The sequence below is a fragment of the Pseudonaja textilis genome, chromosome 1 (genome assembly GCF_049901715.1).
Source record: "Pseudonaja textilis isolate UNSWEBS1 chromosome 1, rPseTex1.2, whole genome shotgun sequence".
Taxonomy (NCBI): domain Eukaryota; kingdom Metazoa; phylum Chordata; class Lepidosauria; order Squamata; family Elapidae; genus Pseudonaja; species Pseudonaja textilis.
Window position 1 is genome coordinate 217,827,050 of NC_141990.1, and position 72,089 is coordinate 217,899,138.

General features: G+C 39.2%; 1 protein-coding gene across 1 annotated transcript; it reads left to right on the plus strand.

Moving 5' to 3' along the window:
• Positions 1-3,823: 3,823 nt before the first annotated feature.
• On the plus strand, positions 3,824-55,983 carry GYPC (glycophorin C (Gerbich blood group)). Its single transcript, XM_026707926.2, has 3 exons — positions 3,824-4,047; positions 42,041-42,091; positions 53,306-55,983. Exons 1-3 carry the CDS (start codon positions 4,014-4,016, stop codon positions 53,500-53,502), a joined length of 282 nt encoding a protein of 93 aa, XP_026563711.1. The 5' UTR covers positions 3,824-4,013; the 3' UTR covers positions 53,503-55,983.
• Positions 55,984-72,089: the final 16,106 nt, after the last annotated feature.

A 72,089-nucleotide genomic window follows, 5' to 3' on the forward strand; every position in this document is an offset into this window, starting at 1 on the left:
TGAAATGTCTGCATGAAAACAATGAAACTTGGAGATCTCTAAGGTACCCTCATTATGAAAACTAGATTTGGGTTAAAATTAGGGAAATATTTCAGAAACAAGAACTATCTGCAATGTGGAAGGAGTCAGTGTTCTTCTTTTTGCTAGAAGCATTTCAAATAGAGGCCAGACAGCCTTCTATCACCAAGGAGGTTGTAGCAGATCCCTGCACTGCAGAGCCTGCATGGAAAGGCCAACTGGTACTAGATGAGTCTAGAATATCTTTCAATGTTATCTTTCTGGGTACTATTTATACAGTGAATTGTGCTTGCTCTCCAATGCCTACTCTCACAGACTTTGTGCTATCAGGCTGCACTGCATCCAAGCATTGTTGTGACATAAGCATTTATTTGTTTGTTTTGCAACCTTTCTAAGCTGTTCCGCTTTACTCAGATTCTGGCTGGCAAACAAGAAAATAACAATCACCCAGTCAAAACAATGAATACAGTAAAAGCTTCAACTGGGTGGAGGGCAGGGTAGGGTGAGGGAAAGAAACACATCATGGCAACTTTATTCAAAAGTCCAATGAAATAAAATCATCTTAATTATTTTATGAAAACTGTAGTGTGTATGTGTGTGGAGGGGGAGATATAAAACTTTGGCCTACTAGAGCCATCTCTTCCATAGCCAAGGGGCTATGGGGCTAGGTAGAAGGGGCTAGGTAGAAGGACTCTCAGTAGGTGTTCTCAGAATGATATAGTAAAACCCCACTTGGAACACTGCAACCAGTTTTGGTCACCATGATACAAAAAAGATACTGAGATTCTAGAAAGGGTCTCAGATAAAAGCAATAAAGAATTAAGGGCTAGCGGCTAAAATATATAATGGTTGCCAAGAACTGGGTATGTCTAGTCTAACAAAGAGAAAGACTAGGGCTGACATGATAGCAGTCTTCCAATATTTGAGGGGCTGTCACAGAGAAGACAGATCAACTGATTCTCCAAAGCACCTGAGGGCAGGACAAGAAGTAACGGATGGAAACTAATCAAGAAGAGAACCGGCCTAGAACCAAGGAAAATTTTCCTGACAGTGAGAATAATTAATCGGTGGAATGGCTTGCTTCCAGGAGTTGTGGTGCTTATCACTGGAGGTTTTTTTAAAGAAGAGATTGGACAACCATTTGTCTGGAATGGTATAAGGTCTCCTACTTGAGCAGAGGATTGGATTAGAAGACTTCCAAGGTCCTTTCCAACTCTGTTATTTTGTTTTGTGGGCTAATTCTAATAAATGTAATGGATTGCCTATTCTGGTTTTTAAAAATTAAGTAATGACATGTTAGGATAACACACCTTAGGCTAAAGGTATTGAGATATAGTATCCTCTTTGAAACTGGGCAAAAAAGTGAGGGGGGGAAACCAACATGCTACATAAAAACTATCCTGTCCAATTGCAATTCAGGACATGTGAGCATCAGCCCATCTGCAGCCCTCAACAACCTCCGCTTACCCATCAAGCTTTGCAGCATAGGTATATAGTGGCGGCTAAAGGCAGTTGCGGGCAACTCTAAATCAGCTTTAAGACTGGAAGACTTAAGTCTCCCATTAGGTTTTTGTGCAACATGTCTCAGTAACTATCTAACACAGGTGTCTTCGAACTTGACAGCTTTAAGATGTGTGAATTCCTCCTCCAATCATGTTAGCTCAGGAATCCTGGGAGTTGAAGTCCACAAGCCTTAAAGCTGTCAAGTTTGAAGACCCTTGATTAGAGGTGGTATTCAGCAGGTTCTGACCAGTTCTGGAGAATCGGTAGCTGAAATTTTGAGTAGTTTGGAAAACCGGCAAATACCACTCTGACTGAAGATTGTACAGTATCTTTCCCCTGCCACGCCCACCAAGCCATGCCCACAGAATCGTAAGTAAAAAAAAATGAATCCTACCACTGTCCTTGATCTAGCAGCTTAACACAGAGGTTTGTAAAGTATGGGTTGGGACACCAGGAGGTTTGCAATTAGTTTTTAAACCTATTCAGATTTGTATAGGTAAAGTAATTATGAACACACTCTCTTGGCTTTGCTTTTCACTTGATCTGTGCGGTCTCAGACTCCCCGAGATTAAAGTGTAATTATTAAAAATAAATGATGTAGTTCTTCCTTTCCCAATCCTAATTCCAGAGAAATTTTTTAATTTTATTTAAGGTGCAAAAGGACGATTGACCACATTCTTTTATTATTTTAGGAAGAGGTTATACTGCAGCCTCTATCTAATCTCACAAGGCATTTATATAAATAAAATGGACAGGAGAAGATTTGTATATCCTATTTTGAGATACTGGATTATGAGAAGAAAGGATGCATTGAAAATGGAATGGATAAATGAATGACTATAATATTATTCCTAACAGGAAATTACATCTTCCTAAATGTTAGCGAAAGAGAAGGGAGTGACCCAACATCAGCTACACAAATTACTGATTTAGAACCAAGAACAAACAGAAGTAAACAAAAGAATCTCTGATAGTGTTTCCAGTAGCAGAGCAAATGTATTCAAAATAAGTTCCTAAAAACATGAATATTAATATTTACTCAGAACAAAAATTTTAAATCTTACAGATCTTCAGAGGAAATTGATCTTCTTTATGATCATCGTTCATGATAATCATCCACACTATTTATTATTATTTTTAACCCTTTAACACCTTATTACACTCAAGGCAGCAAACGTACCTAATACGTACATACCTCCTTTCTGCTCTGATTTTTCCCAGAAAAATACTCCTGTGAGGTGGGTTGTGCTGAAAGAGACTGGCCCAAAGTCACCAGGCTGGCTTTCACGCTTAAGATGGGGCTAGAGGTTTTTTTTTTAATTTATTTTATTTTATTTATTTATTTGTCAAAAGCTTACAATACAACAGAAACAAGTTTAAATACAAGAAATAGGAACTAATAATTGGGCACAATAGGACAGGGACGGTAGGCACAATTATGCGCTTATGCAATAATGATTTATTAAACAATAATGTTCTGAAGTTCTCAAGATTTTAGAATAGAATAGAATAGAATAGAATAGAATAGAATAGAATAGAATAGAATAGAATTACTGTTGGAAGGGACTTTGGAGGTCTTTTAGTCCAGCCCCCTGCTTAGATAGGAAACCCCACACCTTTTCAGACAAATGGTTATCCAATCTCTTCTTAAAAACTTGCAGTGTTGGAGCATTCACAACTTCTGGAGGCAAGTTGTACCACGGATTAATTGTCATTAAGTTTTTCCTTAGATCGAAGTTGCTTCTCTCCTTGGTTAGTTTCTACCCATTGTTTCTTGTCCTGCCCTCAGGTGCTTTGGAGAATAGTTTGACTCCTTCTTTGTGGCAGCCACTGAGATATGGAGCACTGCTATCATTTAGATAATCCTTATATTACAACCCATAGTATATATAATATATACATATAATACTTCCCTTACAATCTTGTAAGAGAAGTATTCTATGTATTATTATTGATTTACTACGGAGAATACATAACATTTTAGCTGGCTTCAAGGCCATCTTAAGATTTTACAACAAGCTAGAAATTAAAAGATGGGACTTCTCATTTTGTGCTTCATTTTTTAAGTTTTTCTACTGCTTCTCTCATAAGTTTTTTTTTAAGTTTTAGAAAAATTGCAAAACTCTGCAAAACCTGTTGATGTAGAGGCAAAAGAACAATATAAACCGTATCCCTTGCTAAAGGTGGAAATGTCCCACAGTAAACATTGGCAGAAGAGGAAGATTGAACGAAAAAAAAAAAAGAGAAGCTGTTGCTTATCTAAAAAAGCAAGGCCCCTCCCCTTTTCATGTGAGCTGAATGTGCCGTTTCCTTTTCCAGTGGTAAATGGTCAAGAACCATGCTGGAAGCATCTGAACAAGCGAGGCTTTCTCCCGTTTGCTTCCCTGGTCTATGCTGCAGCTTTGCTTCATTCATCTTTGGACGTGGATAGGAAAGCACAGTCAGTGGGGAAAAAAAAAAGCAAAGGGGAAGCATTTCTGAATGCTTACAGGATGAATTTCCCTAACAGTACAACTTCTGCTCCGCGTGAGTACTCAAAAACGCCTCCTTGTGCAAAATGACAAACGTACAAATTTTACGCTTTGGTGTGTTTAAAAAAAACGGGGGGGGATCGCTTCCTTGCTCTCTCTCTCTTCTCAGAAAACTTTCTAAAGTAACTTCTGGAAACTTTACTCCTTTACTCTATACTCTTGCTTGCATTTACGAGTGTTGGTGGGTGTGAAAACCAAGCAGAAAAAAACCGAAAGTTGTGCAGGCGTGCTTGGGACGAGACAGGAATCCAATTACAACAGTCGTTTGGGAAGATAAACCTTTTATATATATTTATTTTAACGGCACAGCTGAAATGTAATTGAAAGGGGAGCTGAAAAGGAGCGATTAAGGGGTCGATTTTCCTTTTCACTAAAGCTAGAGAAATGCAGCTGTTGAACTGCGTTCTGCTTCTTTCTCTGTGCCCTCTTTGAAGCATTAGCACCTTGCTCAAATACAGACTGTCTCTCGGTACTGTCTCTCGGTAACATGAGAGCCTAGCCCCAAACTGACGGTCTATATTTAGCCACAATGCATTTTTGTTTTCTAATCGTTTCTCAGAACTGGTGTTACAGCCACTGAATGACAGCCGATTGAGGGGGGAAGGAGGGTGGGCCTGTTTCCTGTTTCCAGAATGTTATGTACTTTGGTGAAAAGTTAGAGCAGGAACCGAGGTAGCCCAGGGAGATTCATGTGGGTGGTGAACCAACACTTGATCATCAACCCGACCCTGAGGACTGAGAAGTTAGGCCGAGATCATATTGCAAGCTAGAGAGGGATGGGAACTTATCGGGAACTGGTTTCATAACGTTCAACGCTGTTAGTATTTTTACCCATAATATCAGAGAATGTGGCTTGAACAGAAGTACCTTACATCAAAATTAGGCCCTTCCTCCCTCTTTAAAACCAACAGAAAAAAAGATGTAGGGGAAGAGCAAATCCAGTACAATGGAGACTTTCGCTCCTGTCACGTGTTCAGGCCACAGCCGGTTATCAAAGGATGTGAAGGTCTGTGAGAGCAGATATATTAACATAAACTAATTGTTGTTGACTAAGTTTTGACTTCATCCAAAGTTGTCAGATTGCCAAATGATGGGATGGCATTGAGACCAGTATCCTGCTTCAGTGGAAATGTGTAAACATGTTTTCCAGTTGTTAGGTGGAGTTTCAAGGGAAGGATGCAAGATATTTTGCTGTCTTTCCTCCTCTGCGAAAATATGTGCAAATGCACCGCTTTTGCAATTATGCCTTTGATTTTTGGTAGCTCTGAGTCAATGGCTTTTATTTTGACTTACTAAAGTAAAATGCAAATAGTTGCTACTCTGGGATCCTATGAGCACACCCAAAATCAATTTGTCTATAAGCAATGGCACCAATCTGTCCCATTTCTAGAACTGTTCATGAAAAAAAGGAGTAAAAGATACAGATAGGCAGATAAGATACAGGCAATGGAGGATTTAAGAGGTGTCAGAAAAGATGCACCAATGATCTCACTTTGGTTTTGAATCCATCCACTGCTCACTTAAAGCCCCACCTAAGGTATCCCCAAGAAATTATTTTCAAAGGAATGTAGCCCACAAAAGAAAACAATTGATTCCCTTCTAAAATAGAGATTTTACTTGTTCTGGGGAAAAAGTTTTCTTTATTATGTGGGACTTTCATGGTAATAGAGCTAATGCACATCTATAGAGTCACCAGTGTTTAGGAGACCAATGACCCAGTGACTTCTATTGGATTTCCTCTTATTTTGCAGTGTTTCATTATAGCTGATTGGAATCCAAAATAAATTGGATTGCACATTTATTGGAATCCAAAATAAACTGGATTGCATGTTTTCAATAATTGTCAATGTAGGTATGAAAAGATTATAGTATGTGTGCAAAATAATTCTCTAGGGGTTTGGATTGATTGAGAAAAAAGTACACAATGCACAGGCTTCCTTTTAATGTAAGAAGGCAGACAGCATCCCCCTTAACACCTGAATTTCAGAGCTTCCAGTTCTGCCTGACAGGATACCACCCCTCAGGAATAGCTTTTCTCTACTCTTGAAGCAGCTGTGTCAGCTCCAGGTTTGAAGAGATCCAAGCCAAGCTGCCTTGCTTTCCCTTCACCTGTTTTTCTGATTCATGAGGACTTCCTGAACTTTGAGTACAGAATAGGCCTAGCAGTGGAGGTTTAAGGAGGAGTGTTATGCAGCTACGGCATGGGAACTGCCATTTGCTTTTCCCAATTCCTAAATAACAAATTGCTCCAGAAGAGAATTGGATCTGCAGGTAGTCCTTAACTTAAGGCCAGATATATAGTGACCGAAGTTATGCTGGATTCTGAAAAAGTTACGAAAATCCAACATCTGCCTCCCTCTGTCTGCCTGAAATCAAATGACCACATTTTGGGCCCTCAGCCATTTGCAGTGCCCCATGATCACATGACATATTTGCCAGAAACTGGTGTTGACTTGCAGTGTTCGGCAAAAACCACATCGTAGCAAACAATGGATTTGCTTAATGGCTGCCACATTCACTTTACAGAGACTATGCTCACTTAACTGCCCTCATAAGTTGTAAAATTGATTCTGGTCATCTGACCCACTTCATGGCCTTAATTGGGGGCTCAATTATGGTCCTAACTCAAGGACTGCCTGTGAAAAGATTTCTTCTTCAAGCTTTCTGATGGCTTGAGCTACTCTTGACAGGAAGTGGGGAGGATCCTTGGAGTTATGATAACCCATTGACCCCCCAAAACTCATTTCACTAGGACATATGGGCCCTTTCAAAATACTGTCACCCCCTCCGCCCCTTCTAATACAAGCTTCAGTATCTACCATATAGAAAATCAAGATGCATCCCTTTAATTCTTCTACAGTGCCTTCTCTGCCTGCATGGCATTAACATTCTTCTGCTGTTGTGCTAAATACAGAATATTGGGAGGGTCAGGCTGCTGGCTTCCTTGCAAAAATGTGCCACTGATAGGAGAAAATGTGTCAAGGGTCCTTCCCATAGATTATTAGGTAAATCTGTCCATGCCAATATATAAAATAAAAAAAGATGTTTTCCAGCATTTGTCAGGCCAGGCCATATACTGATGCTGCTCATCTTTGGAATAATTATTCCAGCATCAATATGATTAGGTGCATCATAAAACTGCAAGCACACAAAAGAACAGCAGGTCATCTAATCCAACATTATCTAAAACCCATCCCATTTCCATTTGAAAGTAACATTCACCCCAGAATACAGGTAGTCCTCAATGTATAACAGTTCATTTAGTGTGACTGTTTGAGGTTACAATGGCACTGAAAAAAGTGACTTGAGTGTTTTTCACACAACTATTGCAGCATTCCCATGTTAGCACGATCAACATTCAGACCCTTGGCAAATGGCTCATATTTATGACAGTTGCAGTGTTCTAGGGTCATGAGATAATCTTTTGCAACCTTCTGACAAGCAAAATCAATGGGCAGCCAGTTTCAGTTAAAACTGTGTTACTTGGGCTGAATAATGGTTGTAAGACTTAGTCAAGGACTATCTATAGTCTTTTAATCAAAGAGGGCTATGTACGTTCATTTTATTTAGTGTCAGAAATTTCACCATAACTGAAGGATTGCATCTAGAAGACAAACACAGAATTGATGCTCTGCTATTGTAAAAAGCATATTAGAAAAACTTTTCTCGGCTGGTGCCCATTTTGTTTAAATGTCCTTGAGAGATTTTATGTCTTATCTTGCATTAAGGGAAAAAAAAATAAAGAATGAACAAAAATGTTGACCTGGAGGCAATAAAGCTGTATTTTTATGAAGTTTTTCATATGTTGGCTATCCCCCAAAGGCAATTCTTTAGAACATTTTTTGTTCCAGTAGGTTTTAATATGCGTTTAAGGCCCAAATATACAAAATTACTGCTGATAAAATTCTTTGCAAGGACCTCTTGCCTCACAGTTTGGTCCTAGCAGTGTGATAGCCTCCACCGCGCAACAGGGTGCAAGCAAAAGTTCAAATCAGCAAAACGTTTTGTTGTGAATTGCTTTTTTTTTTTTAATGTTTCCAGTTGCCTTGGAACTTTCATTTTAAGGACAATATCTTTGACAAATATATGAGAAATCTTTAAGAAATATATGAGAAATCATTAAGAATTGCCTTCTTGGATGGGATTACAGGCCTATCCAAAAGGCCAGAGAGATATGTACATAGGAAACCATGTGTCTTGCTGCCTCTCCTCTGGTAAAAATGAGGGGTGTTATGAGCCCCTCTTGGTGGTGACTCTATGTTGGAGGCAATCATTATGAGAAGTTCATTGAATGATACCCTCCCTTACTTCCCATTATTTAAAGGGAGAAAAAAAAATCACTTCCTGTCTCATGATAAACAGAAAAAGTCTAGATTACTTTTGCTTCCTTTCATAAAAGGAAGGAAGGGAAGGTACATTTTCTCCCTCCCTGTCTGGTTATTTTCCTCCTTGAAAAATGAATAATTAGCTTGATTTGGTGGAAACAGTGTCTGCCTTCTTGCCTGCTACCATTTCTCCAAATTTCCTGCAGGCACTACAGAGAAATTGAGACATTTCTCCATTGGAGAAAAACTGTTTTGTGGGATGTTTTATAAGGAGGGAGGGAGGGAGGGGGGGAGGAAGGAAGGAAGGAAAGAAAGAAAGAAAGAAAGAAAGAAAGAAAGAAAGAAAGAAAGAAAGAAAGAAAGAAAGAAAGAAAGAAAGAAAGAAAGAAAGAAAGAAAGAAAGAAAGAAAGAAAGAAAGAAAGAAAGAAAGAAAGAAAGAAAGAAAGAAAGAAAGAAAGAGCAGACTGATGCTGTACTGTTGTTTGGAAGCCTTCTGGCTGTGGGGACCTAATCCTGCAGCTTGTTATCTTGCCCCTGCAGTGTTATATTCTCATTCTCAGAAGAGCAGAAATACAAACCATTGTTGATAACAATGGAATATGAATGTGGATGTTTTATAACAAACAAAACATTTGCAGTGTTATTGAACTGATGTTTCATTGTGATTAGGCAGTGTCATATGTATGAAAACATCATGAATTTTTCATTTTAATTAAGTATGTTTACATTAAAAGATGAGTCTTCTCAGCTAGACTTTTGATTAGGCCACTTATTGAGTATGTAGAGTTCATATGTGTAAAGGTTACCTTAAAACAGCAAATAATTTCAAATCATTTTGTCATTCAACGCATTCAATAAAATATAATAATTGGATAATGTGATCTAGTACAGGGGTCACCAAACTTTTGGACCTCAGGAATCACCACTCATAATTTTAAATCCTGGGGACCATTAATATGAATTTTGACTGACAGTGGCTTGCTGATGGTGGGAGAGAGAGAGAGAGAGAGAGAGAGAGAGAGAGATCTAACCTCTCTCTCTCTCTCCCTCTCCCTCCCCTCACATACACACACACACACAGAGGCAGGGGTGGGGTTCAAATTTCTTAATAACCGGTTCTGTGGGTGTGGCCTAATTTGTGAGTGTGGCTTGGTGATCATGTGACTGGCTGGGCATGGATTGTACGTAAATATTATAAATATGTAAAAATTGATTTTTTAAATAAAAAAGAGCAACTTTTACCCAAAATCAGGCAAAGCAAGCAGGCAAATTGAATTGCACACAGAATCAGATTCATTCACAGATCTGTGTTTCTGCCATCAGCTAGCTGAGTCTGTCACATAAAATTTGCTTGCAAGCAAACTCACAAAATTAACTCACAACACACTGTGTACGTAAATATTGATTTTTTTTATTTAAAAAGGAGCAACTTTTACCCAAAATCAGGCAAAGCAGGCAGGCAGATTGAGTTGCTCACAGAATCACAGATTCAATTAAAGATCTATGATTCTGCCATCGGCTACTTGCACTGAAAAATAGAAGCTTCAGTCCTAAGGAAGGTTCGGCTCTGCTTAAAAGCAGAGCCGAAGATCTAAAGATTAGCTAGAAAGCAAGAAATCCAACGGTTTCCTGCTTTCTAGCTAATCTAAATCTCCTGGCACAGCAGAACAGCTGATGGTTGGGGGAAAAAAGGAAAAATAGCAACTTTGCAGGCAAGTTTGCCAGATAAAGAGTGAGTGGGCAGGGAGGGTTCCCATGGGCCACGTGGGCACCGTAGCCTTGTGTTCCTGTACAGCCTGGATTAATTGCTTTTGGGGGTGCTCTGGGAGTGACATTTCTCTGCGGACCACCAAAATTTTCTCACGGACCATCAGTGGGCTGTGGCCCACCGGTTGGCGACTGCTGATCTAGTACATGTGATCTAGGATCCACAACTATTTATTTTTTGAATAAATACAACATATCAACAGATAGAAGAATCTCTCTGTAGGATTTCTAAAAAAAAGTTTTCTGTATCCAGGTACTCTTTGTTTAGCAATCACAATTGGGATTGGCAACTGGATTATTAAGCAAGATGGTTGCAAAATGAAACCTTGACTTAGGCTCTTATGTCAGCTTTCCTGTGGCTTTACAGACCTGATATGATTGTACATGAGAGGATTGGTCATAAAGTTACTTTTTCATCGTGGCCTATAACTATGTATGGTCGTTAAATGAGTGTTCCAAGTAATACCCCCAAGAGAATCAAAACTCTGAGGCAGGCATCTTTCTCAATGCATGAATTTATTAGAGATGTCATATTGGCACATCTGGGAAAACCCGAATCCGAAAGCCCCAGGTTTTCCCCACCCAGAGTAAAAGTTCCTTCCCCTCCATCCACATGTGCATCACATGGTCGAATCAGGTCACTGTCCCATCTTTGGTTGACTTCCAGTCACGCCTCCACAGGTGCAGGCTGAATGTCCTTGACTCCCAAGGGAAAAATGTTCCCACAGCTTGCCCATCCACCACAGTGGCAGATAATAATAATAATAATAATAATAATAATAATAATAATAATAATAATAATAATAATAATAATAATAACAACAACAACAACAACAACAACAACAACAACAACCTGAAAAAGTGTTAAAAAATGAGCATGCAAAACTACTGTAGGACTTTCGAATACAGACTGATAATATTTTGGAACACAACACCCTGGATATCACGATTGTGGAGAGGAAAAAAGTGTGAATCATCGACATTGCCATATCTGGTGAGAGAAGAATCGAAGAGAAACAACAACAATGGCAGTTTTAACAAGCTAATCAGGATGTTTCAAGTCTGTGATATGTACCAAGTTACCTTTTAAGCTTTTGACTTTTCAAACATACCATGGGAAAGAGAATTGGTGAATTGATTGTTGATGCACAGCACTTGTAGAGAGAGGTTTCCAGAAAAATCTGTATTTAGAAAGCTACATCCCTCTATATCCCTAAGTCAAAGTGTTCCAAATCCAGCCTGCTGCTTTTATTTAATTCTGTTTTCTGAAGATATTATAGAGCCAATCAGGAAGAGTACATAATACATTTTCACTTGCATAATTGGAATGCAATTATTCCTGATTAACATAGAGCAGATATGAGTGGTTGGACACAAATTGGCTATGATTTGATGTCTTTTCCCCAGAGAAGAACAGAAACATATCTAATTTAGATGACTATCACCATTTTTTTTTAAAATCCAGGCAAATGTACAGTATTGTCTGGTGAAGGAATAACAAAGGCTTTCTTGTAGATTAGGACTCTGATAAGAGCTACAGAAGCATCTTTGGAGAGTGATTTATTTCCACCCCCAATCCAGATCATCTCTAGTGCCAACCACCTGGCATATAAAACCAGCAGGAAACAGTATGAGGAACCCATATTAATAAGCTATCCCAAGATATTGCCATCATTACTGTCATTAAATCCATTTCTGAAACAATGACTGCTTGTTTGCTGAATGAAGGTACATGGACAACCAGATAAGCCAGTTGACTCTGCAAAATCTCTAAAGCGGGGCAGCCTCTCATATAATTTGTTCTGCAACACATGTTTCGCCACAGGGATCTCTCCAAATTAAAATGACAAATTCTGCTGAAAATTACTGTTTGTAACACTTTTCGGGAAAAAATATGCCATTACTGCTGAAAAGTGGATTTCCATCATAAACATCATTTCCCATTTCTTTTTCATGTTAAGCTTACTTAAAGAGGGACTCATTCCTTGTTATTTTGAAACAGAAATAGTTGAAATTATATTACTCACTAAAGTTCTGTTGGGATATCACAACATGAGCGAGTAATATTTGTTTCTGCTAGAGTACATACTTCCTTTGGAATGAGGGCTGGGTTAATGATGTGAAGTAGTTGGAAACATATCTTATTGAGCAGTATACAAGAAATAATAAAAATGCAAGACAGGAAAATTCTCTTTTTTTCTTTTTTCCCTTGTTTGGGCGAACTGGGGATTGTGTGTGTGTGTTGTGTTCTCTTAATTTGTTTAAATTTCAACTCCAGTGTTCATGTGTTTCTCACTCCACAATGGGAGAAAATGGAAATTCGGCAGTTTAGTCTTTCCAAAGCTACATTCAGCCAAAGGGCTGCAAGTTGCCCATCCTGGTTGAAGACAAACAGTACGTATTGATAATGTGAATGACATTCAGTTCAGTGCTCTTATATGAAATAGCACATGTTGCAAATCCAAGTCCCTGATTTTCTTTCTAATTGACTTATTCTCGCCTGGCTGCAAATGTACATAGTTTTTCAAAGCTTGTCTATATGGCTGTCCAGAATCACTGAAGAAACTAGAATAGAATATTAAGATAATATTAACATTCTTAATGTTTGCTGAGAATAATTGATTGTCTGATATACAGTTTATGCCAGTAGATAAACAAACCCTTCTCAAACCATGCTATCTCCAGTTTATGAAAGTACTTATACCATATGCTTCAGAAAGTGTATTTTGCTAATACACCACTGCGTACCTTTTTTTTTTTTTTTAGTTTACACAAATTTTTGAACTACAGTTCTGAAAAATGACAATATTGGCCAGGAATAACAGGAGCTTGAAACAGCTAAGCAGGATTTGAAAACCTGCTAGTACTTTAATGGAAAGTTGCTAGGAAATCCGAGGGCTTTGCTTTACATTGGAAGTTTTTTTTAAAAATTCAGGAGAAAGTAAAAAGTCACCACCATTCCCCATAATTCTGCAAAACCTTAAATGGTTATATGCATGCTGTCTCCAGTCTTAAGGGAGATTTTTATTTTATTATTGCTACAAAACCTCAGGAACCAATGCTGAGAACAGCTGAAATCTAATGCTGCAGGATCCAAACTGGCTCAGTCACTGGGACCAGAAGTTTTGTCCAGCTTTCAGAGTCATGCTGGAGCCCATCTTCAGGGAACTTCTCTTTGCCTTTGACCTACCCAGATTGGATCCTGCAACATTATCTTGGGATATGTATATTTGCCTTCATTCCTGAAATCTTAACGTTTCAACCATCTTCACAGCTTCAAGCAGACTTTTCCCCATTGCTTATTGGTTATTTGGTTGGGTTTTTTTTTGGATGATCGCAGCTCTTGAAACTGTTTTAAAGTCTGCAGCCACTCTTGTGGCTCCCCAAGTCTCAAAGATTCACGTTTAACAAAGTTGGCATAAAGGCTGAGGTTTTCCTAACTTTCAAATAATGCCAAGGGGGTTTCGCCTTCCACTCACTTAATAATTTCAAAGATTGTCCAGACACATACCTTCAACACTGAGAGTCTGGGATTCTGTAAGGTTTTGTAATAGGAATATGGGACTTTTTTATAGGCTGAGGTTTACTTTTGCCCTTTGAATGATATGCTGCAAATTGGTTTCAGGAAACCAAATCCCTCATTTTTCAGCAGCTGTTGAAATTGCCCCTTCTCCCATCAACTGAATTTGAGGGGAAAGAAGTGCTTCCAGGAAAGTATAGACAGTGTAGAAGTATAAACAGTGTATTTTAATTCTGTAACATAATTGAAAATGATTTTTAAATTCCAAAATAGAACAATAAAAAGTATGAAATTGCTTTTAGTTTTATGTAAGATTTTAATATGTTATAGAAAAACAAGCAAATAATATTTTTATGAACAAATATAATACATAGGTCATATTCTGTATAGGTAAAAGTACAACTTCATCCCTGGAGAGTGATTTTACCAGTACAGAACTCCTCATGAGGAAATTCATCTTAGACAGTTCAGATATCTTCCTTTAAGATGACAGAGTAAAGACTCAGTATGAAGTTGATCTTTGGATAAAGTGAGCTTAATGAAAACATTGAATGATTGTAGGCTGCCTAAAGTCACCTTTGGTGAGATGGGTGGCATATAAGTTTAATAAATAGATGCTGACATCCCTAGACCAGCCTAATCAACTGTATTTAAAAATCCAACCCAAATGACTCCATACATGTGTAGACAAAGGTATGTTCATCAGACTATAAATGTTAACATCTCTAGTATATTAACATCAGGGTAGAACTGGCTTTGTAAAACATACATATATTTGCAGATTTATTAAGAACTAGGAAAAAAAAAAACAGTAGAAAGCAGTAGGCAAATCTAAATGAAGAACCAAATGTTTAGATACTTCCCCAAATCACTAGGAACTACACTGCATAAAAGAATCTCAAAAAGAGACACAATTATCAACAAAATAAATTAAATGACCATAAAATCCAAAATAAAATCAGATAACTATCTTCCATCCTCTTTAGATGCTAAAACTGTCCAAGGCTTGGCTAAAAAAAGACAGTTTCTGAAAGCCAGGAGCAAAGGGATAAAGCACTAAGGGTAAAGTTGTAAAATTCTGCAGAAAAGGAAGAAGTATTGATTTTGCTTGCTGCTTTGAGTTATTCATAAAAGTAATAAAAGTGGGATAAATATATAAAATGCATGCCTGTGAGGGGCAAAATATCCCATAATATAAGGCCTACTTCTGAGAAGGTCTGATTTCTAGTTTGTATCCCCTTCACTTCGTGGAAAGGTGGGATTTATTTACTTCATATGTCTCTGCCTCTGATAGGAGAGGCAGAATCATGGCCATGGTGATCACTGTAGTTATTACACTGTCAGCATCCAAGGCAGGGATGGCAAACTCACGTCATCATGGCAGCATCACGTAAGATATCAGGACTTTTCCCCCCTTCACTAAACCAGGCATGGGCATGGCCAGTGCATGACGCATTCGGCTCGTAGGCTGGGAGTTTGATAGCCCTAATCAAAGGTATCTTCAAAAATCCTCTCAGGTAGAATTTATTGCAATAGGCCAACTGCATGATTTCATTTTGCTTATGTTAGCCTTATTCATTTCACTTGCACACTGCTATAAGTCAGCAATTCCCAGTGGCTGATGCTAATAAAATAAAAGCCAGAGTTAAATCCATGAATATTGTAGTCTTAAACTTAAAATCATCAGCATGTCAAGCTTGGTTTAAAACGTGTATTTTTAGTTCTTTTTTGAACGCCAGCTAAGAGATCTGGTTCATCAATTTAGCAAGTACATGCCTATAATTAAAATTGCTTTTAATTAATGAGGCTGTGCTTCAGAAACCATTTGGAAAGATACCTCAAGGCACCTAGAAGTGTGAACCTAACACCTGTCTGTATTCTTTTCCCAATTGCACAGCTGGCCTATGCTGCCTCCAAGTCACCCAAGAGCAGGCATGACTTCTCTAAAGAGTTGCAGGCAGCTTCTACATTCATGTCCTACATGTTCCGAAGCCCTTTTCAGACCAAATCCAAAGCACTGCACAACACTTAAAGCTAATGTGATTACTTTCTAATTACATATCTAACATTATTTCTTTGAATTAACATTTTAAAAAAATGTATCACTTTGCAACAACATACAGAAGTTTCTGGGTGAACCTTCTAAGGGACACAAAGATCCCTGGAGTTGTGCCATTTCCTTTTTAAAGATAACTCGTGGTTAAGCTGTCCATAGTAAGACAGGGTCATTACTGTTGTACAGCATTGTGATCTGTCTGGGGAAAAAAAAAAGGAGTAAAACATATTAAACATTCAAACTTTAGCCTGAGCTTTGTGGAGCTTTCTCTCCATATCTCCTGTCTTATTCTGTCAAATCCCCACAGGGTTTTACTTTGAACATTGTATGCATTTTTTAAAACTGCTGTCTTTTCCTCCAAGGTACTCTAGAAGTACAGTAAACAATAAGAAAATTAAGGAAGGTATTGCCACTGGAGAGGTAGGCATAAATCTTTCCTTTTCAATTTACAGCCTGAAGTGAGGGTTTATTTGTTTGTTAGTTTGGGTTTTTCTCAATCTGTTCAAAAGTTATTTGCTTTCTCTAAGCATCTTTGCTGTAGATATTTATGATCTCTGACTCCTATTTTTTGCAAGTGCTAGATATGACATTTCCCCCTTATATTTCTGTTGCTAAGTGAGTTAAGTAACTTTTGCCCTATTGTATGACTTTTCTTTCCACAGTAGTTTGATGAACCATTGAGCTTGTTAAGTCAGTAACCCGGTTAAGTGAATCTGGCTTCCCTATTGACTTTGCTTATCAGAAGGTTGCAAAAGATGATCACATGATCCCAGGACATTGCAATCATAAATATAAGCCAGTTGCCAAGTGTCAGAATTTTGATCACATGACCATGGGGATGCTGCAACAGATTAAAGGTCATAAGTCACTTTTTTCAGTGCCATTGTAATTTCAAATGGTCACTAAACAAATAGTAGTAAGTTTTCCAAGTACCTGTATTTCCATTGTAGGACACTAATCTAAAATAACATAAAATAATAAAATAAAATCTCTTGTCCTTGCAAGATCATCAGAATTTATAATTCTTTTTTTTTTAATTCCAAATTGTCTTGGTGGATTCACTACCTGAATTGTAAATGATGACAAGACACTTCAACTGAAGCTTTTCTCTCTATCTTCCGAGTAGGACCTAAACAATAGCATTTCTACACTGCAACCAGCATAACTACTTGTTGGGGAAAACCAGCTTGCAGTAGAAACTTTCCTGAGGTAGGAACTGCGTGGAGAACAAATTAAAACAAAGCCATCTGTTCTGAAAAAGAGCCTACTTCCTAGTCTGTGTTGAGGTCAGTAATTGCACAGGTTCCTGAGTGTCAAAAATCAGATAGCAGAGAGACATGCAAGTGACATAATTTCCTCTAATACCGCATGCGTCTTCAATTTCCACATCCAATGACGGTTCTTTTTTCCTGCTTGTAGAGGGATGACTGTTCAGCCGAGTCTCAAAATACATAAATATGTGCAGCCACTTATTTTTTACTGTCCTGGATTATTGTTTTTCATTTTTCTTGGCTGGGAAATAACAACTACATAGATATAGAATCCTCTCAAAAGCCACTCACATTCTGAAACATTAGGTCTTTCAGCTAATGCAGAAAATGTTGTAGTTCTTTGGGAATTCTTGAAGGCCTTAAGGCAGGAGTCTGTCTTCATGAGGAAGGTGACAAGAATGAAGATCTATTTTTGGAACAAGCATATTCTGGATGGCAGCACATCCCTGATTTTCAGAAGGAAATTACTTCTGAGGAAACATTCTTCTTCATAGCCACTTAGTGTGTTACTCAGCCAGTGGACCTTGGCCAAAAAACCCCAAACACAACAAAAAAGTAAAAAAATTCTCTGTTATTTCTTTTGAAGCTTTACTTTACCTTCTTTGCTTTGGTAACTTCAACTTTAAAATGTTGTGAAGATACTGAGGAGACATAAGAGTATCTAAAAATTGTTTCAGAATTAATGCAAATTATTTCTGTTATGTTATGGCAACTTGGATCTAGACTTATTCCTACCCAATTGATTGTGCCTCTGTCTCTCAGTCAAGGATTAAAGGAAAACTATTGGCAGCTTCTGGTGGTCACAAGGACCAACAAAGAATCAGAATCAAACACTTTTCAGTCACTGATTAAAATAATATTTAGAGGAAAAGCATTTGCTCCATTCATGGCTAAGGAAGGTCATGGCTAAGGAAGTATTTCTGATTCCTCATTTTCCAGGGAAATTTTGAACTGTTCTTCTTAGTTTGGATGGGAGGGGTCTTTATGAGAAGGGATGGGAATAGTTTGCATCTCGGAGTAGTCCTACTTCTATTGTCCCTTTGATTGTCCCTTCAATCTGTGGCTTCTGCCAATAAAATGTATCATCTTTGAATTTTTTTTCTTTTGGGGTACCCCTTGCCATCACCTCTGTTCCCTGCAAAGCTTTACCATTTGAGACATGTGGGAATTGGCACAAAAGTGACAAGAGTTCAGCCAGTTTTTCCTTCTAGCCTAATGACCTTCACAAGTGCAAAAGAAGAGGATGGGATGAGTTAAAAGAGAATGTCCTGATGTTCTTCATAAAGCTTCCTACTGTGGCTGTGACATGTCTTTGGGTTAATTATGAGCACAGTTACAGAAGACCAGTAAACCCACCTCTAAAAATAGCTCAGCTAACAAGTTGGTATGAGTGAAAGATGTAGATTGAAAAGAGGAGGAGACTAACACGGTGCATTAAGAGACCTCTCTCCCACTTCATCTTTGGTACCTCTGTTTCAGTGGCCTGTCAACAGAGCTAGTTACAGATCAGGCCATGAATCTGTGCCCCAAAATTGCCCAGCTAAGGATTTAATATGAAATACTAGGGTAGAAGACCTCAACACTGGTGACGTGTCATTCAGGTAAGATTGTCAAATATTGTTGAAGGAGCCATCCCAACACTTGCCTATATCAACCTCACATTAGCTTACAGAAGGTGATTGATGATGGTTTTCCATATTATCTACTAGATAGTAGAAGATACAGGTAGTCACTTACAACAGTTCATTCAGTGACTGTTTGAATTTACAACGGCACTGAAAAAAGTGACATGTCTTTCACACTTATGACTTGTGGCATCTCCATGGTCACAAGATTAAAACTTGGGTGCTTGGCAACTGGTTCATATTTATGATGGTTGCAGTGTCCCAGGATCAGCTGATCACCTTTTGTGACCTTCTGATGAGCAAAGTCAGTGGGGAAGCCAGATTCATTTAACAGCCATGTTATTCACTTAACAGCTGCCCTGATTCACTTAACAACTGTGGCAAGAAAAGGTCATAAAATGGGGCAAAATTCAGTTATCTGATGTCTCACTAGATAGTAGGGGAAGCAAAGCCAACGAAATCCACCAATCACTCCCATTAAAATATTCCTCATTAATGCTGTAAGAAGCCTTCTTGTTACTAAGGCAGATTAAAGTTTAGCATTCAGGGCAATGAAAATTATACAACCTTTTCTGCTGGCTCAGAGATCTGTGGAATGTGTATTAACATGACCCCGAGGAACAACCAACCCTAAGTTGATTTTAATTGCAGCTTCACTGTGCTCTCCAGGTATTTTTTTAAGGATACCTAAATGTTCTCAAATATTTTCAGTCAGAAGTCAGTGTTGCCAAGGTTGATTAGGAATAATGTCTCAGAAATCTAGTTGGCCTGACCAATTTACTTCTCCCTGAAAAAAAGAAAAAAGGGCAACAATTGCTAATTTTGTTGCTGAGTTTGAAGAATAGTTATTTCCACTTCAAAAATAAGTATTGATGATGTTTGGCTCTTGACTAAACTTTGTGTTTCTAGGTCTGGAGAATTGTGTTAATTGATGGCAAAAGGGAATTGTAAATCTTAGTGGAATTCCTTTTTTGTGATTCCCCCCCCCCCCAATTAGCCTTATTGCACTTAATTGTCTTAGTCTGAAAAAAAAATCAGGAATTCCTCTTCAGCAACATGGATCATATCAGGACTTTATTAGTTCATCAGGAGAACCTATTGGTATTTTTCATGATGCCAAAGGGACTCCTTCTCAGATACAATCCACACATCTCCTCCTAATGTCCTTTTTGAAGAGTTAAAGATCTTTATTCTGCCTTAAGGTCTCTCTTTCCAATTTAAATTCCTCCTCAGTTAGTCCTTGCTTAGTAACCACCATTAGAAGTTAAGATGGCATTGAAAAAGGATACTTAGGACAAGTCCTCAAATTTGCAGCTGTCACAACCTCTGCATGTCCCATGACCACAATTTGGGTGCTTGGCACATTTAGAATAGTTGCAGGTCCCATACTCATGCGATTGCCATCCTTCTGACAAGCAAAATGACTGGGGAAGCTGACAGGAAGTTGCATGTCATGGTCACATGATGTTGCACTTAATGACTGCAGCTGGAACTGATGTAAATGTGGTCATGTGAAGTTTGACTTTATGGCTGCATTGCTTAGCAGTGGTCACTGCTCCCATTTGAGGTTGTGACGACTACTTATACTTCTGTTCATGTGGCTGCAGGATACAGGATGAGATAATAATGGAAGAATTGAAACATTTACTGAAAACCTATTGGAAACATGGCCAGGACAAAATAGCACTAGAATCAGGTGTACAAGAAAAGGTACACAACCATTCAAAAGGCTGCTCTTTTTCACCAAATTCCTCTTCAAAGGATGTTGCAAAGCAGTGCCCTGCTTTTGAAAATAGAATGTGAAAGCTAGTTCAGGCAAGGTCAAGAGTAAACAGACTGAAACCAGACTAGAACATTATCAAAACAATGGATAGGTAGAAAATAGTCTTCCTACCCACAGAAGAGAATCACCTCAAGGGCAGGAGAAAAAGATGTAGGGATTTGAACCTTGATTTCACTATAAATGGGGTTTGCACTTGATTTATAACAGTCACTGGAATTCTCTTTTAGAATTCTTTCACAATAAAGTGTACTTATCGAAGTTTTGCATCTTTGAATGCCTCCACCAGGTTTTAGTTCTGATGCTAACTAAGCCTGGCGTTGGAATTCATGACTAATCCACTTAACAATGAGACTGTAAGAATAGCTAATGTGTGGAATCCACTCTTACTTGTTATGATATGTACTGAATAACCCTTGAATAACAAGGATATGCACATGGAAACGTTTATGAGAGTAGTTATGAATAATTATTCAGCCACACATAGATACACTAAATTGAGTTAAAGTTTACTTTAAGAAATAGCACAGTCGAATAAATGGTCCAGGTCATATACGTTTTACAGTCCAAAGAATATTCAGTTACGAAGTCTTCTTACCATTTGCCTTTTTCATTTACAGTAAACAAAAATATCAACGTATAAGCACAGCATAAATACAAAGAGAACCTTAGATAGCAGCATAATGTCAAAGATACAGAATGTCAGAGAAAGCAAGCTATGATCTCTAGTTCCCTCTTATGGTAATTTGCAATATAATCAACCAAATTGGAATATAGTATAAATCAATACAGTGATTTTGTCTTATAGCTACAAACATACGTTGTTGGTTTATATATTGCCAACCCAACTAATTGGTGGACAGATTCCTAACATTACTGATCAAGGATGCTGATTAAGACCGTTCCCAAAAATGGATTGTATCAGTACCATGAGGTGAAGTATCATCTCCAATTAGATTCTGTTGGATTAGTTGCAGAGTGAAGCATCTCCACAAAATAAACTGGCATTTCTTTGCAATCGCCTTTGGATCATTTCTTCGGACTGAAACTGCATGTGCCATTTAAATTGTGGGACATTTGGTTTTGACAGGAAAGGATTCACCTCAGAGCCTGTATAGCTGGTTTCCCTTGTTGGGGACCAGGGATCCAGAGTTTTTCTCGCTTGGAGCACTTGGGGGTTTCCCTTGTTGGGGACCTTTAGATACTGTTTACCATATACACAGTTATACATATAGATATAGACATATGTCTATGCATATGGGTATGCACATATGTATGTATGTATGTATATTTTCTTACTCTCCTGGAGGAGCGTTCTACTTTCAACCGCAGGGGAAGGCACACCCCAAAGTACAAATATTAACAACAATAATCATCATCATAATAAATTTTTCAAAAAAGAAAATTTAAAATTAAAGTCAGAGGCAAGACAATCAGTCATCCACAATGGAAGGTGACAACTCTTTCCGCTCCAAGTCAAATAAGTCCCGAGATAAGCCAGTGGGCTTCAAAAAGGCCTCTAAGGCAGCGGATAAGGATGCCCATAGACAGCACCTAGCTTTGGGAAGGCAATTGCAGAAATGAGCCAGGGAGGCAGACAAGATGGCTATGACACAACAATCAGAACCCAAGCCCATTGATAGGGCCCTTGGACTTATCTACCCAGCCCAGGCAGGCTGTTTCTGGATAACCTCCCATAGACACATCTCCTCCAATGAGCACTGCCCGGCCAATCCCAGAGGCAACCTTCACCCCTACAGTCGCCGGCCTAAGACAGGAGGAGGGATTACCTGAGACTATCCCCATGGAAATGAGGCAATGGATGGAGATGGCGATTCAAAGGGGCATTGCAGCTAGAGTTCAGCAATCCATCAGGACCAGACGCTTCTTGGCCACTTCGGATACGGGATCCTGTCCACTGGATCCTTTGCGCATATCGGACAACATCAAACTCAGGTATTCCCCAATATTCCTAACATACCAGCCCAGGGTCTTCGTGAGGAGGTGGACTTTGAGGATCAGGATGTTCCCATGGAGGCAGGGTTGATCCATCAGATGAACTTGGGGTTGTCAGAGACTGACCCGCTAGAACGGGGAATGTCGGACGACGGCCTCATTCTGGACCAACCTACTTTTTCTGGCCTTTTTCGCCCGCACCTCTTTAAATCCTTACTGTTCAAGGCAAAGAACACCGCTACACTAGGCACATCAAACCCTCATCCATTGTCAACAGGGTCTCAGGACGAATCCGAGGATCCAATATTCTCACAACCGTCTAATGAGGCGGAAACTATTCCTGTCCCTCGTACGTTTGCTGAATTAGTACAAAATCAATGGGCATCAGCAGCATCATACCCAGCCCCAACAGGGTACAATAAACTATATTATAATTTGGCACCAGAGTTTTCAAATCTTCTCAAAACGCCAGAGGTGGATGAGCCCATTATGGCACTGGCCGCCTCTTCAACCTTTCCCAACGAGGCCGAGGAAGCCCTGAGACCGGAAGAAAAGGGAGCAGAGTTGGCACTCCGTAGGACGCACGTTTCTGACGCCTGGGCCATTAGGGCTGCTACAGCGGCATCCTTTTTTACACAGTCCTCCCTCCAATGGCTCTTCCACTTGAGGGATATATTGCCGGCCTCAAATGTCAGAGCCCACCAGGACATAGCTAAAATTATTGCAGCAGCAGAATTCTCAGCCGATGCCACATTTAATGCAGCCAAATTCTCATCTAGGGCCATAGCATCTCACGTATCAGCACGGAGACTGCTATGGCTCAGGCATTGGCAGGCATCCACCAATGCATAAATGCAAGTTGGCATCAGCCCCAATATCGGGGGATAAATTATTTGGCAGTGTCTTGGAGCCCCTCCTTATAGAGAATAGAAACAAGAAAAAAGTGCTTCCCCCTCTTTTTCGGAGGTCTGAAAACAGAACGCCCCAGTCGTTTCGAAGGGGTTCCTTTCGGCCCTACTATCAAGGGCCATACATTCCCAGAGAACATCAGGCTACAGGCCTAGTTTTAGACAGGATAGGCCTGAATCTTCCGATAGAGGTCAGTGGGGAGGCCAAAACAGAAGAAACCCCAGAGGCACTGGAGGGCGATTTTTTCATCGCCCCAAGTGAGTCCTTGACAGCAGTTCCCATTGGAAGGCGGCTAAAATGGTTTGCTGATCAATGGGACAGTTCCACCTCTGATGCGTGGGTCAAGGACACTATTAGGTTTGGTTTGGTGCTAGAGTTTCAATCCTCCCCCCCAAACTTTTTTGTTAGGAGCCCTAGGTCCACGGACCCCATTAAGAGGGTGTTGATGCAGGAGGCTATCAATCATCTTCTACATATTCGGGCCATTAGAGAGGTCCCATCTGAACAACGGGGTCAAGGCTGCTACTCTCTATTGTTTGTGGTCCCAAAGAGTTCAGGGGTCTGGAGGGCAATTCTGGACCTCAAACGTCTGAACAGATCATTGGTTTATCGAAAATTCAAGATGACTACTCTCCAGTCCATTCTGCTCAGCATCAGAGAGAACGATGTCCTGACCTCTATAGATCTCACAGAGGCTTATCTACATATACCAATTAGACCTGCTCACTACAAATATCTTAGATTTTGATATTGTGATCGGCACTACGAATATATTGCCCTACCATTCGGTCTAGCTTCGGCCCCAAGGACTTTTACCAAGGTCCTCGCGGCTTTGGCTGCCTCACTCAGGATCAAATCTATTCACTTACAATGTTATCTGGATGATATTTTAATTTTGTCATCTTCCAGACATCAAGCAAAATTGGATACCAAGATTACTCTGGAGACCCTTCAGGGTCATGGCTTTTCCATAAATTGGGATAAAAGCCATTTGATCCCCTCAACTAGGTTAGTTCATTTAGGGGCAGTGATAGATACCATGGAGGGCAAGGTCTTTCTCTCTCAGGACAGGTTAAACAGTATTCAGTCTTTGGCCAGAGAGATCAGAGCCTTAAAGAAGGTTTCCCTGGCAGTGCTGTCTCAGCTGTTAGGGAAACTGATTTCTTGTATTTCCATTGTGCCTTGGGCTCGATTCCATTCTATAGAGCTGCAATGGTTCCTGCTACCTTTCCAGCGATCCGGAAGAGCCACTTTCAACGTCTGGATAAAGGTACTGCCCAATGTTCTCTAATCGCTCCGCTGGTTGTTGGAAAAAGCAATTAAAAAGGGGTGTCCTTTCAAGGAACCTTACAGGGCAACGATTACAACCGATGCCAGCCTGGTAGGATGGGGAGCTCACTTCCAATCCCACACTGTGCAGGGAATTTGGACTATTTCCAAACAATCACAAAGCATCAACCCGTTGGAGCTGCGAGCAGTTCACCGGGCCTTACGCAGTTACCTCTTTTCTAATCACGCCAAGTTCTGGTCTTGACAGACAATATCACAACCAAGGCCCACATAAACAGAGAGGGGGGTACCCATTCCAAACTTCTGATGCTGGAGACGGCCAAGTTGTTCAAGTGGGCCGAGGCCAATCTGTTTTCACTCAAGGCAGAACACATAGCAGGGGCCTTAAACACACAAGCAGACTGGCTCAGCAGGGCCTCAATAGATCAGGCAGAGTGGAGCATACACCCATCTGTCTTCCAGGAAGCAGTGCAGAGGTTTGGGCAACCAGTGATCGATCTATTTGCCTCTCCTCTCAACAGCCAATTGCCCCAGTATATTTCAAGGTCCCCGACTCAGGGTGCAGAGGCCATCAATGCCCTGCAATGTCAGTGGCCTCCCGGACTTCTAAATGCATTTCCTCCACTCCTGGTAATACCCAGGTTGATCCAGAAGTAATTGGAGGAACGAGCGGAATTGATATTGGTCGCCCTTTACTGGCCCAGGCGAATGTGGTTCGCAGATTTACAGGACCTGTCGAGAGAACAACCTTGGAAAATTCCACTGTCGAAGATTTCCCTCTCCCAAGGGCCGATACTTCACCCGAACCCACAGTGGCTCAGTCTAGCTGTATGGAGGTTGAGCGGAGCCGTTTAAGGGCCCAACAGATTTCAGAGGATGCTGTTGCCACCATTCAAGCATCCAGACGGTCTTCAACAAATTGTATGTACGAGGCCACATGGTCCGCCTTCTGTCGCTGGTGCCAGGGGTCTAAGATCGACCCAACTGCCCCATCACTACAACAATTATTGGCCTTTTTACAGGAGGGGTTGACCAAGGGCCTATCTCCAAATACTTTACACAGACAGGTGGTGGCTTGGTGATAGCCTGGGGTGACCTCCGGTCCATAACGCATCATCCACATGTCCGCAGCTCTCTTAAGGGTGCTGCAAACTTACGACCTCCTATAATTCACTGCTATCCCACCTGGGACCTCAACAAGGTGTTAACCGCACTTACAACTGGCCCGTTCGAGTCTTTAAGAACCAATAGTCTTAAATTCCTGACATATAAGGTGGCCTTCCTAATTGTTATCACATTAGCTAGGAAAATTTCCAAATTGGCGGCATTGTCAATGAGAAAGGACCTGTGCATGTTTCATGCGGACAGAGTGATTTTCTGATTGGATCCATCGTTTGCTCCTAAAATAAATTCAGCCTTCCACAGAGCACAAGAGTTGGTGCCTCCAAATTTTTTTTGTCTGAATCCATCTCATAGACTGGAGCATCAATGACATCGACTTGACGTTCGAAGGGCCTTAAGCATCTATCTAGACTGTACGGCGGCATTTCGAAAATCTGAGGCTCTATTCCTATCCTTCAACCCATCCACTTTAGGGCAAAAGGTGTTGGTGACAACCATCAGTAGATGGTTGAGAGCCACCATAGCTAAAAGTTACGAATGCCAGTCCATCTCAGTTCCTAAGGGCATTGCAGCCCACTCAACAAGGAGTGCGACAACATCAGCAGCATGGGCCACACAGGCTTCCATAGGTGAAATTTGCAGAGCGGCAACTTGGGCTTCACCATCTCCCTTTGTCAGAAATTACAAAATTGATGTCTAGGCCTCAGCGGATGCTTCATTTGGCAGAAGAGTCCTGCAGAGGGTCCACAGAGTTTAGGAGTGGATTTCGATCCAGACGGAGTCCCTCCCTAAGGACAGGCCAAGCTTTGGTATGTCCCACCTCTGGATGCTCTGAACAGCTCATGGGAGAAAGGGCGTTGGTACTTACCTGATTCGTCCGTTCTCTGTGAGCTGTGAAGAGCATCCAGCCCCACCCATTTCTTTCCGTCTGGTGGGGTTCCGTTCCAGTCAGGGATCTTGATTAGATAATGAGTCCCGGACTTTGGCATTCAGTCTTCGCAAAACTGGGGGACGCTGAGGAGGTGTCCCATGGAAGAGGAGCATCCTGGAGTTTTAAGCCCAGCCTTTCCAGAAGAGACTGAAGCACCTCCACTTCTGGATGCTCTTCACAGCTCACAGAGAACAGGCGTATCAGGTAAGTACCGACGCCCTTTCGCATGTTTTAATATAGGCCTTAATTTGGGGGGGAGGGGCTTAATTTCATTTCATGCCTATAAAACATGCTGGGACTTCCTATTGGGGGAGGCCATATTGTTGGAGAAACAGGGTATTAAAAAGAGGTAGGTATTTGATTACCCAGTCATATTCCCTAGCCAAAGACCATCACTCTAGACAGCCCTGATTCAGGCTTAAATCGGTTAAATCCATTCCTGCTACATTACAATTAAGAAAAATAATCTCTCTAAAATATGCAATTTTATGTATACATCTTTCTTTTTTGTAGGCTTTTTTATTTTTGGGGAAACTAAACTGCAAAACATTAGAAAAATAAATAGTTCAAATGATAACCATGTTCCAAAGTGTGTTTGTGTAAGTCCATGAAGTCAAAATTAGATTAGTAAGTTCTAAAACATGGCCCAAATAAATGACTATTTTTAGCACTTCTTATTACTGATTTGTAGCTGGCTTTAAATATTTTATTGTTCAGCTACATTGTAAAAACATGTCATGGTCCTGCATTTTATGTAATTTAATTGACTTGAGTTTTCATGGCATATTGAGCCACAAAATAGCCAACTATAGTTAAACTAGCATGTTGTATGAACTCAGCCTCTGTGATTATTTATCATTTGGTGTATTATGTGAGCCTAGAAAAAGGGTTGAGTAAAGCATAGTTAAATTACTAATGAAGAAGCATGTCAGGAAGACACATTTCATGAAATCCTAGCATTAGATCGCTTTAATATTAAATGTGTACTTCCCACAAGTTTTATACTGAAACACAATGCTCAGCAAATTAAATCAACCTGGTGTGCACTGGGCATATTGAAATTGTAAATCCAGACTATTATATGACCATATAGTGGCCACTGTCCAAAAATCATAGTCCCAATAAATCAAAGGATAGTAGAAGAAGGGATAAATGGTAAAAGAAGGGATAAAAGCTTGTGTGTAAATATAGAGCATGACAATGCACAAACTTGTAAATTATTATCAATATGTGTATGAATGAATAGTGGTCCCATTTTGTAGTACAATAATGGCCTTTTATTGTAGTTCCCAGAATTTAATTTCTGGACTAGGTTAACTGGTAGATCCTTAGTTAGAGCCAAACTACATCTGAATGTAGAGGGGAAAATGATTACCAGGAAAGGGACATGTTATAGGTGCATAAAACTATAAATGCTATGTAGCCATATCTTCCCCTCTTGTAATAATACTAAAGAGAAGGACAGTTTAAGGCCTCAGGTTGACATATTCTCCCTCCAAATATCTTTACTGTTTTATTCCAAGAGCTTTTAGTTCAACATTCCTTCTTAACCATCTGAATTTTATTTCAGGATTTTCTATTCCTTAAATATTGTTTAAGAATATATAAGAAAAAGAGCTAGCTAGATCTAACCAAGAATTGAATGGCAAGAAACTGTACATCATACCTGTTAGGGAAAATTCATAGTTCTACTTAAGTTATAGCAACTAATTGTCCCTAATTCAATCTACAGCACAAGCCTCTTGCTCATTTCCCTCCGCAGCTTCATCTAGGGTTCCTGGGTATCCTAGATTTTCCTGATGTAATACTCCGTTTAAAGTTGCCCTCTGTTGGAAGAATTGTCTAGTCCATATCCAGGTAAAGATAAGCAGAGATAAGAAGAAAATAGCAGAGGTCTAACATTGTTCAGCAACAGTTTAGAGACACATATCAAACTGAACAAGAACACAGGTCATCGTTTTTATGGTATTCATATATATGGCATTTCTATTTTAAATTATATTAATAAATTAAAACTGGAATTATATATAAAAATTAGCATGTGCAACTATTTCTTTGCTTCTGTAACTTTGCTTTTCCCCATGAACTGAATTTTTTTTCTTCCCCATAGCTTCTTAATCTTTTCATCCATTTGTGGATGGGTGTGGGTGTGTGCAAGATAGGGGTGTAGGATGAGACAAGGATGATTGTGGCTAAACTATTATGCTAGTTAGAAACAAATCAAGCCTTAAGGCTTCAGAAGCATCTGATTCTTCTGGTCACAGACTTGTGATTGACCCAAGGGCTTATAATGATCTTGAATGAATGCTTATTTGCTGTGCTTCCTGTCTGAATAAAGGCATGATGGATGAGGCTTCAGTGAAGGAAACATCTAAGATCCGACAGAGAAAGGATATGTGAGGATGGTTTAAATGAGAAGTAGCCTAAGGGGAACATTTTTCCTTTTTTTCATGGAGGCTTAGCCTTTCTAGAAAGAGAAGGGCAGTGTTTTCTATCTTGTGCTCTTAACAGCATTACTCAGACAGGGATTCAACCCCTATGTTACGCTTGCAGACTCTCTGCTAACCAACTCTAGTCAGTAACTGAGTGGATGAAATTATGAATTCCACATGTCTGCTTAGTGGTATTGCTTTTCAGCAAAGCCATATCTTAAATCAGTGAGGTAGTGTGCACTAAGCACATTCTGCCCTTGCACCTCCTTTAAAAAAAAAAGTGCGTAGACCAGTGCAATGACTTACATATCCTGACAGCTGCCTGGAGGTGACCAATCGGCATATGTAGAGGTGAAACAGTAGCTTGCTTGTCTGAAGCGTGACATGACTATTTTTGTCAGATGGGTAATTGTCGCTATCACCAGGGCACATCTGCTGCACATGTCCTGTAATTAAAGATCATGCTGATTATTAATTCCACCAGAGCTCCTCCACACACAGATTAACTTTTTGATAGTGCATGTTAAAAGAAAGAAATAAAACCAGCCATTGTTAAATTAGAACATGGAGAATGAAAGTAGAAAAGCCATAGGAGTGTCTCAATAATTATGTCTGCTTTAAGTAGATAGTATTTTCCACATATGCATTTCAGCAAAGTAATAGAATCTAATAAGAATGGTATTGACCAGATATTGGTTTGCTGTGATGACACAACTTCTCTCATTACTAGCATGAAGACATAAGGGTCAAGCAGAAAACCATATCTTAGATAGGTTGAACTACTTTATTTGGACTGGCCCAGTGGCACATAACTACTGGTTTGTATTGCAGAAAGTAGAAATATACCCTGGGCAATTTTTCTGACCTGTTTTTTAGTGGGTTTTTTTATGGATTGAGGGTGAAGACTGGGACAGGAAGTTTCCCAAAAGCAAACTTTTCCCCAGTTCTCCCCACCCTTTTCCCCCAATCCATTTTTCAGGCTGTTTGAAGCCTTGAGGGTGAATGGTGGTAATGAGAATGAGAGACTCCCTCAAACCACCCCAGAAACCTGATCAGATGAGATGTAGAGAAACCTAAGATGGTGACATTAGATTTAATTCAGAATTGCACGTAGTTAGGAGGAGGTAGCAGGTCTGAAAGATCCTTGAAAAGGCCTCCATTAGAATGTTTAATGTCCCTATCTCTTACCTTATCCCAGCTTTACTGGGTAGACAAGTTGATGATTTATTATACACCAATGACAGCACTAGATCTGAGTTGTTCATGACATTGTACCTTATCAGCGGGGAAATCTTGGTGCATATATCAGGGTTCCATGCCATAAAATAGCACAGGATTGGGAAGCTGCAATTTACAATTGTGCCATCAAAACATCAAGCAAGAAAGTCCACGGAGGAATCTTAATCATGAATGCCAACAAATAGAGAAAATAATAGGAAAGGGAATTTGAAAGATCTTTTTAAGATTCTCAGAGGAATCTCAGAAGAATTTACAGCTAACAATATAATAAGAATAATCATGGAAGAGGCATCTGTTAGAGGTATTTGAAATAAAAGGAAGAGGAAAATACTGTACTAAAATGGGATTGTAGTATCACAGAAACCTCTATAGAAAAAATGTATTTCGGACTTGGGTGCATTAGAAAATAATGGACAACAAGCAATAAGTCATGTGTGAAATAGGAAATAGTGCACCCGGTGCATTGAATTGTTTAAAGATGTACGTGAAGATGCAACTAGCATCAGCAGAAATCTGCATGAAAAAACATAGGATAAGGCACAAATTACAAAATCATTGCGCAAATTCTTTATGCAAGTACATTTTGTTTAAGAACTTTCGAAGAAGAATAGATCCCGACATAATACAGGCAGGTTTCAGAAAAGGCAGAAGAATTCAGAGTTCAAATGGCTAATTTTAGATAGATAAGGGAGAGAGTATGAATATTTAAGAAGGAGGCTAACCTTTGTTTATTAACTATAGCAAGGTATGTTAATAGCTGATGCAAACATGTGTAAATGTGTGAATATTTTAAGACTAATCGCTGTGCTGATTATTCTTTGTGATAAACAAGAAATTTCTATAGGAACTGTTAAGAATATTGAGAAACTAAGGGATTTTGAAGAGGAAAGGGAGTTAAACACGGATGCATGCTATCATTTTATCTGTTTGACTTATGAGAGTGGAATCAAAATCTGAGTTCAAAATATTAATACTTTGAGATATGTGGATGACACTTTTATTAGCTGGAAGTAAAGAGGATTTAAAGAGTTTATAATAAAAGTAAAAAGAGGATACAAAAAAGGTTTAAAGTTAAATATTAAGAAGACAAACATAATCTCAACCTGCATGATTACTGAACTTAACACTGACAAAAAGAAGTGAAAATTAATAAACATTAATAACATTGTTAATAAGTTGAGGTGTGGGGCTCAAGAATAAATAGATATGGATAGGGCACTGGTATAGTTAAGAGAGTTAATCTAGGCAAGATAGCAATGACATTATTGAAAGAAGATAATGAATAATATATTTTTGATAAAGATAAAACAATAAAAATAATGGTCTTCAGCTATAAAAAAAGCTGAAGATGTAGAAAAAAGAAAAAACACCATATTTTCAAATGTGGAATATAAGAAAAATCAGTCCAGAATCTAGTATACTGTAAATGTTCCCTGGAATAGGGAATAGAAACTCATGCATTCTGAGCATAAAACATGTGATGTGAGATGGAAAAGAGATCAGGTAGGTAAACATGATCAAAAAAGTGGTCTTAAGAGCTAGAAGCTATTGTGAGAGATGTCAAAATAGTAGGTATTAACATACACCCTTTCCTCTTCAAAATCCCTTGGTTTGTCAGTATTCTTACAGTTCTTACAGAAATACAATCCCTGATGCTATTCAAACCCAGTTTGATATCTGTCAGTGGTTAAAAAACGCTGAACCTTGTCAGCTGGAAAAACTGGCACCCTGGGTTCTGTGCTGTGTGACAGGGTGAGTTCCATTACTTGCCCCAGCTCCTGCCTACCTAGTAGTTCGGAAGCATGCAAATGCAAGTAGATAAATAGGTACCATTTCAGTGGGAAGATTGAACAGCATTCTGTGTACCTCGGTGTATAGTCTTGCTGGTCACATGATCATGGAAAGGTCTTTGGACAACTCTGGCTACCTCAGAGTTGAGGACTGCCTCCCAGAGTTGGACTTGACTAGATAGGGGAAACTTTTACCTTTAACATCAATATCAATACCAAGTATGAAAAAAAATCTGGAAAACAAAATCAGGCAATGCCCTCTACCTGCCTATTTAGCAAAAATCTAAAATTTATCAAGTAATTTGAAACACCTTGAAATTTGCCCAATATTTTTCAACTGTTGTCCAATTCCAGAAATGGATGAACTGAGTTTCGAATATTTACAAAAACAAAACCGTAGGATCTATCTATACAGCCATCTTGAAGAGACAAATGGTCATGATGATAATTTATTTTCCAAGTCAAGTATCATTTTTTTCTAATAATTAAAAACTAACTTTAAAAGCAATGAAATTAATATACACTATTTATCATATATATATATGTATGTATGTATGTATGTATGTATGTATGTATGTATGTATATATATATATATATCGTGTTTCTCATAAAATAAGGCCGAGTCTTATATTTTTTTGAGCCCCGAAAAAATGGCTAGGCCGTCTTTTCGGGGGTGACTTAGTTCCCCTCCTTGCATCCTCATCTAAAGCTCCCTGCGGGCAGCTTCACCACCAGCTGCTCCTAACAGGTGATCATGGCGAAGCGCAGAGAGCTCCCTACTCCCACCAAACACCTTTGCTGCAGACCCAAGACCTTTGGCACCCGCCGCTGTTGCTTTCCCTTCTGCCCATTCCGCCACCACGTTTGGAGCTGCCGCTTCCGTGTTTGGAGTGCCGCCGCCATTTGGAGCACCGCCATCATGTTTGGATCTGCCACTTCCACATTTGGAGCTGCCGCCGTGTTTGGAGTGGCAGCGGTGCTCCAAATGGCGGTGGTGGTCCACAAACAGTGGCAGTGCTCCAAACGCGGAAGCAGCAGCTCCAAACGCGGCAGCAGCTCCAAATGCAGACATGGCAACTCCAAACAGCGGCAGTGCTCCAAACACCGGTGGGGTTCCAAACGTGGAAGCGGCAGCTCCAAACGCAGCGGCAGCTCCAAATGCAGAAGCGGCAGCTCCAAACGGCAGCGGTGCTCCAAACAGCAGTGGTGCTCCAAACGGGGAAGTGGCAGCTTCAAACGCGGCGGTGGCATGGGCAGAAGGGAAATCAACAGCGGCGGGCACTGAAGGTCTTGGGTCTGCTGCAAAGGTGCTTGGCAGGAGTAGGGAGCTCTCTGCGCTCTGCCATGATCGCCCATTAGGAGCAGCTGGTGGCGAGGAATTGCTGCCCGTGGGGCGCTCCTAACAGCAAGTCCCCCCGCCCTTCCCCCCATTTTGCATGTTTTAAAATAGCCCTAAGTTTTGGGGGAGGGGCTTAATTTCATTTTATGCCTAGAAAACATGCTGGGTCTTCCTATTGGGGGAGGTCACATTGTTGGAGAAATACAATATATACTATATAGGCATGTGTGAGCTTCTGCTTCCTTTTTTCTGCATTCAACCCCCCAAAGATTACGCTACCAACATTCAGTGCAAAATTAAAATGTCAGAGGCTTGATTATTTTTGCTTTCATGTAATGTTTGTGTCCTTAAAATAAACCACAAATATCAGAGCTAATCATTAACTTAATCCAGAAATAATGGACTGTTAAATTCTAAATTAGAAAAGAAATCTGTCCTAAAAAAAAGCAGAAGCATCTATTAGTTTCTAAAACATAGTTTATAACTAGTGTCTTATTTCATTTTCTGTTTTAAAGCAATAAGTATATACACAGAAATATATCCCCAAGTAAAATATACCATGCCAAAGACGTTCAATATTATTCTCCAAATAAGAAAATCATATAGCAGACTCTGTGAAAATGATTGTTGAACAACTTTCCCTAACTCTAGAAAAGTCAGAAAGAATATTTGCTTGTTAATACCTACTCAATGAACTTGGTACAATAGTAGCATAATCCAGAAGAAATCAATTTATGACCCAACAACACTAACTAAATTCAGTGGCCAATGTGGATTGTCCAGTACTTCAAATTTGTATCTCAGATTGAAACTCAATAGATCTTTCATTGTCTCCCCCAATATAATGGGGGCATTCTTTACTGGTAATGTGAAGATTAGCCTAATATGAATTTGCTTTGATTCTTGAATTGTGACTAGTGAACAGTGAAAATATAAGAGAAATCCGTAATAGCATAAGGACAACAGTAGGAGGTAGGTCACAGATGCTGAAGTAGACTTGAAACATTCAGGGTTTGTTGAACACTTCTCAAATTTTTCAGAAGTAGTGCAGACTTGAAGATCCATTTTTACCCATCCATTACACTTGCTAGCCATGGGCTGGCTCATTTGGAACTATTCCTGTTGCTTTGGCTTTCACTATTTTAGTTTTCCAAGTTGATACTCGTAGTATAATAAATGCACAATCTTTCAGCAAGAAGTTAGATCAAAGTAAATTTCATTGCTACGGGTTTCAATCTTCTTGTCTATTTCCGTGGTGCTGGTGTATATCCAAGAAGCCACTCACAAACAATATATGGGTGACTGGTTATAAGTCTCCTTGGTATTAGAGGAATTCTTGGAGGAGAGAAACTTTGAAAATAGTAATTCAGGATAAATATCTTCTAATGCTAAGCTCTATTTCATCAATGAGGCAGGTATTCAACAAGATGAGGAATATACACATCTCTTATCTGTTAGTTGTTTTAATTTTATTTGGGGGGTTAGTTTGAGAATCAGCTATTTTTCCACAGTAACAAAGATCCTGTCATATTACACTCACGCTTCTAGATATCTTTGCGAAGGAAATCTACTTCACTAACACTGGGAAACACACCATACAATTTCAGTTTAAGTAGATAGAGGAGATACAGACGCTAGGAGAGCACAATCTATTCTTCCAGAAGCCTGGGATGAAGATACAGCCTTGCTGTTTTCTTTTAAGATAATAAGGGTGTTTTTGTTTATACCTATCTTCAAAGGACAGGGAAACTACAGAAAGATAAAGCTCTCGGGGGATGTAAACCTGCAAGCCTCCTCTGGATTGTACAGTTTTGTTTTGGAGATGCAAATTAGCCCATAGAATTAAGCAAAAGTTTAAAACTTCCCTAAGTATTCTTATGGTATTGGACAGTAAATCAAGAAGGATGTGGTGCCACTCCACAGCAATGCTTGAGGTAAAGAGTGAGTTCTACAAGCAGTGCCAATTTTTAGACTATCATATTGTTTTTGTATCCATTTGTGTGTGTGTATGGTTGTGGTGACCAATGCAGTGACATTCTCCCCCTTATGATTTTTAATATTTTCTAGTTCTTTCTATGCTGCTGCTTACACCTAGTTTTCTACTAATCATTTTGGTATCATAAAGTATCATTTGTGATTGGGTAATCATTTTTAACAAGGCATGATTTTCTTGTGGGAGATGAAGCCTGAGAGGCATCATCTCTTTATATCTTCTGTTCCACTGATTAGGACTAGAGATAATAAAGCAAGTATCTGCACCACTTTTTTCTAATTGGAAGATTGTTAATGTTCAAATGAAAGAAAAGCATATACCTCTTCCCCCTATGATAAGAACAGATGGCGCAAATGTGCAGGCTTTGCAAGGGAGCATATAACATAACCTAATACATTTTATTAGTTGTTTTGGAAATCAGTCATTTCTTTTGATGTACATTATTTGGGCTTGGTTCTATCCACTTCTATGTGTCCTGCTAAATATAGTCCCGAATGAATGAATGAATGAATGAAAGAATTCCAAGTAGGGTTGCCTCCACATTTTCTCAACAAGACAGTAAGGTGGTTGCAACAGGGTGCAAAATGTCACTTACAATTCATAATTTGTAATGACTTGAATTAGAAGTGAGACGGAAGAGAAAAGAGTCTTAGCAATTGGGGAATTTTACATAAGAAGGATACCTAGCAGTAGTAACAGAACAGGAACAGATGGAAGAGAATGCTCCAATGAATCTGGTAAAATAGTTAATGGCCAAGATAGTTGGAAGAAGTTAATAGCTGCTGGGGGGTTTACGTATACAGTAGATGCACCAAAATACTGCTAAGGAAACATAGTAATTGCAAATCGATTTTCATTCCCTAGGAGAAATTGGATTGAGGCTGTCTGCTGTAATCTTAGTCTGCATATATAAGTATTTCTCCCCCATTCTTTAATCAATTAGTTATAACTTTGTCAAGTTTTGTTTTTATATTCTCAGATGTATAGGTTAGTAGCGGGGTCTGCTTTTCATAACTGCAGGCTCCAGAAAGAATGTTCATTTTGAAGCATTAGGCAGAATGACTCCTGAAAAAAAAGTAGAAGCCCCATCAAAGAGATCTTATTGTATCCAGAGAGAATCTCCATTTTTTTATGCTGCTGGAGATAAATCGATCCTATATTTTAGCTGAATAAAGTGAAAGGATGTATGAGTGTGCCCATTTTGCATTTAAACCACATTTTCCATTAATGTCAAACAAATTCATTTCTCTGATCTCCAATAGAAAGCTAAAACCACGTGGTTGGCTCCAAAAGACATCATTTGAAAATCCATGATATACTGTAATCATGGTACTTCAAAAGAAGAGAAGATAAAGTAAAATTAAGATATCCAAAGTTCCCCTTTGCATTCTGTTGCATAGTTCAAGGGTATAGAAAGTATGATGTGATATCAAAACAACTAAGTAGATTGCAGTCAAATGACATTTTTGCCTGATAAGTTTTACTAAGTCATCAGAATACATCTAGCAATGAAATTAAGAGGAAAAAGATAAGGGGTTTTGAAGTCAAATATTGTAAGTGTATTAAAAATGCAGGCCATATTTCCAGTTTTCTTTTGCTTACAGAAAATACTTTATCACTGCATACATCAATATTATTTACTGGAAGATAACAGTCAAAAAGAAGCCTTTGGCAATATATCAGAAGTCTTTTTTCCTGGGTTTTTTTTTAAAGTAATTTCTCTCTGTAATCTTTGGCTCTTCTCTTTCTTCATACCTACTAGTGTCTCCTGTTGCTGCTTTCATTTTATCCAAAGCAACTTCTCCCATTTATCTACCACCACCTTGCTGATTTTATTTAGAACTTGCAACATCTGAAAAAAGGGGTTCATAATGAGAATTGCATTTGAATTTAGCCCTTTACGCAGTGTCTTCCAAATCTTGGATTTGAATGCTTCACTTGGGTACCCATGGAAGAATATCCTTGGACCTGTTTATGATACTTTATAGCATCCAAAGGCCAATCAAACAAGGAAGAGTATTGAAGGTCACCGGGTTTCATCAGGATTGGCATGTATAAGTATGAGTTGTAAACAAGGAACTACTGTTTTGATGTTGTTTTCCTGACCTCAATATTTTTCCATATTGTCATCTAAACAAAAGAGCATCTGTGCTCTTGAACTATATACCAAATTGCATCCTCTCACTTGGATCAGTAAGCAATGGTATTGCATGGATAATGGTACCATTGCAGTTGTTTTTTCTTTGATTTTAGAATGCATTAAGAAAACTCTTAATCCCTAGGTTAATTAACCTCTTTTATTTTTAGACAAGCCCATTGTTATATTGTAGGCAGCAGGAATAAACCCCGGGCAATTTCAAAGTATTTTAATGCCAAAGGTGGGTTGCTCAGATTATAGGGAGTACATTAACATAATGAATTTAATTCATCAAACTTCTCACAGTTTAACTGTGTTGCTTTTGTGGAGAAACAGTCCACAAATATCCAGAATCTATAATTTCACTAGGTACAAATGCAATTAAATATTTGCATCTGAATGCAATTTGAGATCTAATCTAAATGAGGAATACCAGGCCTTTAATGTTTTGATTATAGGGCAGCTAGGATATTTCACAGCTTTTTTCTCATCCCCTTTAATTTCATCTTTTTAAGAAAATACATTTGAAGTCACCTATTGGTGTGGTTCAGTTGCCCCCTCTAAACTTCTCATTATCATAATTGTAATAATTATAATTATTCCTATTATTTGGCATACATATGAACACCATATTGTTCTGTCTACCTGTACGGTTGTTGTTTTTTTAAACAACCGTACAGGTAATCCTCAATTTATGGCCACAGTTGGGATCCAAATTTCCAATCAACAAGTGACCAGACCTCATTATAATGACCACTTTTACCTCAGCCATGATTCAACTCACACGGTTGCAGGATTGAATCCCACTTCCCCAAATAGCATTTTTTTGGCAAAAACAGGCAAAAAAACATTCCAAATCATGACTGTGACATGATGCAACCAGCCATAAATGCAAACTGGTTGCCAGACATCTGCATTGTGATCATGTGACTTGAGATAATGTAATAGTTGTAAGTTCAAATTTAGATTGTAAGTGTGTTCCTCCCCCCTCCCAGATGATTGGTAATTCAAACTATTGTTAAGCAAATGTTTGTAATCATGGACTATTGTTTAGTATTAGTTTTGGAATCGCTAAGGCAATGGGTTCTTCTAGGAGAATTGTGAAGTTGCTGATGTTGCTCCAATTATTAATTTGGGGATCAAATTCAGTACAAGTATTCAAACAAGTAATTAATGAAGGGTTAACCTACTGAGCTTAACAGGCAGTTTCAACAAATATCTGTAATATTGGGTGGAAATATTGCATAAATGTCTAATAGAACATTTGCAGGCTTTCTCCTCTAAATAAACTTACCTTAGGACATTTCACACAAGATGCCAAGTCCAATCTATGTTTGCCATTGAGTATGCAACCAATTGTGTTTGCCATTGAGTGTGCAGCCAATTATGTCTTCTAGCATCACAAACCAAATATCTCATGGTCATTATGTTTGTGAAGTATGTTTTCACCTCTTCATTCAAAACATCTTTGCTACGCTCCAGGAATGTAATAGGGAGAAGTGGTCCTTGGTAATTTCTTTGGCACTATAAGTGTATAGTTTGAGATTAAAAGTGAACAATGGAATTAAATTAGTGTTTTCTAATGAAGGTCAGGTATTGAAAGAATAAAAGCATACAAAAAAGAGAAAGTAGGTTGCAACAGTGTAAGAAATGTATTTTATCACTTAAACTTAACATTTTCTAAATACAGACATGCTACATTTACTTTAAGACACAGGGATGTCTTGTTTTGCTTCCCACCCTCCTGTTTTTGTTGTGTAGATTGGGAGCTGTTATTGTAAAGGTAGCTATGTTGCCAGAATTCAAAATCTAAGCGATCAATGGGTTGGATAAAAAGGTGGCCGTTTGTTACACGAAACAAGTCAGTAGTTGGAAAACATACCTTCTGTTCTGGTACTACATGCAAAGCATAATTGGTAGGCCAAATTCCATGCATGTTTTTACATGGACACATTTGATATAAACACCGACCTCTACTTAGAAGAGAGAGAGAAGAAAGTGTTCCAGAGGTGGTATTCAGCAGGTTCTGACCTCCAGTTCTGGAGGACCGGTAGTGGAAATTTTGAGTAGTTCGGAGAACCAGCAAATACCACCTCTGACTGGCCCCACCCCCACCTGCCTCCCAAGTCCCAGTTGATTGGCTGGGTCTTCTTTTGTTGCCCTGTACAGGAGAATGGAGCTGGAAAGTAGGTTAATGGGGTGGGGAGGGAATGGTATTTTGTAATAACCTTCCCCCAGGAATGGGGAGGAAATGGAGATTTTACAGTGTCCTTCCCCTGCCACACCCACCAGTGTCCTTCCCCTGCCTTTATTATTTTTATAAATAACTCAAATAGGCAGTGAACCTACTTAAATACTCCTTCCTCCTTTTTTTTTCACCATAACAATAGCCCCATGAGGTGGGCTAGTCACCTAGCTGGCTTTCAGGACTAAGGTGGGATTAGAACTCACAATCTCCTGGTTTCTAGGCCAGCACCTTAACCTTTAGACAGAAACTGACTTTCTATTCAGACAGAATTACAAGAAAATCTAAAGATTAATACTTCAGTTTGCTTTTTCCCCTCCTCTCCAGTATCAATATCAATCTCTCCAAAAAGTTAGCTTTCTAATAAATGGACATTTTGTGACTGGCCACACTCACCATGACATCTGTTTTAGAACAGTGACCCCCAATGACAGTCTTTTGTGAGTGCGCCAATGAGAGGCCCCTGGCCCTAGCAGATTGTTTTCCCCTGTTGCACAGGAATCAAGAAGCTTTCATCAAAAGGTAGCTATCTGTAGTTCTAGTTGCAACCATGGCAGTGATCCCATTTTTCAAATACAGTTTTCTTCAAGTAAAGGAATTTTAATTGTGGCTATCACAGCAAAAAGAAAACGGAGGTCTAAGGGAATGAAAGGCTCTCAATTTACTGATGCATTAAGTATCCTATTACTATGTGAGATAGGAAAGAAAAAGGGGATTGTCTGAAATTTTCTCCCTTCCTTTGCTGTAAAGGCTTTTTTGCTTTTTATTAGCTTGGGTTTCCCCTTCCCCATGAAAACTATAATTAAGGTTGAGATCTCATGCTTAAATTTGTTTTTAGGCACTAATAACTCTCTTAAACCAATTTCTTATCACAGATTCTTAACAAGGGCCATAGTTGGATTTTTCATATACTTTGAAAATTGTGAAATTATCTACTCTGGCATTATTATAATCCAGTAGAGAGTGTAATTGGGGTTCTGAGAGCCAAATGCTCCTCTGGTGTAAAATGAAGACAAAGAAAGAAGCAGAGCCTCTGGAGCTGCTTACATCAAATGACCCAGATATGCATCTTCTTCACTGCTTTTCCACAATCAATTGAGGGAGGATTGTTCAATTGCAGATGGCTTATCTGCAGTTGGAGGGTTTCATTTCAAACTGAGGGGAACTCAGAAGTTTGAGTGCTCTGCTAATAAACAAAACTTGAATAGGGAATTGGAAAGCTGTGGTGAAGGAAAAGTCTCAAGAGGTTTCCTTAACATAGCCCAATTCAGAAGTTTCCCCCTCACTCCAAGTGCCTAGAAGTATGCACAGGGGAATGTTGAATGCACTCCCATTCAACCCTACTTTCTCAGCCACTTCCTTCTTTATTTATTTGGCTTGTCAATTGCTTACAAGATAATAGAGGTATAAGTAAAAATGTAGTTATTAATACATGGATACATATAAGAAAAATAAAAGAAATGAAAGAAACAATAGAACAGAGAAGGTAGGCACGTTGGTGCGCTTATGCCAGTCCTCATAGCCCTTCAGGAATTGTGTTTTGTGGAAGCTGCCTCTATTCTCTGTACTCAACATTCCTGTCATGCTGTCACTATGTGAGAAATAAAGCTTGCAGGTTGATTGTTGTTAGAAATGCCTTCAAGAATTTGGTGTGTGGGACTTGCTTTCTTTCCCAGACAAGTATATCCATTTAGTATATTGAATCTATAAATACTATAAATCATAGGTCAGCAACCCAGAGACCAAGGGATATATATCATGTCCCTACCATGTGTTTCAGCCCTCCAAAATTACAATGGGGTGGCTCAAAATGCCAAAAACTAAAATTATCAGGGAAATCATAGTATTAAAATCCTGTCACTGTTCAGTTCTTTTCAGATTCAAATTCATAATTGCATCCACATTTTTTTTCCTGCAAAGTTTTCTAATATTTCATAGGAGTTTTCTTGAGTTGCAAAGCAATTGTTTAATAAATGTTTTCTTGGGTTGCAGAGTTACTGCGTCAATATAGCAGTATTTTTCCCCTCTCCATGTGGTATAATATTGTACAACTTCAATGTTTTTAATAAGGTGTTTTTTTTTTTAAAAAAAAAAAAACCCTGCTCTTCGCCATTCCAATCTTTCGCATTCTTAGATTCACAGGAAAACCTGAAAGGAAGGGGTAAAAAAAATCCTTGCTCTATTCTGTATAGAGTAGCTGTGATTATTTTATTACTTGAAATCTCCTGTCTAATTAAATTTTGTGTATTTTATTTCTAGGTGCAAATATTGGAAGCTCTCCGACAAGCACAGATATTGCAGTCATTGGAGGTAAGAATACAGTATTACTTGAACAAAGACTATATTTCATCAAACAGTTTTTTGGAAGAAGTGAAACAAGATTTTCCATCCTTAATCAAAACAAAAAGTATCCTCCACAGGTTTTTTTTTTTCCTAAGAAAAATTAATGGTATATTGCTATGTAGTTCTATCAGTAGAGTGGGGGATGAGTTCACTGGCACCCCCCTTTCTATAACCTTATCACCGAACCTTGCTACCATCCCCACATTATAGGAAAAAGGATAAAATAGACACCTGCTTCCACAAAACCATCTCCTTGTATGATATTGGTAGCTTCCACATAAAACTGAAAGCAGGTATGCAGGTGAAAGATATATTCTCTAGTTTTCTGTTACATCTATATGAACACTTAAAGTTTCCCCACATACAGGTTGTAGTTAAATTCATGAAGACATGAAAGAGAAGAGCAATAATTCAGCTTTCAGACTACTACAGAACAAATTGAGAAGTGCCACTGTAATACAGAAGCTCATCTAAGACACCATGATAAATTTTATATTCCAAAATATTGCCAAACTACCCCCTTAAAAAAATGGAATGTTTCAGATGCCATATCTATCTATCTGTCTGTCTGTTTGTCTGTCTGTCTATCCTCATATATCAGTAGAGAGATTAGGAAGCAAAAATCCTTTGAAATTACCTATTGCAAGTAATGGAATGAACAAGAGAGAAAACATTGTTGGAAACATAATCAGAATGCTATATGCAGCCCTTCTTCTCTTAAGCTCTCCGAAAGATACAGGTATTATGTCATGCTCCGTGTACACAACCACGAGACCCCGTATAGAATAACATTTGGCTACCGTTATTTGAAGAGTCCCTGTAAGGATGAAGGTGATCACATGATGGGTATCTTGTGATCAATATAATCAAAAGGTCGTTTGAACGTAGATGTAATAGATTCTCAATTCACACCATTTATAATATGGGTCTTAATATATATGCTTCTGCCCTCACCAGAAGAATGGATACCAGCAAGGAGATTTGGAAAAGATTTTGATAATTACATCCCTGAATCTCACTGAGAAACACAGGTTATGTGAAAAAGGCATTTAATCAAGATGAGAGCTGGAGAAAACCAGCCAGTAGTGTAAAATAAATTAAGACTGGTGACTTTTTTAAAAAAAAAAAAACGCTTGTAGATGGGGCAGCTGAAAAGCAAAACTAATAAAAGAAGGACAAGACAATGTAGACAAACAATTGGCTGGGCAATTTTTTTTTTTTAAAAAGAGATAAGATGGTCTAGAGAAGATGGAGGTGGCAATGAAAAAAAAAATCAATCATTTTGCTGAAAAGCATTCAGTCTAGTCATATGAAAACCTCGGGAACAGGATGTGCTAATATCCTCCAGTGTTCTCCTCCATGCTGCAGCAAGAGCCCAGGATGGGTAGACTCCTTCTTATGACGTCATTAAGCTGCGTCTGTACTTTTATATATAAAAAGCCAGCCCCCAGGAGAATCCCCAGCTTTGACTCAGCTTCTTTAAGTCACAAGCTGTGTCTCTGAAAGCGTTAGCATTTTATTCAGTGAATTTCTACAGAAGCTTCCCTTGCTTCAATCAGCTCCCGGGGATCTGGGCAGCCGCAACTTCAGGAGAGCGGGGCTCCGTTCTCCTGCAACGTTGGGATAAACATTTTCCCAAGCGCTGCTAGGCAAGCAGGGAAACGTCTGAGACCTTCCCCATAGCCGCAGTTTGTCCAGTTGTAAAACTGATCAACAAACTGATAACAGAGCCAGCCAGCTGATCATGTGGGAGGATCTCTTCCTTCTCTGGCTGATCTGATTGTTCAGGGCTTGCAATAGCCTAAGGAGCGAAATTCACTTCTCGGAGCTATCAACGAGCAGTGGCCATCTTTGAGTGCAGTCTCTTCAGACACGAGGTGGCCTGGCGGCCATTTTCAGGGCTCCAAAGACCCAACTCCACCCTCTGCCATCCTTAAGCACTTTTGAGAGCCATTCTCTCAACGCTTGAGCCTTGCTTATTTAAAATGGATCAGGACAGTGCTCATGCAGAGCTCCCCCCCCCCCCTGCCAGTGGAACAGGCCGTCCAACCCACTAAAAGGAAAAGACGCAGACAACGTACTGCTCAGAGGGAAGTGGCTGCAAAAATCAGAGCTAAGGCTCTAGCCCCTAAGAAGACAACTCAGGCTGAGTTGAAGGCAGAGAAACGCAGACATGCAGCTCTAGAGAGACAATTTAACAAGACTATTCAACAAATGAGAGGGCAACTGCAACAGGTTTCCCAGCCAGCCGAACATCAGGGTTTCCAGAGGGAACCCCCCCAGGGAGGGGAAGTAGTTCATGGAGCCTTTGGACCCCCTCCTCTGGTCTGGTCCCCTGAGGCATTTGAGGAACAACCTCAGGATCTCAGCAGGTCTGGGCCATATTTCCAGCAAACATCTGGGCCCTATGACCCCTCTCTTCCCTCCAGAGCTCAGGCCTCCCAAATCAGGCCGGAAGCCACCTTCACGAAGCCCACTGCAGCTGGCCTTCGGCCCTCCACTACCTTTGATAACAGGCCCAGGGAGATCCAAGATGTTGTTTTCTTAGCCATTAGGCAGGGATTGGCTGAAGGTTTTCAACAGATTCTTCGGCCTCTGGAAAGGTTCAGGCCCTTCTCCCTTCTCAGTCTATGGCTTCCTTACCTCCGCAACGAGATTTCCACAGACCCCAAGACCCCAGGGTCCATTCATCACAGGCAGAATGAGAGGAGTATGAAGGGGAAGAGGGTGCCTCCCCATCTGAACCCAGTTGCTCCTCTCGTTCAGAGCGCGAAGAGGGCGAAATCTATGATCGCAATCTTTCAGAGGAAGATCAGCCAGATCAGCCCTCCTCTGCATTAGTCTTTAAACCAGCCCTCTTTAAACCCCTGCTTAGCAAGGCCCTGGTCACTGCCAAGCTGTCACCTGAGGAAGCAGCACCTGAACCACAAGGGAACCCTCCAGGCAAGGAGGCTCGCTATTCTCCAAGCCAGTAGTAGACACGGAGGTTTTGCCTTCTCTCCTTTTGTTTCTCGACATGGTCAAGGAGCAGTGCGCTTCCCCTTCAGCAGGTCCTTGTCCATCATCTTTGGACAAACAGTTCTACAATGTCAGCACATCCCTAGCCAACGCCCTTGCAGTGTCCTCAGTAGACACTCCAGTTGTGGCATCATTCTCCTCTTCTGGCACTCCCATCGAGCCAGAGGATGTCCTTAAACCAGAGGACAAGCATTCCGAACAGACCCTCAAGCGCAACCACCAAGCAGCTGCGTGGGCTGTTCGGGCTTTGACTGCTGCATCGTTTTTCACGAGGGCATCTCTATGAGGGCTGCACCAACTGCAGGATCAACTGCCTGCCTCTGACCTCAGATCTCATCAGGACCTTAACAAAATTATAGCAGTGGCAGAATTCACTGCAGATGCCACCCTCAATTCCGCTAAATCTGCATCAAGGGCCATGGCATCTTCGGTGGCTGCAAGAAGGCTTCTGTGGCTCCAAAATTGGCAGGCAGAGTCACGCCGCAAATGGAAGCTGGCCTCTGCCCCCTGCGCGGGAGACAAGCTTTTCGGTGAGGGTCTATCCTTGACCTAAAATTTCTCAATCAATTTGTCAAACACAGGTGATTTAAAATGCAGACACTGCATTCTATCTTAGAGAGCGTTCGGGAGGGCGACCTCCTCTTTTCCACTGGTCTCACGGAGGCTTACCTCCACATCCCCATCTGGCCTCATCATCTCCAGTTTCTCCGTTTCTGTTACCAGAATGCCCACTTCCAGTATCGAGCCCTTCCCTTCGGCCTCTCATCGGCTCCAAGGGTCTTCACAAAGATTCTAGCAGCACTGGTAGCTTCACTCCGTTCTGTTCCAGTGAGGATCCAATGCTACTTGGATGACATGTTGATACTGTCCTCCTCCATCCACTCAGCCTATCGGGACTTAAAAATTACCCTGTCTTGCCTCCAAAGCCACCAACACCAAGAAGAGCCATCTCTCACCCATGACCAAACTGCTACACTTGGGAGCAGTCATCGTCATGACTGCCAGGTTTTCCTGTCTCCAGATGGTGGAAAAAGCCTTGCAGAGATCATCAGCCAGATTCAACAACAACAGACTGTTCCACTGTTGCTGCTGTTCAAACTACTGGGGAAGTTGGTCTCCTGTATCCCGTGGGCACGGCTTCACTCCCAGTTGCTCCAATGGTTCCTGCTCCCCTTTCAACGAGCAGGAACCAGCCACTCATCAATCAAGGTCCTGCTCTCTCAACAGGCCCGGCAGTCCCTCAATTGGTGGCTCTCCCCATCCCTCTGGAAGGGGCTCCAATTCAAGGAACCAGACAGGCTAGTAATCACCACAGATGCCAGCCTTCTGGGTTGGGGCTCCCATATGGAGGGTCAGATAGCTCAAGGGCTTTGGTCCAGATCAAACAGCACCCATCCCATAAATTGGTTAGAGTTCAGAGCTATCTCTCTGGCTCTCAAGCATTTCAGAGCCTCGGTGACCGGCTCCCATGTTCTCGTGTTGATGGACAATAGGGCCGCAAAGGCACACGTCAACAGACAGGGGGGAACGAGATCCAAGGCACTTATGAGGGAGGCAGAACATTTGGGGTTATGGGCAGAAAACACATGCTGTCGATCTCAGTGGATCACATTACCGGAGTCGACAATTCCCAAGCCAACTGGCTAAGCAAGAGTTTAGTCAACCAGGCAGAATGGTCCATTCCTCCATCCCTATTCAGGGATCTTTCCCTCAGATTCGGAACTCTGGAGATGGATCTTTTCTCCACTCCTCAAAATGCCCAAGTCAACAGATTCTTCACCAGATTTCCTTGCCAGGGAGCGGAGGGGACCAATGCTCTTTGTTGCAAATGGCCCATGGGTCTCCTCTACACCTTTCCCCCTCTTCCCATCATTCCAGCGGTCATATGGAAGCTGTTGGCGGAATGAGTGGAGCTAATCCTCCTGGCACCCTGTTGGCCAAGGAGGCCCTGGTTTGCAGACCTTGTCAACCTGTCTGTGGCTTCCCCTTGGAGGATCCCGGCCCATCTCATCTCCCTGCACCAAGGGGCCCTGTTCCATCAAAAGCCCCATGGCTGAAGCTGACCATGTGGCGCTTGAGCGGCAGCAGCCAAGGGAGGCTAATCTCCCAGAAGGGGTTATCCTCACCATCCAGGCATCTCGCAAACCTTCTATGAGGCGCCTCTATGATGCCACTGGAGGGTTTTCTCCCAATAGTGCCTCAAGGAGGGTCTCTCTCCTTCCTCAGCCCAGTTGGCAAAGGTTCTTAGATTCCTTCAGGATGGCTTGGAGAAAGGTTTAGCCCCCAGTACCTTGGTTTAGCCAGGTAGCAGCTCTCTCCTCAGTTCTTTCATGGGGTTCGCTTCCTTCCTTGTCCCATCACCCTTCGGTCAGGAGATTTTTGAAAGGGGCTTCCAACCTACACCCTCCTGTGGTGCACAGGTATCGTTCATGGGACCTTCACTTGGTTCTTAATGCCCTTACGAAGCCCCCCTTACGAAGCCCCCCTTTGAACCCCTTAGAACAGTGTCTGTCCAATTCCTAACTCTACAGGTAATTTTCCTCGTTTCTATCACTTCGGCCAGAAGGGTGTCAGAACTGGCCACCCTTTCTATCGGGCAGGATTTTTGCATCTTTCACAATGATAGGGTTGTTCTCCGTCTGGACCCCTCCTTTATCCCAAAAGTTAACACTTGATTCCACCAATCCCAAGACATTGTGTTACCTGACTTCTGTCCCCTTCTAAATCATGACTTAGAGCGCAAGTGGCATACTCTAGATGTCAGAAGGGCTCTTAGAATTTACATCAAGCGCACTTCCCCTTTTAGAAAGACAGAAGCCATGTTTGTCTCCTTTTCACCTTCTCGCTTGGGGAGCAAGGCCTCTTCCCCTACTATTAGCAGGTGGGTCAGGACGTGCATCGCACAAGCCTACAAAGCGGTGGCTCTTCCGGTACCCCCTGGTCTAATGGCGCACTCTACCAGAAGTGCAGCCACTTCAGCCGCTTGGGCCACCCAGGCATCCTTGGAAGAGATTTGCAGAGCGGCCACGTGGACATCCCCATCTCCCTTCATCAGACACTACCGTCTGGATTCCTTTGCCTCAGTGATGGCGGCCTTTGGCATATGGGTTCTTCAGCGAGTGGTTCCACCGTCGGAGTGATTGGCCAGACGAGGACCCGCCCGTGGACATGCAAGCTTTGGTATGTCCCACCCTGGGCTCTCGCTGCAGCATGGAGGAGAATGAGCATTGGTAAATTTACCTGAGAACGCCCTTTCTATCTATGCTGCAAGAGAGCCCAGCCCCTCCCTTGGTTCGTCCGGAGATGGTAAGGCATGTTAATGTATTGGATTGTTTGCTTTCAAAGACACTTCTTCAGTCTGTCAAGTATCTTCGCCAAAGCTGGGGATTCTCCCAGGGGCTAGCTTTTTATATATACAAGTACAGACCCAGCTTAATGACATCATAAGAAGGAGTCTACCCATCCTGGGCTCTCTGCAGCATAGATAGAAAGGGTGTTCACAGATAAATTTACCAACGCCCCTTTTCTTCCCCTCTCCTGAAATGTACCAAAAAGGAAGTGGCTTATCTTGGTCTGTTGTTTTCTGGCTCAGATAGGCTTATTCCGAAGCTTCAGGGAAATTGAAGGGGGAAAAAAGCAAATAAAAATAGAGAACAGAAAAGATTCCTATTTCTTAGGCCTTAGTAAGACCACACCTAGAGTACTGAACCCAGTTTTGGTCACCACACTATAAAAGAGGATGTTGAGACACTAGAAAAAGTACAGAGAAGAGCAACCAGGATGATTAAGGGACTGGAGACTAAAACATATGAAGAGGAGGATAAGGGGAGACATGATAGCAGTGTTCCAATATTTGAGGGACTGCCACAGAGAGGAAGGGATCAAGCTATTTTCTAAAGCATCTGTAGGCCAGACAAGGAATAATGGATGGAAACTGAACAAGGAGAGATTTAATCCTGGAAATAAGGAAAAACTTTGTGACAGTGAGAACAATCAACTAATGGAACAGCTTGCCCTCAGAAGTTGTGGGAGTGTCATCACTTGAGACTTTCAAAAAAAGGTTGGATTGCTATTTGTCAGAAATGGTGTAAGGTCTCCTGCTTGGGCAGGGGATTGGACTAGATGATCTATAAGGTCCCTTCCAACTCTGATTATCTGTTATCTGTTTCTTTAATCATAAAATAGTGGAAATCCAAGCATTTCAAAAAAGATAGAAGAAACCTATTTATACTTGTACCTTATATAATAATCTGAGAAAAGAGAAAGAAATGTTAATGTAAGTGTATTTTGTTATTTGGCTAGAATGTGACTAAAGAGCTGATTAGCCACTTCCAAGGGATATAAAAGCTATAAAACCAAGGAAATGAGGGGAGAAATTAAGAAGAAAGACAAATAAAGCTGAATATAGAAAAAAAGAGAGAGGAGAGAAGAAAAGGAAATTACAGTATATGTCAAACAAAAGAAAAACAGCTCTGATAACCCCTTCCAACAGGATAAATATTCATCCTGTTATTAGGCAGAAGGAGTTTTTCTGATGTGCCTCTCAGTGAAATTGTTAAAAATATTTTTGTCACAGTCAGCTTTTTGTCTCAACAATCAGGAAACAGAATACAACATGCACCACATCTCAGACAGCTCTGCTGCCAGGGAAGATGAACAAGAGAGAGGCAACAGTGTCATAATAATGTGTAAACTTCTAGCTTATTTGTGTTGAGGTACTAGCAGTAGTATCTTAAAGGATATTTGTCTGTACCACAAATAAACTAGGAATAATTTTTTTCACCAAATCAAACCTGGCACAAATAATTATATATTACTTTTATGGCTGTATGGTCATACGCAGGTTACTTTGGGGCAGACGTGCCCTAGATTATTTTTAAGAGATTTGGAGTTGAAAATCAATAGTTCAATCATTTGGTGTTGAGCCCATCTGATGACCAGAAAAGTACCTTGTAATGTTTTCTTCCAGTCTTCCCAATTCTTAAAACTCCCTACTAATTCTTTGACAAGCTCTCCTGCTACTGCTGAGTTGCTAAAATGTGATGCATCAGAATTAATGCAATCCTAAGTTGCATTAACAGGGATACAGTCAAGATCAAGGGAGGTACTAACACCACTGTATAAAGCCTTAGTAAAACCACACCCTGAGTACTGCATCCAGTTTTGGTCACATTATAAAAAAGATGTTGAGACTCTAGAAAAAGACAGAGAAGAGCAACCAGGATGATTAGGGGGCTGGAGACTAAAACATATGAAGAACGGTTACAGGAACTGGGCATGGCTAGTCTAATAAAGAGAAGGACCAGGGGAGACATGATAGCAGTCTTCCAATATTTGAGGGGCTACCACAGAGAGCAAGGGGTCAAGCTATTTTCTAAAGCACCCAAAGGCCAGACAAAGAATAGTGGGTAGAAACTGAACAAGGGGATATTTAACCTGGAAATAAGGACAAACTTTCTGACAGTGAGAACAATCAACCAGTGGAACAGCTTGCCCTCGGAAGTTGTGGGAGCACCATCACTTGAAACTTTCAAGAAGAGATTGGACTCCCATCTGTCAGAAATGATGTAGGGTCTCCTGCTTGGGCAGGGGGTTGGACTAGATGACCTATAAGGTCCCTTCCAACTCTGATTATCTGTTATCTGTTAATTTCTGGTCTACTTTGTTTCTGGTTTTACAGGATCCCAGATGTTATTATCTTAAAGCCTTACAATGTTAAGCATCCTCTTCCTCCTCCTCCAGCTACTTCCTTCTCCCCACAAGTCACAGGAGACAAAGATGAACAACTGCCTGGAAAAAAAAATTTGGTCCCTGGTGAAAACTGCCAAAGCAGAAATACGTTAACAGCAATTGAGTTCTAATCCCATTAGCACCTTGTCATGATAACTGAAGTTGATTGTTCAAATTACTCCCCAAAGGGGTATTTGATGTGTTAACGTGAATGATTTGATTCTTTTTGTTTGAAATGCATTTGCTGACTTTTATGCTTGTTGTTTGCAGCAATTAATTACCTACCATAGTTTAATTTAATTGAGTTCTATGTATAGGTAGTCCTTGACTTACAACAGTTCATTTAGTGGCCATTCGAAGTTACAATAGCACTGAAAAAAGTGACTTATGACCATTTTTCACACGTATGACCATCACAGCATCCCCATGGTCACATGATTTGCATTCGGATGCTTGACCACTGGCTCATATTGTGGTTGCAGTGTCGTGGGGTCATGTGATCTCCTTTTGTGACCGTCTGACAAGCAATGCCAATGAGGAAGCCAGATTCCCTTAACAACTGTGTTATTTAGCAATAACACAGGGATAGCACTGCAGTTTAGCAACTGCAGTGATTAGCTTAACAAATGTGGCAAGAAAAGTAATAAAATGGGGCAAAACTCACTTAACAAATTTCTCACTTAGCAACATAAATTCTGGGGTCAATTGTGGTTGTAAGTCAAGAAATACCTGTATTTCCCTTTCTTCCCATCCTCTGAAATATTAATTTCAACATTCTACAAGTTACTTGGAAGAAATCTGAATTATTCTACCTTCCTAGGCAGGATCTAAATAGCATTGCAGCCCATTGTGTTTGGGGAGTCCACTGTAAACCTTAAGAAAAACAATGAATTCTATGTGAATTGAATAGCATTACTTTAATATAGCCAATATCTTAACAGAGGCTCTAATGTAAAGTATTGTGAGCTTGCTTTGAGATCTCAGGAAAAAGGGTTTGTCTTAGAACCCAGCATTTAGGCTGTGCAACCCTTTGAAAGTGTGTTTCACTCCAGTGATGCTTTGAGCAAAGCACACTTCAAAGCACACTGCAAAGCAATGCGTCCCCTGCTTCTAAAAAGTGAAGTGAAGCTGCCATGGTGCTTAGATTCACATTGCTTCTGTGGGCATTGAATGTGCCAGAAGAGATTTTGAAACAACAGTGTTTAGCAATGAAGCACATTGTGTAACAGATGTACCAAACATGGCCACTTTGCACAGGCCTATTATTTCTAGCCTGATACTACGCTTGCTTCAAAAATTGAACTGCCCACATATGGGAACCACATCACAACCAGTGAACCAAATAAAAAGTGCTAAATTTGTATGCAGGCTACTTGGGTAGGCAGAGAGGTAAACTTGGTTGCTGAGCAACATCTGAGGAGGAAGACCATCTTTGCTTTTTGTGCTGTGGTAGCACAGTGGTTAGAGTGCAGTATTGCAGGCTACTTCTGCTGGCAGACTACAATTTGGCAGATCAAATCTCACCACGCTCAAGGTGGCCTTGGCCTTCCATCCTTCCGAGGTGGATAAAATAAGGACCCAGAGTGTTGGGGGCAAGAGGCTGACTCTATAAACTGCTTAGAGAGGGCTGTAAAGTATTATGAAGTGGTAATAAGTTTTTAAAAAATTGCTATTGCAACATGGCTTATTTCACTAAGTGTTTTTTAAGTTCTCAACCAGCCTCTGATTTCCCTCCAGGATTTTTTTAAGGTCCTCTGATTCACTCCATAAGCTGCCATGTATTTAGTCAGAGTTATGAAATCAGCCATTGGCAGGAATGGTGAAGAAATAAAATTGTATCAAATGCCCACTACATCAGCAGCAAAATTCACGAGGCCCTCGTGCTCATCTTCTACAAGCTGATAGGGTTTACTCTTAATTAAAACTTGCATTGATCAGCTTTAACAATTTATAAATTTATTTCTTGAAATGAGCTAGACAGTGCTTGGATTTACAACAAAATAATTGGAACTTGCATTGGATTATAACATCCTTACACAAATCTAGAGCCAGTTCTCATTTAGAGTTTTTTTAAGGCTCAATTTTATACTGTAGCCTTCCTCAAGCTTGTCCTCTCGATATCTTGGATAAAACAATTAGAAAATATCAGTATGTTGGTCCAAATAAGGATCAATTATAATTTAACTAGAATGAAAACCAGGACATCTTTGTGCTCCCTTGTTTTTGTTTCTTTTGCAAATGCTTTTTCTCTCAATCATTACAGTGTCATGGCCCTTTGTTGATGTGGGGTTGTGATCTTTCTTTGAAAGTCCTAACAGAAGGCTTCCATGTGGAATAAATCAAAACCAGAGCCAATGTGTGTTTGGGGTGGGGGAGGTTACTTAGCATATTTGAAATCATTAATGGAAAAAAAATGTTTCTCCTTCCCTGTAGGTGTCATTGCAGCTGTGGTCTTAGTCTTGATTTGCCTCTTGGTGGTGATGCTGAGATACCTATACCGGCACAAGGGCACCTACCATACCAATGAAGCAAAGGGAACTGAATTTGCCGAAAGTGCAGATGCTGCTCTGAAAAACGACCCTACCCTTCAAGATGCCGTGGATGAGAACCGAAAAGAATATTTCATCTGAAAGCAAAAGCGGCACCCTTGAGACACCCTTTGTCTTTCTCCCCTTCGCAAGAGGCAATGCGTAAAAAAAAAAGAAGCCAGCACAATATGGAGATTACACAAAAGAGAACAAGGCAACTAATTGAAATATTGCTGTTTAACAACAGCAAGGACTAGAATTCCAGATCTATAGCTTTTTATTTGATTTACTACACCACTAGGTTCAATATCAGATGAACAGAAAGAAAAGTCACACGATGAACGATCTAGCTGATAGCAGATAAAAGCATCAAATGTCAAATCCTGACATTTGGCAAAAAATATCTGCTTTGATGGAAAGCTCCTTCATGGATACACTGATTTGTCTCTATTGATATAATACCTTGAAGTGAATTTATAGCAGCAAAACAACAACCATAAAAAAGGAAGCTGGCCTAAGAATGTTGGTCATGATTCATGTATCTAGGTTTTTCTTAACATGCATAAGCTTATTAATGTGAATATTCATATTATCTTGATTGTTCTTTTTATTTTTTAAGAATACCCTGAAGTTGTTTCTGCTTTGTTATGTTTTTTAAAACAATGACCTAGCAACCCGATTCTCACAAGAAAAAAAAACCTGCAGGAAAAGACAGAGAAAAGTTTTTAAAATGAAAGAATGTCATTTCTGGATATTTCTTGCAGTGGACATATCTAAGTGATGGGTTTATTTACTTCTTGGCTTTTAATGCCATGTCAATTATTTTGAACTCGTACTTTTGTTTTAAATAGTAGAGAAATACATCCATTGGGTACTACGTGCTTAATTTTGAGAGTGATCTCAGATTTATAGTAGCAGTTTAAATTGACTGAGATAGTTTTACCTCAACTGAGGGTGAGAATCATAGAAGCAGATACAGAACCAATTGTTTAAGTTCACACATTTAAGTCTTTTCTTCTACTTTGGTTGAAAATGGAATGAGATAAAGAAAAAAGGTGCTTGGTTAGTCTTAGCACCAGTGAACCAAAATAGATCTCTCTTTCTCTCCCCTTCCCCCAGCCAGCTGGTTTGAAATTATGCCCCATTTCTGTGACTCATATAATGTACTAGTTATGTTAGCTGTTTGACAATTTCCCCATGATTACATTTTGACTGGAGCTGCAGTTATAATACTAGAGGGGATTAGCAATGTAGTTTTCGTAGGAACAATAGTACAATGGCAGTAATATTAGTACAGTGTTTTACTTCATTGCTCAAATTATAAGAGAGTCAGAGAGCTTTTATGCTTGAATTTACTGATTGCCTCCTTATTGTTGTTCTTCCAGAGTACAGGAGAATCATAAATTAGCAAAACAATGAAAGAACTTTGGAGTTGGGACCCCCTCTGTAGGGGATTGTGCATTTCATTAAATTTCTTTCTGTATTTTGTCTCTGTTAACCCATCAAGTACAGTACTGTTCAGACTGACTGCTGTAGAAATTACTTTGGCAGACCAATCCCCGCTACAACTCCAACAAAAAGGGCAATCCTAATCTCATTTTAAAAATCTTGTACTAAATTATTACCTTCAGATATAGTTGTTGCTGGTGGACAAATGTGCTGTGTGACCAGGAAAGTTATCTAGCAAGCATATTAGATGCTTCTCTTCAAATTCATTTGAATTAAGTGAGTCAAGTGGTAGCAGATTTGGGATAGCACTGAAGTATGGATTGAGTTTATGTGTACATACAGAACCCTTGTGAGCTAGAGGTATTGCTTTGGCTATAGAGACAAAGCCACCCAACCAGCTTAATTCCTGGTGATAATCAAGATCATATCCCTGTAACTTTCCTGGTAAACAACAACTACTGTTCCTCCTTCTTCTGAAGTTTGTTTTCATCTTCCTGACCTAATCCCATGTTGGGATTTCATAATGATCTCCCATCTTCTTTCTAGGCTTATATATAACCATAGGAAAGTCAGTTTTTGAATGTGTATGATTTTTCACTGTCCAACTTTTTTTTAAATGATAGCCTCATCATTTATAACACGTTGCTGTTTTGTCGACAGCCTCTAATCCAGGATCTGCATCTTTCTGGTGACTGAAATCATATTTAATTCCTGGGAGTGGCAGGACTAATTAAGTACCATAGTGGATATAAGCCGAGATGAAAAATAGGTGGAAACGATGTTATTCATTTTGGGAAGCTGTCATTTTCCAGATTTATTGTTTTACTTCCCTCCTAGTTTTGTTTTCTTTCTTTGTTTTTCATAGCAGCTACTCCTAAAGGAAAAATAAGCTAAGTCTAGAGCTTATACAATGTTTTTATTGTGTTTTCTGCCTTAATATAATGAGAAGCTATGTTGGCAATTTTAACAATAGTGCCATCGAATTATAACAGAGCAGTTCAAGGAAGTCCAGGTCTGTCAACAAGTGCCTTAGATAGCCTACCTCTGCTTTAACCAAAGAAAATGTTCAAATGGCTTTACTCTCTCTCTCTTGTCTCTCTTTTTGGGATATTAAAATATAAGTAAATAATTTAATTTCCATTGGTTTCTTTCAGAAATGTTTTCAAAAACTTTTTGTGGCAATGTTTGTTTCCATTCATGGTGAACAGTAGTTTGGGAGAGGAATCTTTCTCACTCCTTATTTCCAGAACTATACCACAAAAGACTAACCTCTACGGACATACTAAAACACACAGGAAATATCAAAACACAGAATTGAATTATATGTCCATATAATAATCACATTTACTGATTAGCTAACAGGAAAATTACAGGAATATTTTTTCTTTTTTGGCATTTGTTAGAGAACACAGTTAAAACTCTCCATGTGATGGGTTCAAGAACTTCATTTGCACATCACTTTCTTCATCACTTGTTTTATTTTTAAAATAGTTACATGGAGGGGGACTCTTTTTTTAGGTAATCCATTTCCAGCAAATCCAGACTCTCAGAAAATCTGTAGAAGTTTACATATATGCATGATATAGGAAAGTCACTTTGACATTGTTGGGGGAGGGATAAACACTATATTTCTAATTTGTAGATATATATTAATAAATATGTCTAATTTAAATAGAAATATAGTATATCTCACTATAATGGGAAGGGTATTCCAGGATTATATACTGGAATCTTTCATCTCTGAAGTATTGCAGTGCAGACATATTTTTCCCAGAGGCAATTGGTAGGTATGTATTAATGTATGTATTAATTTTAGGTAGTACAGAACTCACTACCTATCAAATTATTTCATTTCATTTTTGTTTATTCACTTTTTATCCTGACACAATCCAATGTTTCTCAGTGCCCTACATGATACAGCATGAAAAACTTTAAAAACTCTGATAAATCTTGAAAAAACACAATCTAAAAATAATAATTTTAAAAAGCAAATAATTGATAAAAAGGTTAGAGAACCAATATAAGTAATATAAGTAGAACGTTCTCTGGAACTGTTCTCTGCACTGTTTTAAGAATCATCCTCAATGGGTTGAGCCAATCCAGGTTGGATCCTGCAGGTATCCACATACCATCACATGAATGATTTTATAGGTCAAAATCATACTTTAAATGCACTGGCAAACTAACTGAAAGCACTCATAGGAATTGTAGCCTAAGTGCAACATACTCTTAACATTAAGTGTTATAGCATAGAAGACACATTTTTGACTAATCTTTAAAGATAACCTCATACAGGTAGTCCTTGACTTACAACAGTTCATTTAGTAACAATTGAAAGTTACAACGGCATTTAAAAAAAGTGACCGTTATTGCTGCTTTTCACAATTACAACCGTTGCAGCATCCCCTTGATATGATCAAAATTCAGATGCTTGGCAACTGATTCATATTTATGATGGTTGCTGCGTCCTAAGGACGTATGATCACCTTAGCAAACAAAATCAATGAAGCTAGATTCACTTAACAACCAGGTTACTAACTAACCAATTGCAGTGATTCACTTAACTGAGGCAAGAAAGATCGTAAAACAGTAAAACTCATTTAATAAATGTCTCAGTTAACAACAGAAATCTTGGGCTCAATTGTGGTGGTAAGTCTAGTATTATCTGTATAGTAGTCCAGCAGGGTAGTAATAAGGGCATGGGAGAAAGTCTTCTTGCACCAGATAAGGTCACAAATGTGAAATTCAACAGATTAACAGAGTTGGAAGGGACCTTGTAGGTCTTCTAGCCCAACCCCCCACCCAAGCAGCATTTCTGACAAATGGCAGTCCAGTCTCTTCTTGAACTTGCAGTGATGAAGCTCCCACAACTTCTGAAGGCAAGCTGTTCCATTAGTTGATTGTTCTCACTGTGAGAAAAAAATTCTTATTTCTAGGTTGAATCTCTGCTTGGATCAATTTCCATCCATTATTCCTTGTCTGGCCTTCAGGTACCTTGGAAAATAGCTTGACCCCCTCCTCTCTGTGACAGTCCCTCAAATATTGGAATACTGCTATCATGTCTCCCCTGTTCCTTCACTAGACTAGCCATGCCAAGTAAAGGCAGCAACTGTTCATTGTATGTTTTAGCCTCCTACTCAAGCAGAGCTATACATTCAGAAGGACCTCAAATTGTGAGCCTATTCCTGGATGGATGCCTACCCATCCAGAAATAATATTGATTACAAGAAAGAATTCCAAGCAATCTAGGTCTTGCTTTGGGTCAGCAACAGGATAGGATATTCAAGGATCTCCCATACAATCAGCTGTAGTGTTATTTGACTGGGTAACATCTGTATGATACCACACTTCAAATTTTGAGGTGACTTCTAGCCGTTTTGTATAGAATTGCTGGGAGTTAGACAGCAGATACAGTGTTGCTATTTGCGGGAATATAAGACAAAGGGCTGACCCCTGTAGTATTCAACAAGATAGATGCCACCAAGTTAATTTATTTTCCCACAGCAATTGAGCTTGTCTACTGAGGAAGGATAAAGCAGTGCTTCCAGTCTCCCTCCCTGTAGGCTATCCAGGAAGATATCATAGTCAAAATATTGAACACCACAGAAAACACCATGAGAGGCACACTACCTATCTAGCTCCTGATTAAAGCAATTGATTACAGCAGCCAATGCTATCTCAGTCCCACACTAAGGGTTGAACTCTGCCTGACTGTGTCCAAGACAATCCACTTAATCTAGGGTGCTATTTTGCTATCACCACCTCAACTTTCCTACAAGGCAGCCTTTTCCCACTCTGATTCTGTGACATTCAAATATTTTATCTGGAAGAACAGTGTAAACAGGCCATAAACCACCTACACCATTGTGAAAAGGCAAGTGATGAGACTGCCATTTCAAATTGCTTATCTTTAAGTGCATCTATGCAAGAACGTTTTTTTTAAAAAAAATAGTCTTGCAATGATTCACAGCTGCATAATTAGCAAAGATGCACATTAAAAAAGCCTTTGAAAAAGGCGGCATATTTAAGTTCCTTATAAATCCCTTTCCACAAGCTGAGGCCAAAGAAATAGCAGGGGGAAAACATGTAAAATACACAATAACAGTTTTAAAAGGATTTTTTACCATTAGACTAGAAAAACTAGCTCTTCATTATAATGCAGCTGCAAAATCTGAAAAAGCATAATAGGAAGAAAGTATTTGTTAGGTACACTGCCTTGAGTTATTTAAAAAATTGAATAAAGGTGGGATATAAATAGATAGGAGAAGATGGAATATAGAGGATGAAATGGTGCCTGGAGAATAACTGAGGAGTGTATAGAGAGTAAGAAGTCCCATTTCTAAATAAAATGGTATTAATAAAATGCATACCAGTTGGTAAAATGCATACCTATTCTTGGAGATGTTAAGAGACAGTTTGAGTAACTCATTCTTTACCTTGAAACTGGTGCAGGACCGAACAACCTTCAGTTGTCGGGCTGGTTGATATGGATTACCCCTTTTCAGTCCTTCAAATATCTTCTATAAAGCAAGAGACATGGCCAGCCTAAAACAGGTTAGCCATGGTTTCTCTACCCATTAATCTGGTTCCATCTGAAAGCCAAAGGTTCTATTTTTCTGTGTAGAATTCATGCCCTGATTGGTTAAAAAGTATGTCATTTGAAATATGATTGGGTTGCGCTCTACAGTGAATCCTTGACTTGAAGTCATTTGAGCCCTGTGGGTCATATATTTTTGAGGTTCCGTTTATCTTCATTTCCTCCTCTTGTCATAGTGAACTGACATGTTCCAGGGCTGTGAGACTCAATAGAAGATACCTAATTGCTTTTTAAGAAGGTAAGAAGTCCCCTGGTGGTTAAGCTCTTGCAGTACTCTGTAGCTTCTTGATGAAGGAGGAAAATATGCAACCCAGTGCCAAGGGCATTTCTGGTCTATATGTTTCCAACCTGAGGGAATATAATTGAATGTTTAGGTACAAGTTAAACACTAATGTGTATAGAGAAAGCAATCTGGCTGGATTTTTGTTGCACTGGATTGTTTTCCCAATATTCACTTTCAGTGAACTAAAGGGGGAACAATCTGGTATCAGAGACTCAAGATACCTAGTGCGGTGAAAATGAATGTCAGGTGGGAAAAATGGACCTATTGGGATTTTATTTCAATATGGCCAACCATTTTTAGACCTTCAGATAATCAGAGATCCAGAGAGCATTGTTAACTGAATCATGGAGGTCTGTGATTATGTCCTATGATTCTTTTTATGTTGCTTTCTTTTAATCCAAAGTAACCAAATAGGCTGTGGAACTGAAGTTTGCTCTATGATAATTAGGGAGTAAAACAGAAGCTAATATTGTGAATAGCAGGCAATGATCAAATTCATGTAGATTTTTCTAAATCAGAAATTCCTGCAAATAGAAAACAAAGGAGAAAAAAATAGCAGTACTACTCTCTGATATACTCTTTTTTTTAACTAGCAGGGAAATATTTAAATAAGGAAATTATTTAAATATGGTATCTGCCACTTAGAGGATGAAGTGATGTTACCTATCATGTCACCTTGTGATCCTGTCACTCAGAATAAAGCACTGCAATTTCTGAGGAAAGAAGCCTGACATTTCCCTACGGTTTGGTTAAAACATTTTTTTTCTAACTTCAAAAGACAGACAGAAAACAAAAGATTTTAACGTGAATAGTAACTCTTTCTAAAGTTTTTTTAAGTTCCCTTGTAAATATTTTTCCTTCCATATAACCAATGACTGTAATTGACTACTGTATAAATGGCTAACATGGTCATTTGAAAATACAACAGGGTGCTGAATATTTATACCAAGCAGCTCTGAAAAATGTCTCATATTTGTAGAAATCTAGAATTAAGGGTTAAATGCAGCCTAAAATGAACGGTCTGCTATCCACCTACCCAGCAATCTTTTTTTCCTACTGCTGAGATGAAATGCTAATATGTAGAAAGCATTGCCAGCATGAGCTTTATTTACTCGATTTCTGCATGATCAAATCAATAAAGAATCATGACATTTTACAGCAATCCAGTAAAAATGTGCAACAGTTAAAACATCTGCAAGTAAGCATTGCTAAAATCAAAAATGTAACCAGTAGAAAATGATAACAGCAAATAACACATCTGAATTACAAAAACCGAGTGAAACCCAACTGATAAAGGAAAATTTAAAAACTGCAACAATTCACAGTCTGCAGAAAAGGTCCATCTTAAACAGCTGCTGGAACATAGATAGCATAGTATAAGTTTTAAGTCCAAGGGGAGGCTAATTATTTAAATTTATTGACCACCCAACTCCAATTGACTCTATTGATCTAGAAAAGTGATTGAGAAACAGCACCCCTTGCTTTGTAAAAGTTGAGGCAGATGTTTAACCCAGAAAGGGCTGGTTCAGTAGAGAATTTATGCAGAGGCTACAATAGGAATGGAAGAAAAAGCAGATATAAACACTAAAGAGGCAAGATGAGATCAATTTGAAGTTTGCATCATAAATAATAATGCAGGTCAGGTGGCAAGAAACCTGGGGGAAAACCTTGGAAATAATTTGATTAGCTGCCCACCATAATGAATGCACTAAGTGAGAAATTCCTCTGATGGTTTCCAAGATTCTTTTCTAATCCCCTGCACATGCATGCAAGTCTCCCCCATGTGCATCTCCACATGCATGGCAGATCCCCCATGCGCATCTCCACAGGCACAGCAGATAACCAACAATCAGCTGGCTGGCAGGGTGCGTGCGCATGCACAGTGGGGCTCTTCCAGGCAACCTCTCGCATGCTGGCAAAAATGGCCCTGCGTGCCACTTCTGGCATGCGTGCCATAGGTTTGCCATCACGGACATAGACCTTGACACCAGTGGGTGAATTGCCAGCCTAACTTGTTCTTACAAAGTTTGCTTCCAACTGCTGCCAGTTAATTGACTTCTGACCAAAGAAAGGTATGTTAAAGCATTAAGACGCTTACGTTCTATTGCATTACACTCAGCTGCAAAGGGAAACAACTACTGTAATCCTGGTACAGCCACAGATGACTTAAAAGTTGAGCCATGGATTGGGGATGAGATGAAAGCACTGTCATGAGACCAAGGCAGAAAATATTACCAGGGTATGTTAGTACCACGATCAGAAAAGCTCAATATACATTTTCCAATTGGGATTTGTCTGAAGGAACACCCAAGATACAAAAATGAATCCTATTGTGAGACAAGAAAAGTTAGCTAGTAGGTCCTCAGAGCAGAATGGGACAACTTGCTGCAACCACGGTCCTTCCTTTGGCATCCTTTCTTTAATTATTCTATTCCACTATTTCTTCAGTATTAACATGTGTCCTATGTCGAATTGTCCCATAGCAAATTGGCAGTGGCAAGTTGTATAGAAAATTACTATTAGGTGAGCAGTAGCAGTAAGCAACTATATTTAATGGTTAACGTTTCATTTAATCACTCAAAATTTTCTTGAGGCAAAGAACAACCTGAACCTGTTGTCCAAAGGACAAAGCTTCTATATGTGAAGCTTTTCAAAAGTCCTACAGCAAAGCCTTAATGCTTTTTTTTCTTTTCTTCCTGCTGTAACTGTTGTCGGCCATCAGAAAACAATGCAAAAAGAGGGATTATGCTTTGTAAATGGCTCCACCCATTTCCTCCATTACTTCAGCTGCTTTCAGGGAATGATTTATCACGCTCAGCAGGAATTAAAGCCATGTTTCTTGATTTTTAAAATCTCTAAGGAGATTTTTAAATAGTTAATTGTATTGGAGGTGTTGGGTGAGAAATAGTATAAATAAACTACAGCACCTAATTGGCAGACTGCGATTCAGAGATATTAAAGCATTAAATAACCCCCTCCCTGCTTCAATTGGAAGGAGCCGCTTGGCATGAAATCAGAGTTATCTGAAGCCGTATTTGTTCCCCGACTTTGAAATTCTGGCAGGCGTCCTGCCTTGTTTCCCCAAGACTGCTTTTGAAATCACTCTCTTTATGTTTCTCCACAGGAGATAACTATGAATCACTATTCAAAGCTGCTTCATGGTATTTATCACATTATGTACATCTGTAATTTCATCAGGGCATTATGAATACCATAAGGCTGCCAAAAGCAGAGAGAGGGACACACCTTAATGCCATCCTGTCACTCACATTAGAGCAAAATGACAGCCAATGCTTTCATTCTATCATCTTTGATTGCTGAATCTGGATTTGATTTACATCATTGCAGGCACTTTCACTCTGTTTAGTAACAGTTCATTTACAAGCATCAACCAGGCCATTCCAACACCCTGCCATCTAAGATTAGTGTATTTCAGCTCGACATTGATATGCCGAAACAACAGGCTGGGCTATATTCTCAATCCACAGGCTGGGTTGCAAATGTTAAATATTGTGCCCCTGTGGAAGGAGTTATCAAGAAAGAATGTTTTGGGAGAGCGGAGCTTGCGTTGCAGTGGTACAGCATGCGATCTTTAAGCTCTAAGATTGCTGCTGATATCTCCATTGCAGGATGGTCCCAACAGACCTAAACCATACCGTAGAGATGGTGACAGAGGAGGGCACATCCTGTTGATCCCAGGGACATCGCAAAGTCCCTGGTAGATCCAGGAGAAGCCCTGTTTTCCCGCAGTGGAGAGACAGCCATTAAAGCTGCTGAAGCTGGGACAGCTCCGGAACGGAAGAAAGCTGGAAAAAAGGTGTGTCAGTTTGGTGAAATAATTTTCTACTTATTTTTTCTGGAGAGAACACCCTAAAAGACTAAAAATTAAATTTAAAAGTGAAGATAAAAGTGCTCAAGCGGCGAGATTAAGCACAAATTAAACCTGAAGGTTGTTTTTTTCTTTTTATTGGAACTTTGGATTTTGTTAAAACTTTTTAACTTTTAAACTGGACTGGTCTTTCCTTTTTAATTTTAATTTTTTCCCTTCAAAATAACTCTTTGGAAAAGTTTTTTTATTCTCTTGTTTTTTTCTTTTTAATAATTTTAGTTTCTTTATATTTTTTTTATTCCTGATTTTAATATGAGGGGAAGGGAAAGAAAAGGGAAATAAGTAGCGCTGCCACCTGGAGGCTTGGATACATTGTTTTCCTTTCTTTCTTTCTTGTTGATACATTTGCTGTTACATTCAAGGACTCTGTGCTTTTCATTGAAAAGATAGTGGGAAGAGCATGTAGATTGTTTGCAGGTGCCCTTCTGTGGAACTACTGATAGCTGGAGTCTGGATTTGAAATTGAAGAAAGAAGATTGAAGTGACCTTGAAAAGAGAACTGGAAATTTTGTTTTTTGATTTAGTAAAGAGCCTCGAACATATAGTGACAGTGCTTTGCTTGTTGACAGAATTGCATTTTCTCTTTCCTTTTTTTTCTATCCCCCCCGCCCCGCCCCAGTTGGATTTTTATATTGGGACTTGAGTCCTTTGATGCAAGAATAAGACTACATTTTTCCCGCCCTCCTCCCTTTGTTTCACCTCTTTAGCAAGGGGAATATACAGATTTCTGTCTTTTTAAATCTTTTTTAAATCTTTTTATTTTTTCATCGTTTTTCCATTTTATATTTTTTTCTGTTTTTCCTATGTAATTGGAACCAATTGGATTAAGGTATTCAAGTGCCTGAAGATTTTCCCCTTCCCTTTTTTATTATCTTTTGCTTCTATTTTATTATTATTATTATTATTATTATTATTATTATTATTATTATTATTATTATTATTATTATTCTACTGGAGTAGCAATTGGCTGCTCTTTCTTTTTCTTTTCAATTTTTCTATTGTACTTTAAGATGAGCAGAAAAATACCAGCCTCAGCTTCTTCAATCCCGACTTCTTCTTCCTCACCATCTGGAGGACAATGATCAATACAGGTGATGTTACAACAAGAGAAGGAGAAAGAAGTGGCACTGCAGATGATTATGCAAGGAATTCAAAAGATACAAGTAAAAACAGATAATATTTAAAAGAGAACGGAGAATATTGAGCAAAGAATGGAAAAGACGGATGAAAAAATAGAAAATATTCAACAGATGATGATGCAATACGAGGACAGAATCAAAAAAATTGAAGAACAAGATGTACAAAGAGATAAGAAGATTGGAGTTATAGATACCCAATTGAGTGAAGTGGAAAGAGATAAGGGCAGATCTCTGCAATCATTGGGATGAGAAATTGATAGATCAGAATTCTACCTTAGATTTCAAAATATAGAAGAAGAAACAGGTGAAAACTTTGCTGAAATGATGACAGAAATCCTGACGGGAAGCATTAGAGGTAACTAAATAGAAGATGATGGATGGAATGGATGAGGTTTTTCGTGTTTATACAAGATATGCAATGAGAAATAAACTGCCAAGAGAAGTTCATATCAGATTTACTAAGAAAATAATAAAATCACAAATACTGCAGGCAGCAAGAGAAAAAACACTAAAGTACAAAGATAAAGAAATAGTGGTACTGAAACAGGTACCAAGAAGAGTGAGAGAGATAAGAAGAGAATATTTATTTTTGACCAAAGAGTTACTTAAGAGAGGAATAAATTACAGATGGCTGTTAGCCGAAGGTCTCATGTTTACCTGGCAGGAATAAAGACACAGAGTTGATGCAGTTGAAAAAGCGGAGTTATTCTATCTGGAATATTTTAGAGGAAGGGGGGAAGATACAAGAAAAGAAGAGTCGTTAATTGAATTTCAAGAGGGATGTACAGCAGTAATTGAAAAAGAGGAAGGAGCCATAGGTGGTGTACCCAGAGAACAACAAGAACCAAGATCTACTAGAGCAACAAATCCTTCTTACAAAGTCTAAAATGGATTAGAAAAAATTGATTACAATTAATATAAATGGGCTTAATTCAGCTATTAAAAGAAGAAAAGTATTTCATAAGTTAGAGAAATTAAAATTTGATATAATCTGCCTATAAGAAGTACATATTAAAAAAACATGATTATATATTGAAACAACAAAAATTAGGGAAATTATTTACAGCATTGACACACTGTAAAAAGAGAAAAATGGTGTTTTACATTAGAGATACAATCCCTGCAGAACAAATATATACAGAAGATTTTTTACAGGAAATTACATAAGAAAATAATTGAACTGGGCTATGCTAATATCTGCCTGATGGGAGATTTTAATGGAATAATAAATGACAAATTGGATTATAAAACACAAAAAACAGCAAAGAAAACTAGAAAGACATTGCCAAAATCCTTCTTTCGAATGGTAGATGAGATAAACTTAAAAGATGCATGGAGAGAAAGAAATGTGGAAAGTAAGCAATATACCTTTTATTCAAATAGACATGCATCATGGTCTAGAAGAGATATGATATGGATGTCAACGGAGTTGCTTTCTAACATAGAAGACATTGAAATAGAAGCAAGTACCTGGGCAGATCACAATCCAATAACACTTGTATGGAAAGGACAAAAAAGGAGATCTAGATGGACTTTAAATAATACGATATTAAAGGAAAAAGACTTTAAACAGAAAATTGAGAGAGAATTGACTTTTTTCTTTAAAGAAAATACAAAAGAGGATACATCATTACAGAACCTCTGGGACACGATGAAGGCTTATACAAGAGGTTTGATAATAGAATTTATTTAGATAAATGGCAAAAATTGTGGTCTCAAAATTATAAAATGACAATGTCAGCTGCATATAATGTATAAGATGTTTTACAGGTGGCACTTACCCCCAGCGAGAATTGTGTGGATGTTCAAGAATTAATCGGATAAATGTTGGAAATGTCATCAGATACCTGGTTCATATTACCACATGTGGTGGACATGCTTGGATGCAAAAAGATATTGGACTATAATCCACACATGGTTGGAAAAAATGACAAAACAACACATAGACTTTAAACCTGAGGTATTTTTATTGGGAATTATACTGGAAATATATTGTAAAGAATTGAAATATTTGATTGTAAATGTTTTAACAGTGGCTAGAATTGTATTTGCTGAGAATTGGAAAAATGAAAAAATGCCTATGCAGGAGGAAATTATAAAGAAAATCATGGACTGTGCCAAAATGAGTAAATTGACATTTGAAATTAGAGCACAAGAGGATAAACAATTTTATAGGATATGGGATTTATTTTATCAATGGTTAGATAAAAATACATGGTAAAGAAATAGATTATTAAGCCTTACAATAAAAGTTAATAGACTGATAAAGAATACAATATAAAACATATAAGCACTGAATAAATGTACAAGATTAAATCATAATGAAAATTAAAATATTTCATATAAAATAGTCAGATGAATGTTTAATAATTGATATTATATAAGCACAAGCTAGACCGATAAGGTGAGAATTCATATAACTTGTAAGTAATGGTAAAAAAAGGATAGCACAAAAGATTGTAACCAACTGACACACTGTATGTATATAATTGAAAGAGGGCTTTATGTTTTTATGTTTTGTTCGTATGTTTGTTGTAAAAAATAAAAACTTTTGGGAAAAAAATGTTTTGTTGGAGGGAGAAAAATAAGTGCACCCTTGATATTAGTCATTTCTAATCTACTCAACCTAGACCTTGTTACATGGTGCAGTCTGCTAGGTCTAGCAGAAGATGATGATAATCTCGTCTCTAAGACAATGGCATTAAATGCTGACAAAGATGAGTTTGTGTTGGGCTGGGTAATTGTTGCTGAACATCTCCCAGGAGACCTAGGAGGCATAGCAATAGTGAGGGATTGTGGGAGCTGTAATGGAACAACATAATGTAAACACCTGTCAGTTTAACAAATAAATGTTTATACAAAAGGAAATTAGGCATAAGGAGGAAACTGAATTGTTCTCTCCGCAGTAGTGAAGAACCAGATATGTATGGTTTGCAGGAGGAGCATATGGTTGGCAGAGAGTGGCCAGTGGAGGGAAGACTGGGCAATGGGCTGGCTAGCATTTGGCTGAATGCCTGGGATCACAACAGAACAAGCAGCAGGCATAGTGAGAGGAAGAGCAGGGTTTGTGTGTAAAATCCATTTCATATGTGAGTGACATTAAGTAAAATTGAAAAGCTGGTTTTTGTAGATTTGCTCACAGATAAGAGATAGATACAGGATGAAGAGATATCTCTTTAATCTTATTGGAGTTGAAGATTAAATTTGTTTATGTTTGTGAGGATAAAGGTTTGAAGTCTCTTTTTTTATATTTTTATTTTCTTTTTCTTTATTATATTCTCTTTTTTATTTTCTTTTTCTTCCTTCACTTTTTATTCTTTTTCTCCATCTGTTTCTCTTTCCTTAAAGTTTAGCCTATATTAGTTTCTACTATTTTAATTAAAATTCTTAATATAAAATAGTATTTTTTAATAAAAATCAAATAATTGTAAGCCCTGTTTCGGTTCTGGATCTAGTCTAGTAAAATTTCCTCTGGATTTTTTTTTTAAATAAACCAGGGAAATTTGGTACAACATGGAAAGGTAAATGAAATAGATGTGTAAGACCTATTTAGTCCATCAGCCTACTTCCTAAAGGCTCTTCAGAAAGATCACAAGCAACACAGGAATATTAATGCCCTCCTCTTGCCAATCTCTCCCAAATTCAACTGTCATTCATGCTGCTACACCATGATACCTGCCCTCATCAGTGCATGCGTTAAAAGGTACCATATGTTTCTGAAGTGCTGATAAACAATTCTTCTGAATAAATGGCATATGTTGCACAAACACTCAAAAAGAGAGAGACATGACAATGCAACGAAAGACTGGATTTAAGGGTTTCCCATTTGTTGCTAAATTTTATGAAAGGAACTATTCTTTCTCCAGCATAAATAGCCAAAAAAAAAAACATTTGGGGAAGGAAGGAAGGAAGGAAGGAAGGAAGGAAGGAAGGAAGGAAGGAAGGAAGGAAGGAAGGAAGGAAGGAAGGAAGGAAGGAAGGAAGGAAGGAAGGAAGGAAGGGCAGGCATTTTCCCCCATTGGCTATCATTCAGTTTGAGGGGAAAAAAAAAACCTCTTTATTCTTTCTCCAGCATAAATAGCCAAAAAAAAAAAAAAAAAACCTTTGGGGAAGGAAGGGAGGGAGGGAGGGAGGGAGGGAGGGGGAGGGAAGGCATTTTCCCCCATCAGTTTGATGAAAGCAAATATATTTTATAGATTAGTATTTTTGTACCTATTGAGACTTGTGCAGCCATTATCTATGAATATTTTTTCCTTCAGTCATCTATCCAAAGGTCCCTGGATTTCATGGTTTGCCAAATCATCAAGAAAGATATAGTAAAGAAGCTCCTCCCATAGATTTATTCTTTGTAACCAATCAGAATGGCTGAAGGATATATCATAGGAAATGACATTACCAACAAGAGCCCTCTCCACCTCCCCAGAATAATATTGCTCCCTTTAGAATTTTTACATTGGCATAGTTCCAACATCCAACATTCTACATCCCAGATGTTGGCAAGTTTAAAGGCACAGGGCAAGCTCTGCAATGCACATAGCTCCATTGGAGCAATGGTGGTCAAGTGGTTAGAATGCAATATTGCAAGCAAATTCTGCAGACAATCGGGAGTGTGATCCTGTCTGGTTCACAGTTGCCTCTGATTTCCATCCTTCTAAGGTCTGTAAAATGAAGACCCAGATTGTTGGGGCAATATGCTGACATTGTAAACCACTCAGAGAGTGCTATAAAGCACTATGGGTTGCATATAAATCTAAATGCTCTTGCTATCCTTCAATATTTTGTTGCTAAGGGAACCCTTGTGGCAGAGAGGTTCCAGACTAGGACCAGGGACACCAAAATTCAGGGTCATCCCTCGACTATACTCGTCACTGGGTGAATTTGAGTCAGCCACTGTTTTTCAGCTCAATGTATTTGTTACTATGAGAGAAAAATGGAAAAGAGAGATCTCTGTATAATACCTTTCCTTCCTCCCAAAGGCAAGGTACGCAGCCTGCTGTTCATTCATTAATTTGCCTGATGATAAAACAATCTACACTGCACTCAATTTTGCAACTAGCATCCTCTATACCCAATACATAATCAGAGCACAGAATGGGACAACTTGTCATGCCCAATTCACCACAGCCAACTTGCAGCCAACTTGCCATGGCCAATTCACCGCAGGACAACTTGCCACAGGCAATTCATTGTGAGACAACTCACTGCAGGACAATTTAACAAATACAAAAGTTAAATTAATTTCAATGGAACTGTGGCCAATAATAATAAAAAAGTCAATCCAATAATACAAGTCTTACAATAATTTTGACAAAAATGTGGTCATCAATAATAAAGGTTATCGGATGAAATAATACAATGTTGAATTGCCCTGCAGCAAGTGGTCTTGCAACAAGTTGATTATGGTGAGTCAGCTGTGGTGAATTGGCTGTGGCAAGTTGCTCTAGACCCATCAGAACAATGTATACACAATGACTATTGAAATGCTTCTCCTGCCATTCTCTTTGCCTGGCAATACTTCAGCAAGTTAGATTAAGGTTAAGTGAATAAACCTCCCGTCAGTTCAAATCCAAGCAACAAATAAGCCATACTGCTTTGGGGGACACCAACTCAGGAAGATAGGAATGGGCTCTGATGCTGGTCCCATCCCTGCCTAAGATGATACAAGTTAATGGGTCCAATTCCCCCCCTCTATCTAACGATAGATAGATGATAGATAGATGATAGATGATAGATGATAGATAGATATAAATATAGATATATGAAATGCAGAGTGCACACGATGAGGATATTATCTCCTTTAACAGGATCATCCACACCTGAATGGATGAAGGCTGTATTTTCATGCATGCGCCACCACTTGCTGCATCATAGGACACATTTTTGAGATGGCAGTAAAAATAAAAATCAGCAAAGCTGTTTTATATGCCTGGTAGCCAACACAATGCATGAACTTACCACTCTAGAAGTAATTGATTAAATCTACACAGCTTGAATTCATGTTTCCCAAGTCATAAAAAAATAAAACTTGTGTTCTCAGTAGATCTAATTAGTGGTAACAAAAGGATGCAGAATCCATGAGAATATGTTATATGTAGAATGGGCATGTATGCATGCATGCATGCATTGTCACCCTGGTAACCTTTTTTTAAACAGAGCAAACACTCATGCAAACATAAAGGCAGATCCCCTTTCTTTCACGGATCCATGTTGAAACATGAATTTTAATTTTGTCTGCCTTTGGTGGTTAATTTAAATGGTTTCTTCCCCTCCTTTATGCTGATACACAAAGAAAAGCTTGCTTCTAAGGATGCCACACCATTTCTCAAGTTGGCATAATACCACAGCTATTTGGATGAAGGTAGGAAGATGGCTGCTGATGAAGAAGAGACACTCTTGCGTTATGAATATATTGTTGTGAAGAGTACAGAAGAATATACATTAAGTCTGCCTCATGCACATCCACATAAAGAAACAAAGTCATTTGCTAAACAAGAATCAGGCAAGTGGATATGTTCCACTCTAGGAAGGTTGCTATACTTCAGTATGAATAGTTATGAAGAAAGGTACTGTGATTGCAGAATGTCTTTTATCATTGTCTTCCATTAATCAAATAATCTTGTTTATTAAAAGTAGTTTCTTACAGGAATAGGAATACTGATTTTATATATAGGTACATAGTTGTTATATTGTCATACTGTTTCATGTTCATTATTACTTGAATAATATCCTTTGAAAGATTCCTCTGAGATGTGACACTGTCTTTCTGGAAAGTGTTTCCTAAAATCTTATCTCAGAAAAGAACTGATTTTTTTAAACTCACAGAAAAGTCTAGTTAATAAACACTCAAGCAGGCTACAGCAATTGAGGCTCAGGTTTCTCCTCCCCATTGGTTTCCTGAAGTAATAAATGCCCCACTGTCTGGCATTAATCTGACAATTACTCCACCTGCAGGATTGTCTTTGAGACATCTGTGAATTACACAGAATTACTGCAACCTTCCTCCCATCTTCAACGTAAGGGTTAAAGCCTATACTTGGTTTTTAACTAAGAATAACACTCCTATTTCTCCTTTGTCATCTGGAAATTGACCTTCTGGAATCACCCAACTTTTTTCCTTCGCTTTAGTCCTTCCCCTTTCTGTCACACTAAACTAGAACTACAACCAAATGGACATTTATTTCTTTGATTCATTTCATATTTATGATTTTCCATGACTAGGGCAGCCAGTTTTTACCCTCAAATCATCTTTCCCTACACAGTACCCAGGAATAATATCAGGGAGTTACTGAAATCTTTTGCATTTGTTTGCTTGTTCATTTATAAGCCTTTATG

What these genes read in the sequence shown, in the direction of transcription:
- GYPC (XM_026707926.2), top strand. Translation starts at nt 4,014, where the DNA reads ATGAATTTCCCTAACAGTACAACTTCTGCTCCGC. An exon ending in CAGTACAACTTCTGCTCCGC is followed by an intron (nt 4,048 to 42,040) that starts GTGAGTACTCAA and finishes TTTTATTTCTAG; the next exon opens with GTGCAAATATTGGAAGCTCT. An exon ending in AGATATTGCAGTCATTGGAG is followed by an intron (nt 42,092 to 53,305) that starts GTAAGAATACAG and finishes CCTTCCCTGTAG; the next exon opens with GTGTCATTGCAGCTGTGGTC.